General features: G+C 41.3%; 4 protein-coding genes across 6 annotated transcripts in view; 2 read left to right on the top strand and 2 right to left on the bottom strand.

Annotated features, from left to right (window-relative positions):
• Positions 1-3,386, top strand: part of asb15b (ankyrin repeat and SOCS box containing 15b) — a 16,888-nt gene extending 13,502 nt beyond the window's left edge. The window contains exons 11-14 of the mRNA XM_072454915.1: positions 115-270; positions 914-1,016; positions 1,895-2,051; positions 2,138-3,386. Coding sequence (XP_072311016.1) covers positions 115-270; positions 914-1,016; positions 1,895-2,051; positions 2,138-2,301 — 580 coding nt within the window. The 3' untranslated portion in view covers positions 2,302-3,386. The remainder of the gene's footprint in view (positions 1-114; positions 271-913; positions 1,017-1,894; positions 2,052-2,137) is intronic.
• Positions 3,387-4,273: 887 nt separating this feature from the next.
• lmod2b (leiomodin 2 (cardiac) b) lies at positions 4,274-9,044 on the top strand. The gene is made up of 6 exons (XM_072454914.1): positions 4,274-4,853; positions 5,635-6,072; positions 6,680-6,940; positions 7,017-7,229; positions 7,448-7,891; positions 8,716-9,044. The coding sequence occupies exons 1-6, from the start codon at positions 4,578-4,580 to the stop codon at positions 8,740-8,742; spliced, it is 1,659 nt and encodes a 552-aa protein (XP_072311015.1). The 5' UTR covers positions 4,274-4,577; the 3' UTR covers positions 8,743-9,044.
• A 4,327-nt stretch (positions 9,045-13,371) lies between these two features.
• Positions 13,372-44,380, bottom strand: waslb (WASP like actin nucleation promoting factor b). Of its 3 annotated transcripts, XM_072454917.1 has the most exons (12): positions 44,032-44,375; positions 32,837-32,971; positions 29,708-29,794; positions 28,588-28,684; positions 26,626-26,649; positions 21,650-21,830; positions 20,656-20,698; positions 18,588-18,741; positions 17,658-17,675; positions 16,148-16,683; positions 15,562-15,670; positions 13,372-15,036 (listed from the first exon to the last, which is right to left on the bottom strand). In XM_072454917.1, the coding sequence occupies exons 1-12, from the start codon at positions 44,134-44,136 to the stop codon at positions 14,975-14,977; spliced, it is 1,551 nt and encodes a 516-aa protein (XP_072311018.1). In that variant the 5' UTR covers positions 44,137-44,375; the 3' UTR covers positions 13,372-14,974. The 3 variants fall into 3 exon arrangements, with proteins under 3 accessions (XP_072311018.1, XP_072311021.1, XP_072311020.1); XM_072454920.1 differs by lacking the exon at positions 26,626-26,649 and having other exon boundaries at positions 44,032-44,380; XM_072454919.1 differs by lacking the exon at positions 17,658-17,675.
• Positions 44,381-66,625: 22,245 nt separating this feature from the next.
• Positions 66,626-68,709, bottom strand: tmem229a (transmembrane protein 229A). Its single transcript, XM_072454912.1, has 2 exons — positions 68,251-68,709; positions 66,626-68,016 (listed from the first exon to the last, which is right to left on the bottom strand). The coding sequence occupies exons 1-2, from the start codon at positions 68,635-68,637 to the stop codon at positions 67,330-67,332; spliced, it is 1,074 nt and encodes a 357-aa protein (XP_072311013.1). The 5' UTR covers positions 68,638-68,709; the 3' UTR covers positions 66,626-67,329.
• Positions 68,710-72,089: the final 3,380 nt, after the last annotated feature.

The raw sequence follows: 72,089 nt of genomic DNA, 5'->3' as shown, positions 1-72,089 counted from the left end.
AGGTAAAGTGACAGATTTTTAAGTAAATTGCATGCTGGTTGTTATATACCTGACTGACACCTTTAGGTGATAGATTTACACACAAACCAAATCTAAATCGTACTCCGGTTGCAGGTATGAGTTGGTGCATCTGCTGCTGTCGTATGGAGCGGATGTGAACTGCTACTTTAACGGCATCAGCCACACAGTGTTCCCCACAGGCCTGCAGTACTGTCTGAGGGACCCGCTCATGCTCCGCCTGCTGCTCAACTGTGGATACCACGCCTACAAGTACCAAACGGCCCTACAGTCCAAATATACTGTACGGCTTAAGTTCTTTCAATTGACACCAATTGTACGTCAACGTGTTCAATGGTGCAAACAGAGAAGAGAACTTGATCTTCATGTCAGTTTGTGTTTGTATTGGATTATATTGATATAATAAATGTGCATTACTCTCAGACATAAATGAAATAGTTTAAATTCCGGGCCTAAAAATTATAGCAATACATTTCTTTACACATGGAACTATCTGTCCCCTGATATGTTTTTAATCTATCAGGAGTTCAGACAAAGTCCCTATTTCAACTGTGAGAATGTTGATGTGCTTAATTAAAGTTGGGGTACGCAACTTTTTCCCCTCACAATTAGTTAATTTTGTTTCCACCTCAGAATATGTATCACGAAGGCAGAATTTAGTGAAAAGGCAGACCTCCACATGCCGTGAATAAAGACATATAAAATGTCTTTATTTACTGTGAGACATTTAGAAGAAGATCTCTTTTCCGATTGGTGGAGGAAATACAAATTGAAGCGGCAAATCGGCACAATTGTATCTTTTTGACGCAATAACGACATCCATTTACAACTACATAAAATATCACCGTGTATAAGTATTACAGTAAGAATTATGTTCCTTTTTTCTTGTCTCGAGGTGTTTCCTGTGCTGTTGCGGTGCCAGTGAGGAGCTGGACAATACCTGGGCTGACCTCCATAATCAGGCGTACCAGATCTACAGCTCACCAGAGGCCATCACAGTGAGTCACAGCAACAATCACAGTTATTTTTGGATTCAGAATAACTAACCACTATCAAGCAGCAATAAATATCTCGAACGACAAAAACTATTTAAATAAAACAAAACGCGCTGTATTCACCGTTTAATCACATTTAAAGTTTGTTGGAAGGTCGACAAACTTACTACAGACTATGCACTCAGGTTACCATGGAAACAAGCAGTTGAAATCACAGGGCCAAGTTGTCGGTCAGATCTGTGGAGAGGTGATACTGCTGTCAAACTTGCAAGTATTTCTGAAAATAAGTTAAATAAATGCTAGATATGTTTGGGAAATTTCTGGCAAAGCGATAACACAAATATTAAAGATAAGATAAGATAAGCCTTTATTAGTCCACACAATTGGGAAATTTCGGTGTTACAACGCAAGTAGATACAGAAGAACAGATGACTTATAGGAAGCCTTAAAAAAAAAAAAAAAAACTCTTATAAACAAAACTCCTATAGGCAGAACCTCTCATATTCCTAATATTTTTTTTTTTATTTTTTTTTTATAATTATCAACATGCACATTGAAACCACCTGTAATGACCACAACCCATCTCAATAAAATCATCAATAAAACTTTTGCATTGCTGGGAAGGCTTGAACAAAATAATGAAGAGAACGGATGGAGACATAAACAAATTATGATAACACCCCAAAGGACAAACTGTGAGTATTTTGCTTCATTATTATTATTTCATCATCACCAAATCAAGTTCCTGGCCTGTGAATTGTGTTCAATGGTAATAAACCTTTTCTGATTCTGGTTTCCTCTTAACCTTGCCAATGGAGTTTTAGTTTATTTTGTTTCCAAAGCAAATATTAACCACAGTTTTGTCTTTCCTTCTCTTTAAGTTCTGCGAGTTTGTGTCCGTTTCATGGCTCAAACAACATGTGGTGGGCGGTGTGGTGAGGATGCTCCTGGACTATGTGGGCCATGTATATCTATGTCCCAAACTCCAGAAAATGCTGAAGGACAGACCTGAGTGGGAGGAGATTTCAAGCATTCTCGGTAAAACCACTCAACCGTCTGCATTCCTCCCTATATTTGCGTATTCATGTGTGATTTAAGTGGCGTTTTGTGTCTGTTCGGTCCAGGCAGCCCACGTCCACTGCAGCACTTGTGTCGACTGGTCATCAGAGGTCACATTCCACCCAAGACACTCAACAATCCTGGAGCTATGTCTGAGGTTCCTCTTCCTCCCAGAGTGAAGAACTATCTGACCTACAAAGAGTACGACCTTTACGGTGACTCTGCGTAGAACATAATATGAGAACTTATTATGTTATTATTTATGTGCTGGCTTTTTGAAGCAAGTTCTTTAAACCCACTGCTGTACACACGGATACCTAAAGTAGATTGTTTTATTTTTTAGGTTTTATTTATTTGGATCACCATGAGTCTTTCTGGGGTTCATAAAAAATACAATCAAGCAATATAGATCAGATAAATTCAAAGCAACCCACAGTAGTTCCGTTTTTTGTGAGCATTCTTACCACAATATTGAATTTAAAGGTTCCATATGTAATTTTTCTGAGAGGAACCGGCTGCCACTATAGAGATTGTATGTGGCACAGCATGGCATTAAACTACATGCATATTATACACAGTTAAATGTGTGTTTGTTGATAAATATATATATATACCTTAAAAAGCATGCATTCTGGAACCTTTAACAATGTTTCTAATTAAAGGATAAAGTGCAGTTGATATCAAATATATGTTTTGTCAATATATAGATTGCATTTTCACTTTTAAATGAGTAGACATTGTAATTTATCCAAGTTTAGTCATGCTGGAGTTGTACTGTTTTAACTCAGTTGTAGTACATTATTAGATTACATGTCTCTTAACCACACGCAGTTGTTAGCACTTGTAGCTAATCAAATTGTACGGAGATTATCTGAGGTCAACAAAACCACAAGAACCAGGAGCACGAATAAGAAAATACAGCTATCGGGAATGTTTTGTATTAAAGTCAAACATATTGGTGAAAAATGCTTTTGAATTTATCATAACAGGCTCAACGGAATTCATCCAAGTCACATTTGCCACTTAAATAGAGTAATGGTGTAAAGAAAATAAATAAATAAAAGAGTTTGTTCAGTCAATATGTTGTTGCTTTTGACACAAGAATCACAAAAAGGTACAAACTAATGGAAGTCTAAACTTCTTCTACAGGTTGATATTTACGTAATAACGATGTTGTTTTAAATACCGGTAATCATGATTTCAACTGACCAGATAAATCATGATTATGTTATTCTCTGAAGCCCTATTTTTTGTGAATAATAATATAGTTTGTTTGTTTGTTTTTTTACTATAAAATAAAATGTTTGTTCCTGACCATTCCACAGTGAGAAGAATGTTCTTATGTAAGCGACTGTCTTTGTAGGTATGGATATATACATATAAGTTACCTTATATAATAAGGTAACTTTTATTTAAAAAAAAAGAGCGGAAAATGTGTACATGGTCTCATTATAAGAGCTTTCATGTTCAACCACAATGTTGAACATGTAGTTAGCATTACCATTTAGAAAAGTAACTATATTCTGAATACTACCAAAAGAAAGAGTATCTGTACTTGAATACAGTTTTTTTTCAAATTAGTATTCTGAATGTATTTTTTATGTATTCAGTTAATTCCCAACACTGAAAAGAGGATACCGTATTTTCTGGACTATAAGGCGCACCAGCCAAAAGTTGCATAATAGAGAAGAAAAAAACATATAAGTCACACTGGAGTATGAAATGCGGTTGCAAGTGTGAAAATAACAAATAATGTCGCATATAAGTCGCAAGTATATAAGTAAAAATATAAGTACAAGTCGCACCCCGGCCAAAACTATGAAAAAAGGTGCGACTTATAGTCCGGAAAATACGGTATGCAATTTTCCAAAGACATGGCTGTATTGAAACATAATTATTGGCTGATCACTCACGACATTATTACAGTAATTAATTAATCTGATTAGTTAGTTAGTATTTAGGATCTGCATCGGGCCATGTCTAATTATGACCTATTCACCAGTAGCACCGTGACCTCGGCATCTTCCCAGTTGTTCTTTTAGATCTGAACAAAGCTTTGCCTTAGTCAGTCCCTTAGCTCACCGGCTTTTTGTGGCCCTCTCTCTCAACTACGCGTCCAAAAAAAGACACGGCATCACGGGCCCCGCGCCGTGGTACGTTGATCCCCCTCTCTTAAGGCTGAGCCGGACAGCAGCTGTGGAGATTAGACAGTAGGACACACACCGGCACTGTGGACACCTCTGCCAGACCTGAAGGGAGCTGGTGGAAACTGGCCTGGAATTCCTCTGAAAGCTGCATTTTTGTTCCATTTTAAGGAAGACACAATGGAATAATCAACGTTGTCAACATCTTAAAAAGAACTCTTCGTTAGAATTAGGTCGTCTCTAAAAGAATGTTGAAATGGTTTTGCAAGTTCTCAAAAAGGTCTGACAAGAACAGAATTTGAACAACTTGTAATTCATTGTTGTTATTGTTGTTGTTGTTGTTGTTATCTTTATTCCAACGATGAGTGTTTTTGGCTACCGTCGGGAGCTGAGCAAGTACGAAGATGTTGACGAAGACGAGCTGCTGGCGTCTCTCAGCCCAGAGGAACTGGCCGAATTGGAGAAAGAACTGGGCGACATCGAACCAGATACCAACGTCCCCATCGGCCTGAGGCAGAGGGACCAGACGGACAAGACGCCAACGGGGACTTTCAGCAGGGAAGCGCTCATGAAATACTGGGAGAATGAGACGCAGAGGCTGCTGGAGGACGAGAGGGGAGGAGGAAGCCCTAAACTGGTGAGTGAAAACACAACAACGTAATCATAAAAAGAATAATTGGATTTGGGATTTCTACTGTGTGCCACATGCAGCTCGTCTGGAGTGCAAACAGATATACGTTGGGCAAACCTATTAAATATTAGACTTTATTATGGGTCAATGGGAAATATCTCTTTAGATGTTTCTTTATGTATCCAGCTGGAACATCTGTTTTAGTTTATGATCACACCACTTTGATGCTTTTATTACATATGTAAGCAAGAGGGAAGGAAAGACTCGAATATCTATGTTAAGTTACAAAAAAATAACTTAACGTAGATATTATTTTTCACATGAAGGGACTTGAATATCTTTAAATTGTCCTTCAAAATTGTCCTTTATCTTCGTGTAAAGTGGAATATTCCAGTAGGAAGTGTACACTGTAATGATGGAACCCTGGCATGAATAATAAATTAGTTCAAATTTAATCTTAAAATAATCAAAATAAGGAAATTCTTGTATGGCTATTATCTACAAAAATAAGTTGTTTTTTGTTAACAGTAGTGAACCCATAACCCAGCTATATCTTGAAATATTGAAGTAAAGATAAAAAAAATACTTGTTATTTGTTTCACTGGTCATCGAGAACTCTTAAAAAGTAGATCCAAACTGGCTGCTAGAACTGCATTGAAGGGATGGCATTTTAAATTGCTATTGATACTATACAAATTAACCTTACTTTATTATTCGTATAATTGTGTATGTAATGTAGGAGTCACTGAGTTAAGAATGATTTAGTCCACTGGCCGTTTGCTTTCAGGATGAAGAGTTCAAGGAGACAGAGGTGGACAGCGAATGTGAAGACGAGAAAGATGATGAAAACGAGAAAGAGGTGAAAACGCAGCAAAAGCAAACAGAAGAGGAAGAAGAGGAGGAGGAGGAAGAGAGTGAGGAAGAGGAGAGCGAGGAAGAGGAGCCGGTGACAGAGGAGGACGAGGAGGATGAGGAAGATGAACCAGACAATGAAATACAAACATTCCAGTCCAGTGCGCGCATAGTGACATCAGAAGCACCAACGTTACTAAAACCGCAGAGGGTGGAGCCAATGAGACTGACTCCGCCCCCTCCCCCTCCTCCACCTGTCGAGGACCACACGTCTGGGAACCCAACTGTAGTGGATGACGTGCTCCAGAAGGTCCTCAGCAACGATCCTGAGGTGACAGACGTGAACCTCAACAACATAGATGATATCTCACAGGTATGAGCCCAAAGGGATCAAACTTTATTTATAAAGTGCTTTTCATACATGCATGTGACCCAAAGTGCACCTCACCTTGCAACCACCCAAACCCACTCACAACCAGCCCACAGACAACACAGTCACATGTCCCATTCACTCACCCACCCACCCACGCTTTCACACACACAGCATCAATAATGAGCATGAGTACTGATGAACCAGTTGAGAAAGCACCATCATTAACACAAGGAGCAGAGAGTTGCCTGCAGCCACCAATGCCGGTCACAGAGGACAGATGAGGCAGAGACACCAAACCTCCACCAGGGGCCCACAAGACATTGAGATGCCTTAAAAAAAAAAAAAAAAGATTTGACGCTCTTTTCCCATGGGTGGTGTATTTGCTCCTAAACTAAAAGCATGTCTAATAATTGAGGGCAAGGTCTCGGGTAGATATTGGTAAAATAAAGGTTAAACACTGAATGAATATAAAATCTTGACTGTTGCGTCGGAGGTAGAATATGAGAATATGTGATATGATGCATAGAAGACCTAGGACTGTTGTTTTCCTATAGTAAATGGGACTCAAAATGTCCCATGTAATGTCTTTACCTTACTGTCCACACAGGAAACCCTGATCCGGTTTGCAGAGGCGCTGAGATGCAACTCACATGTGCGGACTTTCAGTGTGGCCAACACTCGAGCCGATGACCAAGTGGCTTTGGCCGTAGGTAAGATGCTGAGTGAGAACTCCTCAATCGTCAATCTGAATATAGAGTCTAATTATGTGAGCGGGAGGGGTGTAATGGCCCTGGTCCAGGCCTTACCCAGGAACAACACCCTGACAGAGCTGCGCTTCCACAACCAAAGGCACATCTGTGGAGCACAGGTAGGACCACTCGTCACACATTCTTTGGAATACACATTGGATTCATGCGCCATTTATGTGTGTTCCCCTATTTCAGGTGGAGATGGAGATGGTGAAGATCTTGAGAGAAAACCACACTGTGATAAAGTTGGGCTACCAGTTCAATCTGCCCGGCCCGAGAATGAGTATGACGGGGATCCTGACCAGGAACCAGGACCGACAGAGACAGAAACGCCTTGAGGAGCAGAGACTGAGGCAGAGCCAGCAGGGGCCTACAGAGGGCGCTCTGAATCCCCGGACCTCTGCACTGGTATGATGTGGATTTTACCTGCACGAAAGTTGGTCTTAATCTTGAGGCTGCGAGCAGTACTAGCTGGAGGTGGCACGGTTGATCATGTGGTAAAAACAAGTTTGTCAACCCTTGCTTTATACAATATTTCATGTTCCTGTACATCTATTGTTAATCTTGTGCGTCCAGACATTTGCTTTTACTACTAAATAAATATATGTCCTATTTTTACTCCACAGAGAGGAACCCCTTCTTCATCCCCGTACACTTCTCCATGGTCCTCTCCAAAACTGCCCCGCAATCAAGCCACGGAGCAGACTCCTCCCGCACCTCCTCCTCCTCCTCCGCCGCCTCCACCCCCGCCTCCTCCACCACCCGCACCTTTCCAAGGACAGAAGGAGAAGAAAGACAAGAAACCAACGCGCATGATCGCCGAGGTGATCAAGGCCCACGAGGCGGGCAGTAAGAAGACCACGAAGGCGAAAGGGAAGAAGAGTAAGAAGGGGAAGGATAAAAACCGCGGCGCGGAGGAGACCGGGAGCATCCTGAAGGAGCTGAAGAACGCTCTGAGGCCCGTGGTGGAGCGCAGGGGGGAGGACAGCCGCCCCACCACGCCCCTACGGTCCGCCCACGACCAGCTCATGGAGTCTATCCGGGGCAGCAACACGCGCGTTCTCAGAAAGGTGAGTGGCACTTGAGTACAGTGAAACATGCAGAAGAACATCGGTTTTCTCGAGTTTCTACTAAGAAGCTGAAGATTCATCTCACATTATGTCACATAGGATAGGATAGGATAGGATTTTACTAGGTTAGCCTCTGTCTTGCTTTAAGTGAGTGGCAGGTAGATCTAACCAATTGAGTTTAAGTGTAAAATCTTAGAGGAATATAGCTTTATTTAGCCCTTAAAGACAAAAAAAATTAAAAATAAATCAACCAAAAATGGCAGGATTTTATTTTCTTCAAAAAACACTCCCTCCGACAATAAGAACTCTTATTCAATTCGCTAATTACCCACAGCTAATAGCAAATAGCTTTTCATTTTGCCAATCATCGTATCACAAGTTTATTTAAAATTACAAAGTTGCTGTTATGTGCCTCAGTGGTTGGGCTGCAGCACACATGCATCTGAGTGTACTGAGTCTTTCCTGACGGTCTTCCTTCTGTCCGTCTGATTTCCTGCCATGATGTCAAAACAGAATTGTGTGTGGGTAAATACACAACTGTGTTTCTCAAACGTTTCCTGACGTTGCTTGAGGCTTTTGTTTGTTATTGCTGAAGTGGAAAATGCTGGTGCCCCTGGACGGCAGTGGGGCTCTTAGCTGTGACATTCCTGACACTTAGTTGTGATATTTATAGAAGCTGTTCACCAAAGTTAGATAATAATAACTGACACTATGTTACCACAGCAGCATCACCAAAAGAGTATAAGCAAACAGCCAGAAGTGGATAATAGTGGTTTGGCTCTTATATTACTGGAAATATGTAACTTTCATGGTTTTATTTTCAGGTGGATCTCCCTCATCATCTCAGATAAAAAATAAAGGCCCATTTGTTTCAATCAAATAATGGAAATCTGCTTTGGGGTCTTTGACAGGGATCAATGGAAATGGGAAAACTTGTGAAAACGTTCATATTTGTATTAGCACCGAATGCTAATGAACTAATGAATTTAAACTGTTGATCTGTTTTTAAGTAACACACACATTGTATATTTGTACATATCACCTATTGTTTGACACATTTGTTTCAAAATATAATCGGATTGTGTTTTCATTAAAATCGTTGTGTATTCTTACACATGCAACGTCTCACTGAATCTGTGAATGTGCCACTTACAGCCCAAAGGTAAAGAGTCTATTATATCCCCCAATGGTCAAGAGTGCTCTAAATGTAGGATTTGTTCCACTATTGACTCTTAATGGCTGAAGTTAGTTTTTTACCATCTGATCCTATCCTGCAATGGTTCAGAATCCTCCTGGCCTACAACTAAAACTACTGCATATAAATACTTTTTGAACTTAGCATATAAAATTACACGTGTGCTGCAGAATATTATACCACATTGTAGTAGATGTAGATCATGAAGACAGTAAGTCGTGTTAATTATTGTACATCACGAGAGTTGAAGGTTGAATCACAGCGAAGCCTCGACAGACTGAACACAAATGACACAAAAGATGGAGAGAGCCGAGCTAATGCTAATCCTGGAGCTACATTAGTTTCTGTGAGCTAAATATGTCCCTCACTGTTACAGCCACCGGCAGCTGCTCAGAGGTGACACAGTTTGGAGCTCAGCCGTGCCAGAGACCTGACAAATGACATAATGAGGGGGAAAAGTGGACATAAGAGCCAGAAACATGGTGCATTACTTGAAATATAATCCAAATTGTGAGCATCTCTTTTTGCACTACTTTCACCCAGTGGACCAATGGCGGTATGATAATTATAACATGTATTTTAATATAATAGGATTGAAACATATGGATACAAAACAATCAAAATAGGAAAAGCATTGTTTAAAGAATAACAATGCTTATATAAGATGATGATGGATGCATGTAGGGATGGTATATCTGATGCCGTTATCAGATATAAGACATTTTGCAGATGTTTGGATATTCTTCTGCAACGGTCTCAGCCTTTGTGTGTCATGTGTTATTCCCCGTTTGCCCTCCATCAGATTTGTCTTTTTTTTTAACAATCTAAGGAGTACAAATGAAAATAAACAAACACACATATTTCTGTATGTTTATACAATCATGCAGCAGATGAACCAAATATTGTTTTTTGGTCATAACAAGCCAAAAAGTCTATAATAAAATAACAGTAATAATAATAGTTACTTTCATGTGGTAAGTGAGTGACAAATACATTCCTTTTGAATAATATCATAATAGAATACATTTAGCAGGGGTGGAAAGTAACCAACTCACATTATTGTTTAGTAGATTTTTTGGGGTAGCAGATTTTTAAATGTGTACTTGTACTTGTAATTGAGTACAAGTTTAGCCATGTAACTAATTATTTACATTTAAATTCACTATGAGTAGTGCAGCTCATGTCCCAATCGTCCCGATGTACAAATGTCTCACCTCCGTCTCCTTTCTAAACTCAAACTCACTAAAGTAGAAAAAGCTTCAGTTGTAGTCATCTGGACTCAGTTTGAAAAAATAGACGTTTCGACTCTCATCCAAGAGTCATTGTCAATAAAAGAATTTAGATCGAGAACTCCGATATTAATACTGTTCTCTGGTAAGACCCGCCCATTGGGAGGAGCCTTCCTGAAGTAGAAAGAGTTGTTTGTTTCAACAGAAACTCCCCCCTTGTATCTACCGAGCTAGCCTATTCAGAATTTTATAGACCGGCCTCTGTATTACAGACTGTATCCTGGTGAAGCCATGCCTTGCATTTATGGCCTTCCAAAAATACACAAAAAGGAGGTTCCACTCAGACCCATAGTGTGCAGCACAGATTCCATCACCTACAATGTGGCCAAGCATTTAACAACTATATTGGCTCTGCTTGTGGGGAATTCGGAACATCATGTGGAAAACACGCACAACTTTGTGGATAAAGTGAAACATCTCCAACTGGACCCAGATGACCTCATGGTTTCATATGATGTTGTGTCCCTGTTCACCTGCATCCCGACCACTGATGCAGTAGCAGCAGTGAGGATCAGACTGCAGGAAGACACCACCCTACAGGAAAGGACCAAACTGACACCTGAACACATATGTAAACTGTTGGACATCAGTCTGAACACCACTTACTTTCAATTCCGGGGACAATTTTACAGACAGATTCATGGCTGTGCCATGGGCTCGCCCGTCTCTCCCATAGTGGCCAACTTGTACATGGAGCACTTTGAGAAGAAGGCACTGTCCTCATTCTCAGGCATAGCCCCAAAATTGTGGCTCCGCTATGTCGATGATACTTTTGTAACAATTAAGAAACAAGAGCTGGAAACCTTCTCTGATCACATCAATGCTGTGGACCCACATATTAGGTTTACAAGAGAAGACGCTAAGGAGAATCGCTTGGCCTTTCTTGATTGTTCCATGATCAGAGGAGAGGACGGGAAACTCCAAATAGAAGTATATAGGAAACCTACACACACGGACCAGTATCTGCTCTTTGGTTCCAACCACCCACTACAGCACAAGCTGGGTGTGATCAGAACCTTACAACACAGAGCTCAAGGTGTGCCCACCAGCTCAGAGGGCAAGAAGAAAGAGGAAAAACATGTCCGAAATGCCCTCTCAGCCTGTGGTTACCCCGCTTGGGCTCTCAACAGAGTGAAGAGAACCAAGAAGCAGGACAAAAGGGAAACTGAACAGAGAAGGAAGGGTGTTTCTATCCCTTATGTGTCTGGCCTGTCGGAAAAACTGCAGAGAATTTTTAGACAACACGAAGTCCCTGTTTATTTTAAACCAGGAAACACTTTAAGACAAAAACTGGTTCATCCTAAGGACAAATTGCCGGCTCAAAAACAGAGCAATGTAGTTTATTCGATCCAATGCAGTGAAGAAAGCTGTAAAGAACGGTACATAGGTGAGACGAAACAGCCTCTACACAAGAGGCTTTATCAGCACAGAAGAAATACAAGTTCAGGACCACAGAGCGCCGTGCATCTCCATCTTGAAGCCTCTAATCACTCGTTTGAAGACGGTGAGGTGAAGGTTTTAAGCAGGGAGAAAAGATGGTTTGAAAGAGGAGTCAAGGAAGCTATTTTTGTTAAAAAAGAAAGACCTTCTTTAAACAGAAATGGAGGGCTCAGATTCTATCTTCCTGGTATCTATAATGGTATACTGAACCCCTGGAAAGGTAGAGGACCAGGACCAGGACATTTAGATGCTAATCAGGTACTCGGGGTGGTTGAGCCAGGGTCTCACAAAGACAAAGAGGATTCTAATAGGCCATTAAAATTCTGAATAGGCTAGCTCGGTAGATACAAGGGGGGAGTTTCTGTTGAAACAAACAACTCTTTCTACTTCAGGAAGGCTCCTCCCAATGGGTGGGTCTTACCACAGAACAGTATTAATATCGGAGTTCTCGATCTAAATTCTTTTATTGACAATGACTCTTGGATGAGAGTCGAAACGTCTATTTTTTCAAACTGAGTCCAGATGACTACAACTGAAGCTTTTTCTACTATGGAACACGCCTGGACGAATGAGGGATTACATACATACTCACTAAACTTCACCAGATTATCAAAAGACTGATCTCAAATGATACTGAAACCATGTAAAAAAGTAACTTGAACTCCGAGTAGTATTTTTCTTGTATACTTTTTAACTTTTACTCAAGTTCAGATTTTATCCCAGTACTTGTAAATCTTAAAGTACATTTTTGTCAACTGCACTTTTACTTGAGCACAAATAATTCAGTTCTCTTTCCACCACTGCCGTACAATGATAAAGTGATGATTTAAATCTGACTAAAACTCAAATGTTCTCTCAGTCTTCTTTTTGGAGTTAAATTTTGTCTTTTACGTTGTGGCAGTGTCTTATTACAATTCCATTTGAAAATCTGAAATCATAAATACTGTAAATGCAGTGACTGTTGCCTGTGATCTTCAGTTACAGACACAACAGCTTAATCCAAGTGACACTGGTTAAACACAAGTCGGCTAAACAATGTAAAAAAAACAAAAATGGCTTCATTTTATACGCAAGTAAGTCATTTCAATTCATCTATTCTCCCCAAAAAATGTTTTTTTTTAAATCTGTTTCTAGTCACATTAATATTATAAATCAGAAAATTTGAGATAAAAAAGCTGGTCGCATGTTAATAATGGTAATTGGTTTTAGAAAATGTCACTTTACTAAATTAATGACTTCCCTGTTTGATCATGCCGTCAATAAAAAGAGTAATCGTAATGTTTCTTGGACTTAACATTAAACACTTTCGGTATTTTTTTTACGCTACACGAATAACACCACCATCTCGGATACAATTCTAACATTTTAAAACACACACATGGCAGTGGTGGTTTTTTTTTCCCTCCATAACTTGGCCATCTGAACCATCTTATAGCAGATGTACTTTCAGCTGTTATCGTACATATTCCCTGGCAAAGCGTTTGAATATTCGCATATATCAAACATCTGTTCATAGCACATCGACCGACTACGGCGAACAAAAGCCCACAACAAAATAATGTATGCATTTTTATTGGAGTGTACATTGTAAGACCGTTGCATTTGTCCAGACACAGTGATAAAGTCGGAGCCAACGACATCGTACGGACAGTTACATATAGAAGTTCAGCTGAGGCCCCGCTCCCCGTGGACTACAATGGCATTTTGCGATAACAAACATCAATTCAATCAATTTATTTTTCCTATTGCACAGAGTAAATGCATCTATTTTCTTTTGACGCTGTTGTATTTGCAAGAGCATGATTTGGTCACATGTGATGCTTGATATGCCACATTAAGTCAAAGTAAACATGTCCACTTAAAATGACTTTCAGAGCAAATGTATTGAATTAGTGTGTCATAAAAGACATTCACGTTTACCGTATTTTCCGGACTATAATTTTTTCATAGTTTTGGCCGGGATGCTACCTATACTTGTATATATTTATACTCCGAAGAGACTTATATGTGATATTATTTGTTATTTTCACACTTGCAACCGCATTTCATACTCCAGTGCGACTTAATTATGTTTTTTTTCTTCTCCATTATGTATTTTTTGGCTGGTGCGACAAACTCCGGTGCGAATTATAGTCCGGAAAATACGGTAGTTAAGGCTCCTATGATTGAAATCAACAAATTTAATTGAAAATAGGCATGATTTTTAAGTGCATTTGTTCCTTCGAGTGTGCATCCACGCGTTTATCCATCGTGTTGTACAGTAAAAGGCCAATGGATACATATTAGACATCGGCTTCGTAAACTTATATAGTGTTCATTACTCGTACGACTAGATGCGTACTGACAGCCAATTTAAACCATGCATTTAAATAAGTCCAAATTACCTAATGTTCAAAACGATATCCAGCCGAAGCACTGGGCCACACAAGTATGGTACTGTGTGTAGCGTGTTCGGTTTAAAATGTCTATTGTTGTTTCCACATGTGTTTTCCGCAAGGAGTCCAGTCCAGTCTCTCCTTTTCAAATTGTGCAAAAATATACTAAATTTTTTGTTTATTTTTCTCTATTTGTTTTAAGAAAATACTAGCGCGCTAATCTAGTGGATCATTTTTATTTATTCAAGTGAAAATAAACTACAGAGAAAAGGGTATGAAAATAGTTTCTTCCTCTTCATGAACAACGATGATGATATGAAGGATATTTATCAAGGCCATCCCTCAATCAGTTATATATATATATATTTAAAAAAGAAGAGAACAAAACAAAATAACCTAGAAGATTTGACAGACAATTTGATGAAAAATTGCACATATAAAAGAAAATGGGGCACAGTAAGTAGTGGTGAGAAAAGGTGCGACAATTGAGTGACAGATGGAGGTGAGAAAAACAAGAATCTAGTAGCGTTGGAGAGGAACAAAACCACAGTTAAAGTCAAAGACTAGAAAAAAACAAAAACATGTACAGATGAAATGAGGTATTGCACAGATTAAAAAAAAAAAAAAAAAGCGATAAAGGCAACAACATTTAATAAGTTGATAGAACATTATGTTATCATTTTTAAAGTAACGTTTTTTTGTTTGTTTTTGATAGACAAAGACAGTGTAGTGTCATCTGTAGGTTTGGGAGGGAAGAAAAAGAACAACAAGAAAAAAAAAAAGGCTAATCTTCCCATTCATCCTCATCGTCAAAGTCCTCCTCTTCATCGTCGTCGTCGTCCTCATCTGTGGAGACATTTGTTCAAGCGTTACACAAACATGAAATAAATAATGGTTTTGTTGTTTATATCATTATATTGGATTCTATTGCACCCAATCCTTTAATTTGTGAAAAACTATCGCGGCCTCCTAGTTCGAAAGCAGGAAATAATTAGCAAAGCATGGCATCAGTCGTAGCATAGCGTGGCATGGCATCCGTTTTAGCATAGCCTGGCATTCGTCTTAGCATAGCGTAGCATTCGTCTTAGCATAGCCTGGCATTCGTCTTAGCATAGCGTAGCATTCGTCTTAGCATAGCGTAGCATTCGTCTTAGCACAGCGTAGCATTTGTCTTAGCACAGCGTAGCATTCGTCTTAGCAAAACAGTTAGGGTTCACAATTTGTCTTGTCAATTGAAAAAAAAAAAAAAAAAACATAATATGAGGTTGACACAGATTAAGCAAGTCTAAATTGTATATTTTCCTTTTTTTACTGTGCTTGTTTGGCTAATAAAGAGGCGTAAATACAAGAGCAGTACTATAATGGCGTTACCTGAGGAGTGAATGGCCTTGCTCCTTTTCTGCATCACCTCCATCAGAGCCCCCACGATGCCAGCCGAGGGGGCGGGAGCGGCTGGGGCAGAGTCTGCGTTTTCGCCCTTCTGGAAAAATGCACACAGCTGTTAAGAGACTGTTTGGGGTTTAAAATCAATGCTCAGTTTGTTTTGCTAAGCACTTGAGCTCAACAAATCAGGTTAACTATCGTTTTCCTTTCATCTGCTTTTTGTCTTAACGTCCGTGTTCTCTTTTATCTGATCATTTTGCTCTAGTACTTAGCCACTCCTTTGCTAAAGTGTTCCGGGAGCCAAAACGGGGCCAAATCTAGACCTCGTGGGGTCTTCTTTGGATCGCTTAAGATGGTGGAGACACTTTCAGATCGCATCCATCTTCTTTAAAGCGAACCAGCGGAAACAAGCCTTACTTTGACCCTCCCACTCTTTAATAGTTGTTAGAACAGAAACAGGATGTGTTGAAAATTGTCACTTATGTTTAACTTCAGTTTTGTTGGCCTCATATGCTTCACTCCTGGTTTAATAAGTAAGTAGTAAGTATATTTTAGGCTCTAAGTAAGTACGTACTGGTTTGAGCTGTATTCCTTGTCTGATTTGGTCCAAAAGTGCATCTCTGCCCACTGTCGATGTCGGCCGCTCCTTCTGCTCCACCTTTTTCAGCTGCGCGCCCTCCCGGATCTGACTGAGCAGCGCCGTCTTCCCCTCTCCTCCTCCATTAGACTCCATGTTGGCGGGCAGGGGGGGCGGAGCAGGCGGGGGCGGGCCAGGCGGCGGTGGAGGAGGAGGCGGTGGCCCTCCTCCTCCACCAAAGGCCGCTGTAGGAGGGGGTGGTGGTGGAGGAGGAGGGCCTACGGGCAGAGAGGCGTGGGCAGGGGGAGGTGGGGGAGGCAGGGGGCCGCGGCTGGGAGGCGGGGGCGGAGGCGGCGCGCCCATGCCCGGTCGACTGGGTGGCGGCGGAGGAGGGGCGTTGAAAGGAGCTCTGGAGGGCGGAGGAGGGGGAGGAGCTCCGCGGCCTCCACGCGCCGGAGGAGGAGGGGGAGGAGCCGAGCTGTGGTGGGGGGGCGGAGGAGGGGGGCCGCTGCGGGATGGTGGAGGAGGCGGAGCTGTGGAGGTAAAAAAGTATATTAGAAACACTAGTCCTGCGTGTAGTACAATGACCATCACAGTGACACTACACACCGCTACAACTACTGCACGTCTTTGGGTGCCACGGCAACGACGTAGAGAACTGTGGAAAATGGAAACGCTTTGTATTTCGTCAAAGTAATTATCAGTATATACAAGAAAACTTCCCATAAGTTGCTTTAATCGCTGCGAGTTTAGGCAGCCGTGATAGACAGGTGGATTGGCCAATCAGGGACAAGCATGGCCCGTCCGTATCAAAATGAATGGGGCTTTTTACGAGGAAATAAAGAAAGGCAAAGAATATCACAACATTGCGGATTTCTAAATAATTGAATAAATGTGTATTTGGTAGTAAGGACCAGCAAATACAGATTGTGTATTTTAATACAAGGGATAAATTATTGTAAAACCTGATGCGAATAAAGAAAAGACAAATTAAACATAAAAAGCATTTAAGCGGATAAAATTCTGTTCCGTAGAGTAAAAGCAAAACAAAAATGTTACTAAAGTTGCAAATAATACAACATAAACAAAAAAAAAAAATCCAAACGAGGCATTCCCTATTCCCTCTAATAAATCTGCCTGACGAGTAAGGCCTACTATAACTGTAATAATTGTAGATGTATTTAATAATAATACTAAAAATAGTATACTATACAAATAATAACTACTCACTTTCTAGTGAGTAGTTATTAGTCACATCGAACATAAAAAAGACAAAAAAATAAAATCAAAATAAAACCGTTCTATAGACCAATCACACCTTGCGGCACACTTGTAAACCATGCAGTGAAAAAAGATGACAAAAAGGAGCCACGCATCTCATTTTTCACCAACATTCTACTGTATTTGCTTGTTTCAACTTAAGAAAAATATATGCTATAACAAAAAAATTATAAAAAAGCACTGCAAGTTTTTCAACCAACAGAACATGCCATGCAGAAAAACCTACCACCCAACCTGGGGGGACCTGAGGACAAGACCACCACTAGTTAACGTGACAGAATTATCATCTATCGGTATTTCCTGCAAAAACATCACGTGAAACAAACATTTTTGACACACGCCAATACTGGTTTTGTCTATGATCTTGAAACATTTGGCGGACTGGTTGTGAAGTCATTGATAGAGATTAGGCACATCCATATTGAGAAACAAGGTTGAATTACCGTATTTTCCGGACTATAAGACTAAGTTTTTTCATAGTTTTGGGCGGAGTGCGACTTCTACTCCAGAGCGACTTCTACGTGATATTATTTGTTATTTTCACACTGGCAACCACAAGAGGGCGCTCTAGGCTCTAAGCGACGCAGAAGAAGAATCTGCACTTCCTCTACCTCTGGAGTTTGTGGAGTTGTTTAGAAGTGACACAGAGGAAGAAGAATTCAATGGATTTAGTGATTTGGGGTAAAACTGATGCTTTGGTAAACTTGTTAGCATGTTCTTTATGCTATAGTTATCTGAATAACTGTTAATATGTTACGTTAACATACCAGACACCACAGTTCTGTCTGTGCCTCATGTAGCTGAAGGTGTTAGCGTTAGCATACGTACACCTATTCACCATAATCTAATCTGTTATTATTTCAAATTGCATTTCGAGATGAAATGTCTGTTCTTGGTCTTGGAGTTTATCAAATAAATTTCCCCCCAAAAATTTGACTTATACTCCAGTGCGACTTATGTATGTTTTTTTTCTTCTCTATTGTGCATTTTTGGCTGGTGCAACTTATAGTACGGAAAATACAGTATAAATGAAACAATCTGACGCAGCTCATTTGGATCGGTTCATTTATACTCTCAGTTTGTTATGGGCCGAGAAAGTTCTACTGGTCGGTCCCCAATTACGATAATTCAGATTCTACTGGCGTGTGGGCGTTACCTTGTCGCCTCAGCTCGTTCTTGACCGCCTCGACTCCTCCCTTTTTCTCGATGAAGTCGTAGATCACTTTGGAGGTTTCTTTATCCTTCAGGTCGGTCTCGGAGATGCCGCACATGTCGAACAGGTTTTTCAGCTCTGGATCCAAATTGTTCAACTGGATTTAAAACAAAAAACAGAAACAAAAATCATGAACTCTATTGTTTTTCATCATAACCTTTAGTGATTACAAAACAACGCTGCTTTTGATTGGGTCGTGCGTGGGCGTGAAATAAAATGCAGCAAAACACGGTTATATAATTATGTATTATTCTAAAGCCACAGGGGGCAGCGGGAGCTATTGTCCTCAGCTTTGTAATTCAGTTTGCTTTTGCACACGTTTGTCTCCATGGAGATTTTATCGCTTTGCCTGGGATGTTCCGCAGTGTGGCATTACATTGGTCTGTCTCCCGGGACACAAGCAGGTGACACCGGGTCAAGTTATGGCTCGGATGAGAGGTGAGACCGCTCACAGTAAGGAATGCATCGTTCAAGGTATTTTTTTGTGTAATTCCACAATTTATTTTATTTCAATTTAGTTTATTTGAACAGGGACAGTGCACATTACTGAAAAAGCGACCGTATTTTCCGGACTATACATCGCACCCTTTTTCAAAGTTTTTGGCCGAGGTGTGACTTATACTTATACTTATACTCCGGAGCGACTTGTATGTGATATTATTTGTTATTTTCACACTTGCAACCACATTTCATATTCCAGTGCAAATTAAATATGTATTTTTCTTCTCCATTATGTATTTTATGGCTGGTGCGACTTATACTAATTTTCATCTGTACTTCCTGAGCAATAACAGCCAACAAGCAGGTGTTAGACCCCACACTAAAATAAAGTTACATAATGCACCTTTACAACTCCAGATTTGAATTAATTGAATAAAATAATAGATGTTTGTTTAGGTGTCAAAAATAAATGTCTTCACTTTTCAATAGTCATAATGTTTTGGTTGATCGGTGTGGTGTGGTCAGGCACATAACTACTGCCCTCTGTGGTCTGGACTTTAATATAAACTCACCAGTTTTAAGCCACATTTAAAGGGATTTGTAGCTCTAAATACTTAGGCATATTTAGAGTTGATTTTGCCCTGCCAGGATTATGTACTTCAGATTAACACAGATCATTTTGAGAAGCTTGTGCAATCATTGCCCCGGCCGGTCATTTATGAAATATACTTTTTATTTATGGCCCAGATTTGAGCTGCATATGAAGATCAGACTGTGCGCTGTATGCTGCCATCTGGTGGCCAATGGAAACGATAACTAAGGTGTGGCTGTGCAAACAGGTTTCGCCTCATCTGAAAACACTTCACCTTGAAACTACTTACAACATTGACTGTTAAAACAAGACAATGTAACAGAAGATAAAGCATAGTATAGATTATTATACTATGATGAGATGGAGAGAGAATTGTCAAATAAAAGGAAAGTGTTTAGCACCAGTTTGTGGTGAAAAAATACATATATTTCTGGACTTGGAGTAAATCTGTTGACCCGTACCACCTCATCATCCTCCACCAAACTATAATTACGAATGATTATTTTGGGAAACAGTCCATGGATTATGCAGACACAGGTTAACTCTACTCTCTACCCTCAATATCCTCAGTCTCATACCAGAGTTGGCTGCACAAATCAGGCTTAAAAATTGTAACTAGAGAACATTGTACGTATCAGGGGTCATAGTATCGATATAGAAAAATGTAGTTTGGGTCAAGACTTGTAGTATTCATGTGCTTCTAAAACACGTAAGGTGTGATTGAAACATAATGGTCATACATACATATTTATTGGGTTATTATAACTGATAGGTACTGAAGGGCAATTCATCTTGTTTTGTCCTAGCCAGTTTATTTAGTGCTAGTTTTGCCTGTTTTCTGTGTCATTTACTTTTATCCACCAAGGACAACATGCAACACTTTTGAATATTGAACACGGCAAGTCGACTATTATTCTTTGTGGCGCACTATGATTCTGAAAAGCATCCTAATCTCACATAATCAGAAAGGAAACTTACATCAAAGCCTGTGTTTGGGTCCCATCCTACATGACCTATGTGCCTGGAAACAAATAGAACAGACATTAGGTCAAGACATCACTGTGGACATCAATCACGTTTGAATAGTTTGCTCTTTGCATCCATTTTACCAGCCTTACACAGTCTTAAGCCTTAAGCGGACAGGATTAGTTTGACCTCCGGACGTCTGTAAAATTGAAATGACCCCACGATGTCTGTGTTCTTTGTGAGTATCCGCACGGGGGAAGCAGCGTGTTTTACAGACTTTACTCCGGAAATAGCGAACTGGCGAAAACATTGAAATATGATACAAACCTTTTAATTCATCCACATTGCCAGTGTTTCTTCCATTTTCAGCATTTTCATTGTTTTTAGCTTTATGTAGCGGTATCTGTGCTGTAATGTGAGACCACGGTACGATCAAACGTTCACACAATCAGATTTCTCTCTCTCTTAAATCTATTCTCGATCCAAGCTTTGCTGCAAAAGGATCCAAACTTTCTCTAAAGAGGCTCGGTCCTCGGTTGCCACGGCGACGGGGTTGCATTTCTGAGGGTCAAGTTTTTATCAGAGTCCGTTTTGCGTCTCTTTTACTTTTTACTTGTAGAAAAAAAACTGTAGGTTCTGTGGTGAATTAATAATATGAATCTAGTTCAGGTTTGGATGTAAAATGAACTCTGAGACATTTAATCAATATAAGCTTCAAGGCACAGATTAAAACAGTCCAAATCGCAGACACGAGCATCCGCACAGGACTAGACCCACCTCAGAGTTTGCTGAGATACAGCAGGTAAAAGCTAGGGACATTTGTACGGACAATTTCACAGACGTGGACGATTCGCATAAGACTATAAATACAGACAACGTTTGCAATTATTACAATGTCCCTCCGGCCCTGAGGTAAAACTACTCCCATCCACATAGGGCTTCAGTGTCGTTTGTGTCTATAATACTACACTGCAACTACACTAGCGCATGTATACTATTGACGTACTGGAAGTTGCTGGGGGTGCCGATGTCCGCCTTGGTCAGTTTCTTCTTGCCGCCTTTGGGCTTCCTCTGCCTCTTCGGGAAGGCCGCGGGTACGATGTTGTTCACCTGAGAGTTGTTATGGAAACGCGAAACACTGATCTCTGGGTTTTTGATGTCGACCGTGGCCATCGGCAAAGACGGTCCTGAGGAGGAAAGAACGTCAAGTCGTCATGAAAGCAGTAAGAGACCAAAATATATTTGATTAAAGTCCTCAATCAAAGGCCTGGCTTTATATTATCCATGAGTTTCAGAGTGATGAAAAATGTGCACCGTTGCCAAAGCAGTTAACAATTCAACGTAAAATATGTAATTTAACCAGTGAAAAGTCCTCAACATATCGCCGATGACAGGAAGTTGACACCCATAAATATAGAAGTACTATTTTAGATTCTGTGTGAAACAAACCAAAACAAAGGACAATAACCACACGCCTTTTGCACTACAATAATGCCAATATCTTCTATAAACATCTATGAAATTAAAGTAAATGTGCTTTAAAAATAAAATAATATCTTGATTCTTGTTCCTTGACAGCGTTAGCATACGTTTTGCTTATGCATCGTGTTTACATGAGACAACGGTTAATGGAAATGCCTTTATGCAATCTCTCAGAGACTTCCAGAGCGTCTCTTGGATAAGCCTCGACACGGATGACCCAGACATAACCGCGTGTGATATAACCGCAGTGTGACGCAGACAGTAACTAGAGTTACAGTCTGCAGTGTGGCGTCAAGGGTCAACGTTACTGCAACTTGTCACTAACAAATACGACAACAAAACGTACACATTTCCAGCCATTAACAAACAATAAGGGTGAACAAACTATTATGCATTTTTTGGCTGGTGCGACGTATAGTCCGGAAAATACTATATTTGACAAAGACTGAAATATGAACATCCAAACTGTTACAATGGGATGAGGTTTTGACAAGGTTTATTGCACTTTGCTTCATTACTGTGCAGTGCTTGATGAAACAAAATATGGTAGTTTAAATATTATGATGATGACAACAAAGTACTTCATTTTCAGAGTACAATTCAGGGTTTTACACATGAAAACCTAAACGGCATTAAGAAACTTTAACCTGCCGTGCGTGAATCCAACACCCAACATACCTTTGCTTCTCTGTTTACACGGGCTTTGAGGGATTTTGCCGGGCGAAGGCGACGCAGACCTACTCCGCCTCCCCCTCACCCTGTCCCACATGCACACACTGTCCTGTCTAGGGCTCGCTCTAACTTCCATCAGCCCGCTCCCGTACGCGCTACCGGCTCTTCTGTCCCATCGGCCCGACGCGACCGCCGTTCTCTCGGACAGCGAGGCGAAAAGTTCATCCTGTGGCAGAACGAGGCAGTGCAGGGACGACAGGCAGCTCCCGGGCCCCAGATGCCCGTAGTGCAAGGGCGCGGCGCCGTCACAGTTCAAGTCCTCGGACGGCGCCGTCAGGAAAGTGGTGCAAAACATCATCGTCTGACGAATCGCGCTACGACAAACGATTCCAGACGGACTAACTCGGAGCGATCAATTCACATTTTAGACGGCGATAAGTTGAAGTCGATTTATTTATTTATTTACATCCTTCTCAGATATCCAGCGAGGTCGACCCATATCCTACAGAAAGAGTTGTGTAAAGTTCTTCTCTTCTAACAAGATCAATATCCAGCGTATTCCGACTTTGAAGAATTGACTCGTTTACGATCCATTGGGTAGTTTGAAGTAATCTGAATACTAATCAACAGTGGCCTTGCTGCTCAGTGCATTTCTGGGATGGCGATGCTCAGACGGTCGTTTCCTCGCCCGTCTCCAGCTCGACAGCGCTATGACAACCATCCTCTCCTCCCCTTTGTCCGCGGCGAAACACGGCAAACGCGTCTAATCCCTGCAAATGAGTCGGGATTTAGCTGCGGATTGTTTTACGTAACTATTAAATCCCGTTGGGGGCTGATCCCGCGGTAATCCGAACGCTTTTTTGAAACTAGATGAATATGAAAGAAAAAAAAAGGTAGATAGAAAGGGGAATAATCAGAGCAGAGGTCTAGTGGGGACAGGAGTGTGTTGGAGAGGGCAGTAGGAGAACGGGAGGATTAGGAAAGAATGAAGCCTTGTCCACATGCATTTTTCTGCTTTATCATATTAGAAACAAACAGCTAGCATGTTTCTGTCTCGTAGAGTATTTAAAGAGTTTACAACTAGACATAAACACGATTTATAGGACAAATCATGGGCGCACCTTGACTAACCAAACATCACCTATTTAAGGTAAAGTTTATCAATCTCTGTGAGGAACTGTGGGGACTCTACATTTGACCAAGAAGACTCAGCTCCAGATTTTAAGGTTTGGTCAGGCTAACCTTAGCCGGGTAATTTTGCCTATTAGCACGTGTATTAGGATATATATATGTATGTATCAGGTTAAACTGGAGAGCTCCCAAAGAAAACACTGGGGAAGAAACACAGAAAGGCCACACACCCAGAACCCAAGACCTTCTTGTTGTGATGCTAACGCACTCAGCCACTGTGACACCGTGTTCTCATAAAGTAAAACAAGAACCAGAGTAGGGCTGGGTATTGCCTCGTACCTCACGATACAATACGTATCCTGATACAGGGTCTACAATATACGAATCCCGATCCAGCGAACTTGATATGAAACACGTCCTGTTTCATGGATATCCCTTAAAACTGGTGATAAATGTTTACTAAAATTGTGTTTTGATTAAGTAGAATAAAAATGTGCATTAGAATCTCATGTCCACACTGTCCTCAATATCAGAATACAACTGTCCTATGACAAAGTCACATTTTCAGCTTCTCAGATTCTGCAGTCTGTAGGTTCAGAAGAGTAGAACTCTGCAATTTATAATGACTTTGTTGTTTAAAAGTATCACGATACACATCATCTCTGTAACGATACACGTATTGCCAAGAAGTCCATCATGATATAACACGATATTGATATATTGAGCACAACTCTAAACCAGAATATAAATATATGCAAAATGCCCAACGCCCTTACACTTCACAATAAACAAAGAATGCAACTAAACATGTGGAATCAAAAAGTCAATACATCTACATCTGTTCTGTAAGCGTTGTCCAACTATTGCTAATAAATCCACAAACACAACTGATGCACGCTATTTTAGTGTGATACGTTGAATCGGTTGCAAATGCGATGAGATGCATTTTAGTTTGAATGTGTGAGGATGGAGACAAATGGAAGGGCAATGTTCCAGGAGGAGGTCAGGCCGACGTGTTTTGGAAAGAAACCAGCACACAAGGATACTTTCTTTCACTTTCACTTTCGCAATGAGTGTATACGGACATATTTATACAGGCCACACCGCACATGAATATAGTTTTGTCCAATAAGAGGATGTGGTTCTGACTAATGTTTCAGATTGACTGTGTTTGGCTTTTTGCTAGTCTGACCCATTGTGTTGCAATATATCACATCTTATTTTAACTGTGCTAAATCCTACTAAAAACACACAGCGGGCAAAGCCTTTGTCAAATTTAAGATTACATTTAAAGGTGCACTACTATGTACGTTGGTGGAGATGTTATTGCTTTCCCTTTAAAGTGCCACAGAAGGTTATAAACTTATCCAGCTTTTCAAATCCAGGCATTTTTTAAAATAAAGATTGCAAAGTTTTATGCCATCTAGTGGAACAGTCCCGGGAAACGTACTTACAGTGCCCTTTAGACTGTATTGATACTCAAGACTTTTACCATTCAAACCTATGAGCGCATCACAAGCTTTTGACAGACTTTCTCCATTAGGTTTAATCTGCAGTGTGAGGATGAGTTTAACGCTTAAATGTGTCGTGTGTGTGGGGTTGGAAATCCATGCTGCGGCAAGTGGTCGTACTGTGTATTACTGCGGTGGATCATCTCTAGTTCGTCAGAAATATAAATAATGTGCTGATCTCGTCTACTCGATTGTGCACGTCATTGATCCCATTTGGAAGTCTGTCTGTCGTTCAAAATGACTCAAACGGGCTATTTTAAGACGAGAAATTCAACAATGTACTAAATTGTAAAAGTTTGTTGAGATTCAGTTTGACCTTTGGCTTCAGAGGTCTTTACATTTGCTCCATGGCTCCTATTGTGCAGTAATTACCGTATTTTCCGGACTATAAGTCGCTTTTCATAGTTTTGGCGACTTATACTCCAGAGCGACTTATATGTGATATTATTCTTTATTTTCACACTGGCAACCGCATTTCACATGTTGATGATTTTCACACTGGCAACCACAAGAGGGCGCTCTAGGCTCTAAGCGACGCAGAAGAAGACTCTGCACTTCCTCTACCTCTGGAGTTTGTGGAGTTGTTTAGAAGTGACACAGAGGAAGAAGAATTGAATGGATTTAGTGATTTGGGGTAAAACTGATGCTTTGGTAAACTTGTTAGCATGTTCTTTATGCTATAGTTATCTGAATAACTGTTAATATGTTACGTTAACATACCAGACACTTACCACAGTTCTGTCTGTGCCTCATGTAGCTGAAGGTGTTAGCGTTAGCATACGTACACCTATTCACCATGTGCTCTCATCTGTTATGATTTTAAATTGCATTTAAAGATGAAATGTCTGTTCTTGGTTTTAGTTTTTATCAAATAAGTTTCCCACAAAAATGTGACTTATACTCCAGTGCGACTTATATATGTGTTTTCTTCTCTATTATGCATTTTTTCCGCTGGTGCGACTTATACTTTCTCTTTATTTCTATTACACAGCAAAATATGACAAAATTCATAAAGTTCACAATCATAAAGTTAGGCCTGAACGCTTGCCTAGATAATAAACATTAAAATGTAACCGCACACAATATAAACCTAGAATTCATTTATTTATTTTACGAGCAATAAACTGAGACCACAGTTAAATTTAGGTTGTAGAATTATACTATATCGAAATGATGTGAAACATACCATTCGGAGGGTCGCGTCTCTTCTCTGTGAACACAGACAAATTCATCTGTTACAATTTAGTTTGAACTTGTTTTAGAGGAAAGCCACAGTCGGAGAGTTAGAAGTATTTTAGACTGAGAGAACAGCGCCATGTGAAAGAAGAGCGAGTTATTCAAGGATTGGCAAAGGATAGTTCAGTAAAAAGATCAGGTTAAGTGTTCATATAGAGCGAAGGATGTCATGATGTCACATTTGAGGGAAAAATAAATATTGTAATGGTCGTTATTATTGACAACGTGAATGTAAACTGGGAAATATTTAATTTGTTTTGGAAATATTGTATTGAAATCAAATCTTATCCTATCTTCTTGTATTTTTACTAAGATGTTTTACTCTTCATTTATTATTCAAAGCATATAACATATCTCATCTTAAATCTGTTGCTTTAAAAACTACAACTGGTCGGTCTAAACATCCTTATTTGAGGGAGAGAAGTCAACTTTTAAAGCAGTTTGACGATGGCATTTGCGGCGGAGCTTTGATATGCTGATGTTTCCAAGGACACAGGGTCAGATCAGACCAGATTAGAGCGTCCAATCAGACGAGAGGGGGCGAACATGAAAGGGCACAATCCATTTGAGAGACAGAAGAAGCCGCTTTAATCAAGGAAATAAAAGTCAGCGCGTAGTTCCGATGTGCTTTTCATTTGAACTGATCAATAAACCGCTATAACCGTTTCTCCACAAATGGCTGAGGAAAGGAAAGGGCGCAACAGACACACATGAACTCACATGTCATCACTGTTTACAACCGCTTTTCTCCATGTTTCACTCTAACTTATTGAAACAAGTGCACCGAGGTCAAGTTACAGGCCAGATCTGTGGACAGGCGAGCTTGCTCACAGTGAGGATGCATGTTTCCAAGGCATTTAATCTTTTTTTTTGTGGCAATAAACACCTGTAATTGAACGCATGTAGGATAGCGAAGTCTAATGCCATTCAAGACAAAGCTGTAACATCTCCATGGAAACAAGAAAGGGGCGGACGTCACACTAGAAATGTTACGTAGTGCACCTTTAAATCTAGTAGGTTCATAGCAGGACTAAAATATAGAAGAAATATGTATTTAATCATGACTAAAAATTGGATAAAGTCAGGGCAGGAAAGTTTAATCAGATTAACTGTGATTAACAATTGATGAAGTAATTAAGCAACACATTCAATAATTGTTATCTGGACAATAATAACTCAGAAACTAGCCTCAATACAGCACCTTACTGAATCAAGAACATATACTTTTGATGATAAATGTCTTGATTTGGTTAAAACGTTATGAACAATATCAAAGGTATCAAATATCACGAGTATTGTTTGACTACTTTTGTAACTTGACCAATGACCAAAATAACAATTAGAAGTAAAACTACTGTAAACCAGAACAAACAACATTGCAAGTGTCTAAATAAAACAAATATTCTCTTAAATTAGGACCAGAATGAGCAGATTGTGCAGGAGGTTTAAATGTGACAAAGTTTATTCATCTTGGTGAAAGAAGAAAGCATTTAATCTCTTCAAGTGTTAGGAAGTGGGAAGTGGCAAATTGTAGGGATTAGTCCAAGACCAATGCATTTTGTGGCATGTCGTTGAAAGAGTGAGCATGCACTGCCCCCTATAGACTGGTCAGGGTAGTGTGTAAGGTGGTGCAACTGGTCAAGCGTTATGAATATAATGATTGCATGTTTGGTAATGATGGCATACAAGAGGTTTAATGAAAGCTTGAGAGACCGCCATAAAACACCAGAGAAGACGAAGAAGAAGACAAAGGTATGTAAGAAGAAGAACAGGAAATCTAACAGAAATGGTCATTTTTGAAATCAAGAGCTCATTGCAGTCATACATTTTATCTAAATGCATGTTAAATATTCTGAGCACTTCATTTCAAAAGAGACTGCGTTTTGTTTCATTTGACAGTTTGAATTGTTACCAGTCTTCCTCTGTTTTCTCCCCACGAGGTCTAAGACATTTCGACGGAACTGCTTGGCTTCTTCTTCGTGGGCGAAGTTAAGACCCACTTGGCATGTCTGTGTGCGGGAAGGAAAACGTGATCAGTTCAACTTCGGCGGAAAGTAGAACATTTAACTAACTCGACAAAATCTCGGAGAAATACTAAATTGTATTCATACTTAGGCATATGGCTGAAAGTCACGGCAATAGTGACGAAGTAAAAAAATATATTTAAAAAACAAGTAAGTTGTACTTGTGCTAGTGGAAGAATTAAAAAGGATTACCGGTAACACAAAAAGAAAGACAAATAAAACGTGAAAAAGTCTAATAAAATCCCTAATATGGACAGCTTTCTGATGAGCTGAACTGTGCTGGTAAAAGTAGCAATAGCACCTTCCCACACAATCATATTTTGTTGTTCTTAAGTCATAAATTGTTAGTGCATTTATTTACTTATTCATTTTTGAGACTTGACTGTTTATGTTAAGTGAACACCAGAACATAGAGAACTCAGACCCACTAGGCCACATATTTGTTCTATAAATATGCCTTGTTATGGGAAACTATTGAGATAATGCATCAAACACTGTAGCGCACGTCTATCTGTATCCAAGTCATTTTAACTGTAGTTTTGTTTGTTTTTTATATATAAAAGGTGATTACTTGTATGAATATAGCTTTTATATTTATGTAGCAGATTCATAAAATAACTGATAAGAAAGAAAGCTCGTCGTTTCAGACCTTTTTTATGACTAAAATGTATCTGTTTGAAGCTGTTACTGCTGCTTTTCCCCAAAACCAGTGAAATAAATACCAATACCGTCAAAAAGCCATCCCTAGTTGATGCCAAAATCTGATATCTAAGTGGTTGTTGTGGCACAGCAGAGAAGCAAAGTATCATTCACAAATACATTCTTTACTGTAATAAAATATAATGGCAAAATCTGTGTAAAGGTACAGCCGCCTAAAGAAACACACTCCACGATATATGAAACCACTCCCCCATTATCGCCAATCAAATCGATATCGGCGTCGTTGTATTGTCGTGTGAGAGCGTTGGAGATTTTGCGCAAATATGATAAGAGGTGGTCTGAACTTACGTCTCCAGCGAACGTGATAAAGTACGGCTTGGAGGGGGCGAGGCTGAAGCTGTTGTAGAGTTCTTGTTCAAACAGAACCTTTCCGTCCTGAGGAAAACACATAAACACACACAGACACTTTAAATATAATCAGGCTTTTTAACTTATTATTCTAAATTCTACGCCTCTGTTTTCCTTGGTTTAACTCTACGTGATCTTGAGTAATCTGGCATGAAATCTTTACATACGGTACAATTTCTTTGCAATATTGCAACAAATATAAGATTGCTGACACAATATTTAGTAGATCTTTTTAAAACAGCCACAATCATTGACTTGCAATTACAATATCTAGTATTAAGACGCATATTCATGTGCAATTACTGTCGTACTCGCATGCAATAATGTCTCATTCATGTGCATATAACTGAAGAAAATAGAGTGTTTATTTAACCATTATTGGCTCGAGCCATGAAGTTCCAACGGAACGCTCGAGACTTTGTTCTTGCCAGGTTTCTTATTATAATTCTTATTATTGTTTTGCATGGTAATTTTGCCACAACTTTGGCATTTTTGACCCCCTAACATATAGGTCACACATGGGGACACAGGTCACACATGGGGACACAGGTCACACATGGGGACACAGGTCACACATGGGGACACAGACGCGATTGGCTCGGCCCAAACTCCAATAAAATGGAGGTTGCGAGAACGCCCGTCGCAACTAGTTCAAAAAAGAAAAAACGCTTAATCTTTGGCCTAGGCACATGAAACTTGGGACAGTGATCGAGCTACCTTTGACCTCTGACGAGTAAAACGCACCTGGCAGCATCGCTCTATGATAAACAGGAAGTCAGCCATGTCGAATCAAAGTGGCACCGCCACGTTTGACTTTTTTTTTCCTTTTCAAACTCGTACTTGTCCTAGGTTTTTTGTCCGATTGAGCTCAAAACAACACTTTTTGCATCTAAAGACATTGAAATTTAATAAATATTCAAAAGAATGTTGATATTCTTTACGGTCTCCGCGTAAAACGCCCTTAAAAAAGGCTCAATTTTCAGTGTTTTCAAGGACAAGTCACGCCTATTGGAATTGATCTGCGGAGCTCATTATTTCACTCACTAATGTGTTTTTATGATCTGATTGGAAATAACGACCCATGTAACACATTTACTCTATAGCGCCCCCTGCCCATTGTGTGAAAAACTCAACATCTGATTTGTTTGAAACTCATGGATTTTATTCTCCTCGAGATGCCATGAAAAAAGTGCATTGCAGATATTGTGTATTTTTTATTGGCCAGCAGAGGTGCAATGAATGCCTTCACTTCCTCTTCCTCTTTTATTTTGAATGGATATTTCCTCTCCTGCCGTGGGCTTAGCATTAGCGTTAGCATTAGCGGCGGGTCTTGTTGCTAGGTGACGGAGGTACAGGGAGGAGGGGGTGCAGCCAGGTCACCGAGGCTCTCTCTCTCCCTTTTTCCCTGCTCAGGTCAGTGCAGAAGGTGCCTTGATCACCTGTGGCACTTACAAAATAAAAGGCCTCTGTGTTTTACAGATACAGAAGGAGTTTTATTTTGACATAGCCTGACAGTGACAGATTATTGTCTAAAGAATAAAGTCTAAAGAATAAAGTCTAAAGAATAAAGCCTAAAGAATGAAGGCCTCTGTGTTTTACAGTCTAAAAAATAACGTCCAATCCAGATTAAAGTCATAAAAAGAAGAACTTCTAAAGAATACGACAAAGTCTGAAGAATAAAGTCTGGCGGTAATGCAACACTTGGATGCCAACCGCATAATGCAACACTTGGATGCCAACCGCCATAAAACAACAACAACAACAACAACAACAACAACAACAACAAAGTCTGGCGGTAATGCAACACTCGGATGCCAACCGCCATAAAACAACAACAACAAAGTCTGAGGATACAATGACAAAGGCATCTCATGACCTCTTGGGCTTTGTCAAAGCACTGGAGGTCAAAGCACTGGAAGAACAACTTTTAGGACTACGACAAAGTCTGGGGAATAAAGTCTGGGGGTAATGCGACACTCGGCTGTCGACTGCCATAAAACAATAACAGCAGCAACAACAGTCTAAGGAATAAAGTCTGGCGGTAATGCAACACTCGGATGCCAACCGCCATAAAACAGCAACAACAACAACAACATTGGATGCCAACCGCCATACAACAACAATGACAGAAGGGGTTTTATTTTGACATAGCCTGACAGTGACAGATGATAGCCTTAAGAACTTAAGATAAGATAAGATATTCCTTTATTGTCCCACATGGGGAAATTTCATTGGTGCAACGCAGGTAGATCCAGAGGTAGATACAGAAGAACAGATCACTTATAGGAAGTCTGAAAAACACTTTCAGTAGAAGATCTCCTATAAATAAATAAAAACTCCCATAGACAAATAAATAAATAAATACCATTGCATGTGATCCCGACAGTAATTGCACATGAATATGTGTCACGACAGCACATAGATTGCACATGAATTTCACAGTAATTGCACATGAATTGCACATGAATTCCAACAGCAATTGCACATATGACAGAATTGCACATCAGTAACTTGTTAAAAGTCCTATGTTTATTTCTGATGTTAAACAAAAATATTACTGTGACCACGCCCCCAGCCTAACCCTATGGCCGCCATAGTCCTTTGATAATGAAAAGACGCTTAGTCAGCAATTTGGTTCACGTCAAACTTAAAACACTCCTTCTAGGGCGTTACGCCCACTGGCCTCAAATTGGTGTACGTCCTCAGGCGGTCGCGCAGGTGGTGAGAGGACGTACTTTTTTTTTTATTTAATTATTAATATTATCTTGTATTATGATAGCTGTTTTTATTTTATTTTATCTTTATTTTTCCCCTCCGTTCCTTATTAGGAAATGAAAGGTTTTGTCTATAGGAGTTTTTGTTTATAAGAGTTTTATTTATAAGAGTTCTTCTATTAAGAGTGTTAAACTTCCTATAAGTTATCCGTCCTTTTCCTCTGTATCTACCTGCGTTGCAACAAGGAAATTTCCCCATGTGTGGACAATGAAGGAATATCTTATCTCATCTTATAAAAACATGAACGGATGTGACGTTTGCGAGCGGTAGTGATCGAGGGCATCAACGACTTACCTTGAGGTCGAAGGTTCGGATGAAGTAGGAGCGTTGGGGGTTGTCCTTCACCAGACAGGCCACGCCGCAGCACCTCTTGCTCCAGGCGGAGTTTCGGTCCGCGGTGAACACCTGGACCACGGCCGAGGAGAGCGACTGTGCACGGGGAGAGGAGAGTGGGGTCAGTGACGTGAAAGGAGAGTGACGACGACGACAACGACGAGAGAATCATCAGAAGGATCCGTTTAAACTGACAAGGCTTGTTTTAAGTGAAGGTTTAAGGTGGGTTTAAGCTACCGTATTTTCGGGACTATAAGTCGCACCAGCCAAAAAATGCATAATAGAGAAGAAAAATACATATATAAGTTGCACTGGAGTATGAAATGCGGTTGCAAGTGTGAAAATAACAATTAATATCACATATAAGTCGCACCCCGGCCAAAACTATGAGAAAAAGGTGCGACTTATAGTCCGTAAATTTTACATTTACTTGTAAAGTACAGGGATTTTTATTTTTTTTAAGTTTTAACTCACAGTATGGGTTTGGAATCAAAGGGCATCTCACAAATTATTCTGCCTCTGAAGTCTAAAGAAAACAGTAGGTGGCGGAAACGTAACACTTGGATACCGACCACCATAAAGCATATAAGAAGAAGAATACAGAACTTAATCCATGGCTAACAATACCAATAATATAATAATCAATCTCTTGTGCATTTATAAACGTGCAATATGTCACTGTTTAGAGAAACAAGTACAAACAAAAATACTATGTTGTAAAAGTGAATACTTAAGCTGTATTTTCTTCAGTGTGCCAATATTCAGATCATGTTAATCTACCAGGAATGTGTTAAGATGTATTTTAACGATTTTAAGACAAATGTGTCAAAACTGCCGAAATATCACCTGTACACTTTTTTAAGGAGCATTTTTAACGAACATTTTTTACTACAAACTATATACTTAATATTCACATTTTGCATATCTTCAAAACAATCTTTCAATATCATCTACATTTCTATATAAAGCCCACTTCTGGACACAGCATCATCAGTATCAAGTATCGTGATCGGTTTTAGCGTGATGGACAACAATTAGCACCGTTGCCCTAGTGATTGACAATTCAAAAAATATTAGCGCTTTTGAACGGAGAAAAGTCTTCAGAATGTCACCTACAAAACTGGAAGTTGAAGGGGTTAGATGGAGAAATGTGCCAGTCTTTCTCATGAACGACCGTGGGCTAAAAGTCCTTAAAATGGCGTCCGTAACAGTAAAAAGTCAAGAATGTGTGTAACGATGTGCATGTCAGTAGTTCACACAGGGGATCACAGGGGCAGAGCGATGTCCTCAGGTTTTACAGTGTCCCGGGGGAGAAGGCGCACCGTCACCCGCTGATAACACACGCCGCAGTTCCTGGAAGGATTAACTCTAATGAGGCAATTAAAAAAAGCAACGGCGCGAAGAGAAGGCGCCATCGTTATCAAGTGTGCGCGATGCAATCTAAACACTAGTAGCTCGAGAAGTAGGCCAAATCTTTACTTAAAAATGTACAAAGAAAGATTAACTCCCACTGTTGTAGTCGCGCTATCCCAGCATGCACACTGGCAATAATTGCGTCGGCAGCAATGATCACACCGGGACGTCCAAATTATCACGCGCAGAAGAGAGACGGAGACTTTAGAAAAAAAACGATCACAAATGCTTTTCAAAAACAGCCTTTGAATAACCGAGTGTTTAATAATTGCACCAATGATTTCTGGGTGTTCCCGTATTTTCCGCACAATAAGGCGCACTGAATTATAAAGGCGCACTGTCAATGAATGGCCTATTTTCGATCATTTTTCATGTAAAAAAGGTGCACCGGACTATAAAAGGCACATTAAGCGGAGCAAAACGTGTACCACACAAAATCGCTTCAAGGTCAGAAAGCACAACCAAAATTCATCCATATATAAAAGGTACACTGGATTTTAAAGGCGCACTGTTGTTGAGAAAATTCAAGGCTTTTAAGTGCGTCTTATAGTGCGGAAAATAGGGTAATTACATTGACATGAGTGAATCAGCCTGCTGTCTTGTACAACAGATTTGTTAGTTAAAATAAATATTTGTTCTCCCTTTTTACAAGATCACATAATTTTAATTATCAGTATACATCCGTAAATGTTATATGCACAGGGTTTATAATAAAGTGTATTTCTCAAATATCTCCAGAGACATTTTTTGATTAGAAGGAAGAAATTAAGTCAGATGGTCAGATTTTTTCAGATTTCGGGCTCCGGCGTGTGGCTGCAGGAGCTCTAAGTTTATCCCGACCTGAATTCAAGTGAATGAGTAATTATGGCTAAACAATATCTAAATTATGTAATATTTAACAGAAATTGTGATGAAAAAAGCACTCCTGTGCATTAGAAAACACCAGTAGAAACTATAAACATTAGATCACAGATCTCCTCAAGCTCTGTCAGGTTTGGAGGCTGTCACTGAGCAACATGGAGTTTCAGCTCCCTCCAAAGATTTGGATTAGACTTAGGTCTGGAGACTGGCTAGGCCACTCCAGAACCTTGATATGCTTTGGGTCATTTCATGTTGAAGAACCAGCCATGATCCATCGTCAATGCTCTGACTGAGGTTGTGGCCCAAAAGCTCATAATAGATGGCCACATTCATTCTCTCCTTAATACAGAGCAGTCGTCCCGTCCCCTGTGCAGAAAAGCACCCCCAAAGCATGATGTTTCCACCCCCACGCTTCACAGTAGAGAAGGTGTTCTTGGGATGGTACTCTTATTTTGCTTCCTCCAAAACGTGGTGAGTGGAGTTCATAGCAAAATCTATTTTGGTGTCATCTGACCCCATGACTTTCTCCCATGAGTCCTCTGGGTCATCCAGATGGTCATTGGTAAACTTCAGACGGGCCTGGACATGTCCCGACTCAAGCAGGGGAACCTTCTGTGCCATGACTGATTTTAAACCATGATGGTGTAGAGTATTACTGATAGTTACCTTTGAATTGTGGTCCCAGCTCTCGTCAGGTCATTGACCAGCTCCTCCCGTAGTTCTGGGCTGATTCCAAACCTATCTTATTATCAAGGATACCCCAAAACATGAGATCTTGTATGGAGCCCCAGTCCAAGAAAGATTACAATCATCATTAGCCTCTTCCATTTTCTAACAATTACTCCAACAGTTCTTCAGATCTTTTTTCACTAAGCTTCTTGTCAATTGCCCCGTCACCATTTCCAGCTTGGTGGAAATCTAACATTTTATCTCTGGTGTCTTTTGGCAGCTCTTTGGTCTTGTCCGTAGTAGTAGTAGTAGTAGTAGTAGTTGGAGTGACTGATTGTGGGGTGGACAGGTGTCTTTATGCAGCGTACAAGCTCAAACAGGTGCTACTAACTTAGTTTAATAAGTGGAGCAGAGGTGGACTTTTTAAAGGCAGACCAATATGTCTTTGAGAGCCAGAATTCTTGCTGATTGGCAGATCAAATACTCTGAGTGGAACTGCACCTACGATGAACATTTCAGACCAGTCTACAATTTCTAGGTGGGAGAACTTGCAAAATCACAGGGTGTTCAAATATTTATTTTCCTCACTGTATGTCACTAATTGCATGTTCCAGTAATTAGGTAATTGCATCAAGTGAGACTTTGACTGAAGCACTGATGTGGTTTTATTAATTAGGACTCTTGAATGGAAGTAAAAATGTATATTATGTAGTTGACTATTTCTGCTATAGTTTTAGAGAAAAAAAAAAAGTATTATAAAAAGGTCCAGCCTTTTGGAAACTATCTTGTTTATAACATGGGCTAAACAAATAGTTATTAAAGTAAACTTATCAAAGAGTTGGATTTGATTGGATTAAGGTGCACTTTGTTACGCTGTTGCCAGTGTCTTTGTTGACCAAGTTTTTATTAGTCATTATTGTATTAGGAAAGAAAAAGCATGCAGTGAGTTAACTGAAGTTCTGGGAGTGACTGGACCGTTTAATCCACCTTTTCATGAATGAAGACGCTGTTTACTAGTACACACCGCTAGTTGTTTTTGAGCGAGATCCTAATAACTTCCAGAGCTTTTACCACTGCAACGAGCCACACTTCCTTTAGTTGATTACGTTTTCAGTAGACTACATCCACATGAAGCCAAATAGACATTATGTGCTGCTCCATTTACACTTAAATACATGTATAACCCATAATAGTCCATTACCAGAGAAATAACTGCACATTCAATCAAATCCATCACTACCATTTGGGTCAATGTGCTTTCATTAAGGACGATCTTCCTCAGGGTGGAGCTCTATTCACACACTTCCACTCGACTGGCCACAGCTCCACAGCGGGATAAACGTTACTCCCTGGCTCTCCGTACAAGCCTGCTCTCTGCTAAGTGGGTTACTCTGCCTAAGGGTCCTGAGGCGACGGCAGAGGATGGTAAAGGTCTATATGCGACATCAACCTCTATAACACTGCTGATATGAAGTATGCATATGGAGGTTACATCATAGTTACTGAATGGCACATACAGGGCTTTAGAAATCGCACTACCTCTACGGTGAATAGGATTAGCAGCACGGGGTAACAACTTGTCCTTCAACACATCACAAATGAAATATTTACAATAGCGCTGTGAGTATAGTCAGAGCCAGCCCAACCTTATATGTGGACCAAGCAGTTGCATAGGGCCCCAAAGCCACCGAGGGCCCCCAACCGGATCTAAAATGGTATGTTACATTGTACTTTAGCCAACAAAAACTTTACAAATAAAGATTTAAAGGGAGATGGCTACACACTGTTCTTGTGTCCTGTGTTTTAAACCCAACAATGTGTTTTTATCACCTTACTATTTCTATTTGATGTTGGTAAGACACAGTTTGTGGCTGTGCTTACAATTGTGTGCCATGGTGGAGCCCCCCCAAGACAGTTTTGCTTAGGGCCCCCTGAAGGCTTGGGCCGGCACTGGGTATAATGTCTACTAGGGCTGCAGCGAATTATTTTAGAAGTCGACAAGTCAGCGATTATTTTTTCAATCAGTCGAAAAGTCAAATTATTATTTCTATTTGATGTGGAAATACAAATGAAAAATAAAAATGTTTACAACCAAATAAAAAGGTGGAAATAAAGTGGCTGAAGGCATCTAGAAAAATAATATTTAGAAATAAACTATCATTGATAAAAATCTTAAACGAATAATAAAAAATACCACTGTAGTGATGAAAGGTCTTTTAGCATGTGTGAGTCGGCCTACAGTAGTCCAGATTTCCCTTTACAATTATCAAAATACAATGCGATCATTTAATTTTTTCATTGTTGATTAACCACAATTAGTCAATCATTGCAGCCATATTGCCTTAAAGTCAATAGTGAAATTTATGTGTTTTGAAGATAAGCAGAATTAAAATATCAAGCGTATTGTCTATATTAAAAATACAGCAAAAATAAATTAATACATTTGCAGTATCTTTTAAATTGATAAAGTGATAAATCTGCACTGTTGGCGTTTATTTTCTACAGTCCTTCACTTTTTGTGTGCTACATCAACCTCAGCCAGTGCAATCACAGTCACGTCATAACAAATGCATGATGGATTGGAATATTGTGATCATTTTATTATTATGATTACAGTACATACATTTCAAGTCAGTCTTTTACACACACCTCGATCGCATGCACGTGACTCCTGGTTAAATAAATGGTACAAACGGTGCTTTTGCTGTAATTATGAAAAGGAGTAAATAGCCATAGATAAAAGCAAAATGTTTCTCTTCAGAGCAAATTTGTCCTAAAACAGAACGTAATCTTTGTAGTAATGTTGCTTTTAGTCCTTGGGTGTTTTTTTTTCTGCACACTGATTGGCCAGGACAGGGCCAAAGGTTACAGGAAATAGAGCAGCGAGACACGTCACACGAGCCACAGTGAGAGCGTTTATGCAACTAGAGGTGGAAAACATCACCAAAGCCACACACTTTATCAGGTGAGAGATGCAAGCAGGTTAAACTGGACACGGGAGTTCAAAAATAGTGCACGGAATGTCAATTTAGCAATATAAAATTTGCTACATAGTAAATTGGTAGGACCTTATTCTGGGTGTTTGTGTTTTCTTTTACCAATTCATTATGAAGCAAAGATGCAAACAAGGACATTGAATAATGTGTATTGTTTGTGAATGTAGAGTATATTGTAAATCCAGGCTGCATTTGGGATTGCACAACATATCCAAAAGACCATATTGGTTTCAATAATATAAAAATATTAGATTTGAAAGAAAAATACAAAAGTTAGACTAGACTAAATACAAACCAGGGCTGAACCAGAATCAAATCAGGTCTAAACTAGGGATGTCACGACTATCAGCAAAATTAAACGAAACATTTATATTTAACACTTCAATTTAAATCAATCACTCACTGCATTGTTCACTTTCTGCACTACATCTGTACATTTAACTACATTTTGTGTACATAAGTAAGCCTATTTTTATTTTGATACTATAGTACACTTAAATAGTTTTTTTCTTTAATGCATACCCCTTTTTAATATGTATTTAGTATGTTACACCGAATCAGCAAAGCAAGTTCCAAATGTTTGTGAATTTTGTTCATTGACAATGACAATAAACCTTTTCTGATTGAACTACTCACACTGACAGCAGCTCAGACTCGCACTGGTGTGAACCGCTGTGTGTAACGGACCAGTCATTCAGCACGTTTATCCAGTCTTGATGACACGCTGGGCTTCGCCCGACACCCACAACACACACGTGACCTGCAGTGACTCCTGTTGCGCCTGGAGACATTTCTGCGGTATACTGCGGATTTCAAAATCCCACGAATAAACTATTGTGGCCATAAATAATCACGATGATTGAAAAACTGGTTACTCTTGACATGCCTAGTTTAAACAGGACCAGACCAGGTCCAAAGCGGAGTTAAATGAGGTCTAACCCAGGTAAAAACTAATTTATAGTACCAACCTAGAATGAAATCAGTAAACTAGAAAATATATACTTTTTTGTATTTGGAGAATGGGCTACAGCCCGAATTAGAATAGACCCGTTGTAAACAATAATCTTTAAAATAAGGGAACAAATGAAGTTATATTTATGTACGTTTGAGGCATACTTAAACCTCAACTAATACATTTAAAGACATTTCTTAGCACACTTTTGTTGGACAGACAAAGTATCTTATGCTTTGACTTCGACAAACTTTATTAACCCACAAGGGAAATATATATTGTCAATAATTGTCCACCCTTATACTACTGTCACCTGAGCAGCCCTGGAAAAGTCTTGATTGTTGACACAAAGGGCTGGGACGTGCAAACAGAAAATTGCAAACTATTGAGGTCACTGACAAAGAATGACAAGGAAGTAATTAAACATAGTGATTGTGTAAGGCTGGTAACAACGGCGAACAATCAGAGGTGATGAGAAGGAAGCAGCAAATCAACATGAGATATTTATGTTTTTCCAATGACATCACCCGCGTCGACTTAAGAAATTCTTGGTTGACAAAATAAAAAAAAGCTCTCAAACAAAAGACTGTGTCTCCATGACCTCAAAAACATCTGAAACAAAAACAGCTCTTTATACTGCGTAGATATTCCCACGCAAAAAATAAATAAAACAGCAGACAAAACACAATTTACTCCTGAATTCTTACAGTCCCAGTCAAATATTTGGTCGACTAATACAAATGTTGGTTGACAATAACTGAATAATCATCAAAAACAAACACCTACAGTCCTACTTTGGGATTGGGCGGAAAAAAACTAAACGGTGCAAATTTGTTTTAAAATATTGTAAACTCCCGCAAGTTGCATAAGGCAAAAAAGTCTAAATATTTAAACTTAAGTCTAAATATTTAGACTTAAAAAAAGTCTAAATATTTATTTAGACTTAAAAAGTCTAAATATTTATTTGACTTTTATTTGCCCAAGTTGTTCAGCCCTAAACCAACAAGCCAAGGAATATGCACTAAATCCAGGAAAGGGGGAGCAAACTGGATAACGAATGTGCTAAACTAGTCAAAAATCATGAAACGGGGGAGACTTGTTCCACTACTCCAGCACAAACGAGGAGAGGAGGCCGACCACTGACTTCCTGTAGGAGCGGACTGCTGATGAGGCACTAACACACAGAGATCTGGAGCCTGGCCACCTCCAGCCCTACCAGACACATCCAGCCACTGCACAAGGCATACCAATGATGAGACGGCTATGAAGCTGGCCTCTGTACGGGACGGATCCAACGACTCCTGCTGGCTTTTTGAGTCAATACTAGACAGATAAAGAGCTTAAATGAGATACTTTAAAATTACACAGGCCAGTGGTTCTCGGACTTTTCATAATGCGTCACGTTTAACAAAAAAGAACTGGCTTTACATAGGCAGACAAAAACAAATCAAAAAAGAACTGGCTGTACTGTGCGTTTGAGGGTAAGACGCTTCATCCACCAAGCCAATGTATTAATGTGGTGTGTGTGAGAGATCGGTGGTGGTGGTGGTGGAGCGGGTAACGGAGCAGAATGGCCAACACATTTCTGTCAGTTCCAGGGCAGCTGTGGCTCAAGAAATGGCTTTCCACAAGCGAGCGAGGAGAGCGAATTAATATTACATGATGTAAACAACAGACATCTGGTAAAGCGCTAAAGACTCTACTAAACCAGAACTGTGTTACAAGCGGTCGAACAGAGTTTCCTCCACAGGACGGCTGCCTTAGAGAGAGGGTGAGGAGCTCGGAGTAGAGCCGCTGCTCCTCCACTTGCGGACGCCTCACAGGAGATGTGCTACTGTCTAGGTGTGGAACTGTCTCTTTGTGGCTTGGAAAGGCCTCGGGATCCACCCTGAAAAGCTGAAGGAAAAGTCTGAGTCTCCCTGCTCAGACTGCTGCCCCACAAACGCAGAAACAAAAGACAAGGGATGGATGGAGTGCACGGTGTTATAATATGTATGTATTTATTACAATTGGCAATACAAGTGACAATAAAAGTTGCTTGTGTTTTCCCCCTGAAGTTTAATTGTGGTATTTTTTTGAATTTCTGATAAATGTTTGGCAAAACAGCAGAAAGCTAAAATGACCCAACCGTGACTAGAGGACATTTGGCCTTTACTCTTCACATGCACACCTACTTTCACTCTCCCTTCTCACATCTCCCTGAAACTGCCTGTGCCTGCAACAACATGTCGTAGATCAGCCGGAGCGTAGGACAGAGGAATGCTACTGACTGCGTCGTCTCGATCACATGCACCGTGATGACACAATGGGCAGATGCCTGGAGGAGCGCGTCACTGCAGGGTTTGTGAGCAGGTTTCACACAGCAGGGACACACCCCGCACCGGTGTGTGCTCCAGGGAGAGGACAACGACATGTGACAGGAAACAGAGTCTTTCCTTTGCAAACAACAGCATTACAGCAGGTTAGCACTAGCACAGGTACCGCTCAAGGTACAGAAAGTAAGATTATGCACCCAAAATATGAATGATATGCATTTAGTTTTACTGTTAACAATGGATATGATCTGAACATTGAACATAATACGCCAGAACCCATTTTAGTGGCCAGTTGGTAGAATATTTTTTAATTTTTCCCCCCACCAATTTGAGATCTTGTCACATTCCTACTTTTAACACTGACATAAGATCATATCAGTTTGCTTAAAAGGTGCACTGCGTAACATTTGTGAGGGGGGGTCTGTTTCCAGGGACATGAGATTGCGTTCCCAGCTTTTAGAATGTTCCGCAGTATGACATGAAACACCCATCTCCAAAAGGGACTCGCAGGTGTCACCACTACTTACAGGTCTGAGCTGTGGAGAGGTGACCCCGCTCACTTTAAAAATGCACGAGTAAAAGTGATAGATAAACACCAGTGATTGAATAAATGTAAAATAGATAAGTGAATGCCATACTGTGGAACATTGAGACAAGCAGATGGCCCAACCCTCCACCAGCAAAAAGGTATAGAGCATTTTTAACAAAACAGTGCCTGACATATTGGAGGACTGAGGACCAAAAGTAGATTTAATGGAGAAATACTTTTACTTCAATAATTCATATCCAAATGTATAATCTGCTGTGCGTCTGCGTCCACAGTGAGGCTGCACAAGGGCTATTGACAAAGAGGAAGAGTGGCTTTTCAGTTCTTTACCTCGTTCTCTTCACTGTACGCAATTAAAGGAAACTATGTTGACGATGAGGAAGTAACCTGGCACTGTGTGAAAGTGTCAGTGGTGATACAGGTTCGATGTGTACATAAATACTTTACAATAGTAATGATACAATGAAATATAAGATAGTTAAAGTAGTAAATGGGGCTGAAAAGGCCACAAATACAAAAATAATCGCTCAGTAATTGATTATGCATGCATTATTTTTCGTAAATCAGTGCTCTTCTTTTCACTCTGCCATATTTTAAAGAACAATACATCAAGGTTATGTTAAGGCTTTATTGTCCCCATAAGGAATCTCTGAGCTGGAGGATAAGAGGAGACGTTTTATGAGGAGAACATACAAAAACATACAAAATAAAGGCTCCACGTGGTCTGAGAATTGATCAGGACCCACATGTGTGTTGCTGATCATGTTAATACAGCTAAATTATCCTGCTGTCCTGTCAATGGCACTTGTATCCAATCGCATTAAGAGTTCTGTCCTTGAATAAAAAGCACATCAGATCTGGTCTTTTATGACTCAGCTGTGTTCTCAAAGTGAGAACAGTGAGGTGGGCACGCGTGAGTCAGATGGGACAAAACTACCGAATCGTGACAGTAAATATATTATCACGTGACTGTTGAATGAAAAAACGGTCAACGGGACACGTTCCCGTTGCTAATTAACGTGCGCACGTCCTTTACAGCCCGGGCCAGACTTATGTAATGCCCTTGACCATCAGACGTGTGCAGAGCTTTGCGTGGATCACGTCTGTAACAGCTCCACACGCGGGCCTGTCCTCTGTCTCTCCCGGGACAGAGGGACAACACCGTGAGGACGAGTCACATTGTTTACGTGTCATTTTATGTTGCACAAAAAAAAAAAAAGACATGTCACCAAAGAGAGGAGCATGAACATTCCCACAGCCCCCTCCAGACTGTCCCGCCGCAGCCCCCCCTTCAGCACCCCGGACTGTCCCGCGGTGCAGATGCGTCCGCCGCCGGGACAGGAAACACACGCGCGCGCTAGCCCCCGTTACCACGCCACATTTCAACGGGAGACAAAACTTACGTTGCATTTCCTGCCGAGGTGGTTGAACAGACACTCGTTTTCCTGCGGCGTCAGGAGCATGGATCCGGCGTTCGCGGGACGCCTCTGCTGCGGCGGTCCACTCATACTTGCGCCGAGTTCGTGGAGTCTTTTAAGTCCAGATACGAGCGCGACGAGGAGACATAAACAAGCCGTCGGTCATCCGTGGCCTCGGTCGGTCCTGCCTCGCGCACCCGGAGCCTTGTCCCGGGGCAGGCTGCTACACACTGGACGGGGGGGAGGAACGGGGACGTCTGCCGGCTGCAACGCGATGTCCCGGTCCTTTGCTAAGTTACGGGGAAGCCGCCGGAGTCCGCGCGCAGACGGGGAAGACCAAACTTTCATGGGAAGTGCAGCAGTCACGGAAAGTGCACGGCTTCATCCAACATGGCAGCGTCAGGGCGCGTCCATCTCCCTGGAGCGGGGTGCGCGTCTCCCTGGAGGACGGAATAACCGAGGCAAAGCGAGAAACGCCGGCTTTAATTGTTTAGATAAATGATTCTGGCTCACAATCTAAGCCTGATTCTACTGTTTGTTTAAATGTGATGCGTAAAAATCCATAAACACCGTCTCGAGTGCGCCGCGCCCCCCTCTCAGGTGGTTCAGTCCGTCCGGCTGTGGCTGCGGCAGGAATGTGCGCAAGTGGAGCAAAGGAGCAGATAAGAAGTAAGGTGCAATTTACACAGATTAGGCTCGTGCTGCTTATTATCAGAGCAGATTTTTGTATTTAAACGATGGCAAATGTGTTTTAATTTTCCAAATGGGACATTTTTTTATTTTATTTTCAGTTTATGTATTTATGTTCTACTGAAATAGCAGCAAATCAAATGTGAACCAAAGATTATGTCATTGAACTAGGAACTTCAGATCAATAGATTGTTTGGAGCCCAATTAAGACTGCAGCCCACATCAGGCTTGCATTGCTTTGGAACAGGCATGTCCAAACTAGAGCCCGGGGGCCAAATGCGGCCCTCAGACCAATTTTTGTTGGCTCTCCAGCTTCCTGCTATGTTGGCCCAAACAACAAAAAGTAGTACTTTTTACTGTGAAATTGGGAAAATTAAGGCATATTGATGTTATACCAACCTAATATTAATGTTCTAGGTCTGATTAAAGTTGAGGAGGCTCATCACAATAACGTCAAATGCCAAATTTTGAATGATTCACTTTGTCATTCAACAAATTCGACATTGTCAAGTTGTTTGTGGCCCTCTGCCCCGTTTGAGTTTCAAAAGGCGGCCTTTGGTGAAAAAAGTTTGGACACCTCTGCTTTGGAAAATACTGCCCATGTTGGTAATTTAACCCATTGTGGGACAAATAAAGGCTTATCTTATCTTATCTTATCTTATCTTAATATCCATAGTCAGTGCGTGATATGCTACCTACGCAATTAGCCTAATCAACTGCAATGTTTGCCTTCATATTTGGGTGTGTGCAGTTTGGCATGATGAGGCGACACTGTTCATATTTGAACAAATAGCTGAAGGCCGTTTGCAGTCCTATTTTGTAAAACGTGCTGGGTCAGGTTGCCGTAGGTGTGCACAAGTTTGGTGCCTTTGAAAAGCAACAAAATACTTTCTCCTTATGAACATGGAGTACAGGCGGTACATTTTCAGTTGCATGTTTCTTGACATCCTAGAACTGTGATTTAAGTGTCAGAGTTTGGTGTTGGAAAAATACATTATTTTTGGTATAACATAAGTCTACAATTAAATGTGTGTTCTGAATTGGTGTTAAAATATAATTAAAATGGGCTTTAGGTCAACTGTTCGGTGTAAATTACATAATATTGCTCATTTATTTACATTATACAATACATTTTAATAACAGTACATGTTAGGCAGCATTCATATAAAAACTCTGACTAATCTTAGGACTTGACTGGTTTCAAAACAGGACTAAACCAGGGCAAGTGTGAAAGCAGAGGAACCAGCACTTTTATGATCAATTGTTTATGCAAGTCACCAATGCACAGCACACTGACATGTGTTGTACTTCCTTCAGATTTAAACCAATTCTGTGCACATTTCTGCAGATCCAACTTGAAAAACCAGCTCGCCCAGAACCACCTGAGAGCCACATGCAATACTCCACCTCCAAGAGTTTAAAGACAGGACGTCATCACAAGGAGACTGAAGCCTTTGATGAAATCGCTCCTTGAAAGAATCACTATTTACTACACCTTTATAAAATGATATAAGTGTATTTAGAAAGTATAAGTATGTTTTTATATCGACCAATAATAGAACATTCTGACAGAGAGAAAGCATAAATCACAATCTGCTGCTCGTTACATTGAAATGCCACTATGAAGAGGCGGGGCTTCTCAGTTCTGCAGTTTTGAACAGGAACAATGGAACGTTTCTATTACTACGCGGGTCAATATTACCGTATACGATGAACAACATGTTATATGGTGATCTACTTATGTTATAGTTCGATGCAAAGTACCTGAAAACAAAGCATTATGTCTCCTTTAAGTGTTTTTTGACCTGCTCACTGTGTTGTGCTTATACCCAGTGCTCTGTGGTGTCAACACACTGTAGACCCTAAAGCGCTTTGTTTGACCCACTTTCCAACAACAAAACAAGGTTAGGAGAGACGAGCAACAGGACAAGACTGCATTAATATTATATTTGGGGTTTTGGAGAAGACAGCCCCCCCAGCCCTTATGAATATTAATAACCACACCCTTGCCTTGATCTGCTCTTTGGAGATGTTACAGGCGCAAGATTAGCAAAAAGCAGCTTTGTCTGGAAACAAGAATATACATACTTTAAAAGCGTACCAGTCAATACACAAAACAATAATATAAATCGATTACAATATGTCATGTAAAGCACAGGCATTATTATACACAAATCATTTTAAAGTTGTGTTTGTTATTATTGTGAGTATGACAAACCTCTGTGTGATGCGATAATGCCGCATGACCACACGATGGCAGCGTTGTAATTAAATGTCAGGATTCTGTTAAATTACTTCCATGGTAAATACTCATTTGGTTGAACTTTGTGCCCATTGGCTTTTGTGTCACGTGACCTTGAGTGTGTGGGAAGTCATTTGAATGCTTTTGTTTGCATGCGTGGGTCAACACAAATCCATCCAAAACAAGAAAAATGACAGGGAGATGCGATTAAACTTTTAAAAATATTTCAATTGAATAAGGGCTTCTTTAAGAATATGATAATGCAATAACAAATAAAGCTAAATCAACACTCAGTTTGTAATTAAAGCCGTACTGCCAAATATGGGCATAGTTTCCCCTATTCTAATCCTATTTAATCCCACTTAATCTGTTTAAATAGGGATGTGTAGTTGAAATGACATGCAGCTGCAACTGACTGCAAACTATTTCATGTGCTACACTGAAAATATATTCTTATTTTGCTTAGAATAACAATAAAATCGGATTTATACAGCGCTTTTCGAGGCCGCTTATTCAACGCTTTATATTGCATTATTCTCACATAATTCACAGACATACATGATGAACGATTCAAACATTTCAAACATGATTTTGATACTGAGGAATTGGCTTGACACTCGATACAGGTTTCGATACCACAATGATCAAATATTAAACACACTAGACTATAACTTTTAACAATTTTATTAAAACAATTTCAACACAGCTGCATTTACCGCCTGTTTTTGAAGTGTCATAAATATACAGTAAATTGCGAATAAGCTTTCAAACTCTTGATATAAAAATTGATCTCATGGAGGAAATAATCAAAAATATAGCCGCAAGCGGCAATGATCGGCCCTCGCCACGCCGCCGCCACACCGCCGCCACGCCGCAAGAGGAGGGGGCGCTAACGCGCCCCAATTGTCCTTTTATCACGCCTACTGCTGAATCTGTGACGCTGTCACATCTTCTCCCCTTTGTTTTACCATCAAAAAGCTATTTTATTTTGAATTCTTGGCAAAATGTGCGGCTTTGCCGCACAGACACCGTGACTCTTTGAATGAAAATGTGGATAACTTTTGATGGTCCTGAAGATGAGTCTCACCAAATTTCAGGTTAATATGTCTAACGCCCTGGGAGGAGTTTGTGAAAGTCTAAAGTGTAAACATGTTCTGGCGATTTCCCCATTGGAATAACATGAAAGGTTTCGGTCATCGTTACGGCAACGCCATAACAATTATGACATGGGTCTCATTGACTTTTTTGATGGGGATGCTAAAATTGAGTTGTGTGTCAAATTTCATATAATTTCGCAAAACTAAACATTTAACCTCCATATAAAATCTGTAGGGGGCGCTGTGGCGCCAAATGAATTTATTTCACTTCAAGTAGGTTTAGGGCAAAGAGTTTAACAACTGATTCAAATTTGACGCAATTCGGACTTTATCTGCGCAAACGGCAGAAATTTTAAATATGGGAGATTTCTGAAATTCTAGCTACAGTTTGCGGCTTCGCCGCACCGAGACCGTGAGAGGTATCAATGTAATTTGGATAACTTTTGATGTCCCACTCCTCAGTAGCATTTTCACCAAATTTCAGTTTTTTAGGGCCAACGCCCTGGGAGGAGTTCGTAAAAGTACGACGTTTGGAAAAACTCCGAAGTCATGTTTAGCCATTTTTGAAGCAATATGGCCGACATTTGGTTGGGCGGACGGCGTTGCCGTAATAATATTTTTTACTTCTCTTGTCACCATCTACCTCTGCGCCAAATTTCATGATTCTACGATCAGATTTTTTTTGGGTCATTTCCCATCTCTCAATGCATTTTTGGTACATTTGGGGGCGCTGACGCGCCAATTTTATTTATTTTAGAAAAGGGAAATAGCCAGAATGTAGAGAGGCACGATTTTTAGAGGTGTGAACATTTTTGTGACTTTTCGTCAATGTTCACTGGGTGAAAAATAGGGGGGTTGGTCCCGAGAAGAAGAAGAAGAAGAAGAAGAAGAAGAAGAAGAAGAAGAAGAAGAAGAAGAAGAAGAAGAAGAAGAAGAAGAAGAAGAAGAAGAAGAAGAAGAAGAAGAAGAAGAAGAAGAAGAAGAAGAAGAAGAAGAAGAAGAAGAAGAAGAAGAAGAAGAAGAAGAAGAAGAAGAAGAAGAAGAAGAAGAAGAAGAAGAAGAAGAAGAAGAAGAAGAAGAAGAAGAAGAAGAAGAAGAAGAAGAAGAAGAAGAAGAAGAAGAAGAATATTCCGATGCGAAAACAATGTTTCCCATTTTTCAAATGTCATAAACTATACATTTTCGGAAAGCGCTCGCGCTTTCCTACCTCATGGTGTGGGTCCCTGGTCACTGACGGGTACTTTCGTTAATTTGAGTGGGCTCCGCCCACTTTGTGTTTTTGGCCCTCTATACAGTAATAATGTTCAATTTTTGCATTACATGCTTATATGCACGGAACATGCAAGAGATGGGGAACGTATTCGTGAGCTACTTAGCGCAAATGAGTGCTTTATATGGGGATGAATATAAATCTCAATGTAAAGTGCTCGTTTAGTGCGCACTTTTGCACGGGCTTCGCCCGTTTACAACGGTAATGTTCCATTTTCCTACTACTAATTAGTATTCACGGGGCGTGCATGAGTGAAGGAGTGCGTTAGTGAGTGTTTGGAAGTGGGCGAGCGCTTCGCGCTCGCCCACTTCCATACGTGCGCACTTTCGCAGCCGTGCTTTGCACGGCCTTACGAGATTAATAGGCCTCTCGCCAGCTTGTGGCGCTCTGGCCTAATTAAAACTGCGCGACCGCCTTCCGGCGCTACCACCTTACCGCCCGTCCATGTTTTCTGCTGCGTTTTGCGGCATACCAAAAGGTCCCATCAAAATAAGAGGAAGGTCCCATCAAAATAAGAGGAAGAGGAAGTGAAGGCATTCATTGCGCTCCTGCAGGCCAATAGTGAAAAATATACAATATCTGTGATGCACTTTTTGTCATGGCGTCTCGAGGAGAATATAACCCTTGAGTTTCAAACAAATCAGACAATGTTGAGTTTTTCACACAATGGGTAGGGGGCGCTATAGAGTAAATTTGTTACATGGTATTAATTAGTTCCAATCAGATCATAAAAACACATTAGTGAGTGAAATATGAGCTCCGTAGATCAATTCCAATAGGTGTGACTTGTCCTTGAAAACACTGAAAATTAAGCCTTTTTTGAGGGCGTGTTACGCGGAAGGAATATCATATTTCATATTTTGTGCTTGGGTGCACGGTGGCAAAGGCAGTTAGCGCTCTTGCCTCCCAAGAAGGAGATCATGGGTTCGATTCCCGGACCAGACCAACGTCACATGAGTTACCGTGGGTTCTGGGTTCCCCAGCTCCTCCCACCGCCCTGCAACAATTTGGCCACTGTCCAGGGTGTACCCGCCTAACCCGAAGTCACTGGGATAGGCTCCAGTCACCCGCGACCCCGAAAGGGAACAAGCGGTAGAAAATGGATGCTCGCTCTAGGTGGCGGTGTTACGACAGGCATTCTTGCATTTTGGGCCGAGCCAAATGTGTGACATTCATCAAAAATGCCTGAGTTGTGGCAGAAAGAATAAAGCCCCTCCTCCTTGTACCTCCGTCACCTAGCAACAGAGACGAGTCATAATGTTGCATTTTTACATTACATGCTTATATGCACGGAACATGCAAGAGATGGGGAACAGATTTGTGAACTACTTAGCACAAACGAGCGCTTTACATCTTTAGTGCGCACTTTTGCACGGGCTTCGCCCGTTTACCACGGTAATGTTTAATTTTCCTACTACTAATTAGTATGCACGGGACGTGCATGAGTGGAGGAGTGCCTTAGTGAGTGTTTGGAAGTGGGCGAGCGCTTCGCGCTCGATTTCGTGCGCAATACGTGCTCGCACGGCCTTACGAAACTATTAGGCCTCTCGCCAGCTTGTGGGCCTAATAAGAAACCATGCGAGAACAATGACTCCTCGCATTCTATGGAATTAATTCCATTCCATGGCTCGAGCCAATAAATGAGTCTGAAATATTTTATCCAACATATTTTTATTGACTGTTACTTTTCAGGGGTCAAAAAGCTCTACTTCACCCTATAGTGAACCAGCCAAATGGCGCATGGCTCTAAGTCGTAAACACAGACATGAATCCTGCTGCAATCTGTGGACAAAAGAGGAGAAAACACAGTTATAAAGCATGTTGCACCTGACGCCTCTGATATTTCTGCAGCCTGATGGCGTGTTCTATTTTCACTGCAAGTTCATCCTCATCAACCAAATCACAAATATTTGCATGAGTCAGATTAGACGCCACCTGTTCCCGCAACAGTCATGCTCGTGTGGATGCGTCTGTTCTGAGCACGCGCTGAAATTGGCAAAATGTAAGAAAAAATGTGTGAAAGAAGGACGATTCTGTGGGTATCTCGCATGCAAATCTGGCTGTTTGAAGTCAATGATAAATATAGCCTAATTGTGTGTTGTTTTTTAGCTCTTGTGATTATACTGTGGTAAATGACTGGCTCATTAAAATCTACTGGGTCCCTAGCTACTTACTGGAGCTGAGTCGCATGCTTCATATGATGTTTCATTCCTCTCTTGACAGGCAGAAGGTAAAAGGATGGTTTAAACTAGCTGTGCACTTATTCTCACGTCTTTACCGCCTGCACCACTAACTTTAGCCCTTACTCTTTTCCCTGTGCTTGCACCGGCTGCTTTGAAAACTCCCCAAAACATGCCTCCACATCTTGGTAACACATCGCCTTTGATCCATCCACCGTAAGATCGATACGGAATAATCTCTAGAGACTATGCAAAAAACAGCTTCTCATGATCAAAGCTACTCCAATTCTCTTCCGTCATCTCTAACAATAGTGCCAGAAATCAAGCCACTTTCTCTCTCTAACAACGCAGAGCCTCCTCTGTCATCTGCTTCAAACCAGTTAAACGCTGCACTATCCTCCAGTCATATTTCCAGTAAACCGTCTCTTCTCCCTCACACTAAAAGCCCCATGTTTAAAGACCGACCGTTCACTGTAACCTGGAACATCCCTGACTTTGTGTGCCAAAAGCATAACGTGGCACTGGGCAAATCCCCATTTAAAGGCGTCGCCAGCCCAGCTAAGGTAAGGGAAATACTTGTCAAATTAGCAAATAAACACTCACCTCAATGTCAGCTGTCATGTAAAACTGTACGATTGTCATTATCCAACACAAATTATTAATGAAAGTATTAAAATTGTAATTCGATTTTGGGTTATGTGCTATAAATTCTGGATTTGTTCTTCACATGCCTCAACAGAAAAGGGGCAGAATCATTTTGACCATACACTTATTTTAAAGTGCGTATGGCAGGTTTTTAAAATGTTTAAATGTTGACTTTTATTTGGTGTATCATGGTTTTACACCAATCAAGTAGATATTTGTGGAGAAAAAGTTGAAAAATCTGTACACAATGACAGGAAGTGACGTCACACTGGGGTCACTCATTCCGTCCAAAGTTTATGCATAATTTACACAAACGAAATAACTTTTTTGACGCTCTGAAAACATTAATTCAACAAAATAAAGTCGTTCTCATATATTTTTATTAGTCAAATAAAAAAATGGTGACATTAGAGTTTTTGCTCAGTGTTTGCCGGGTAATCTCCTAGTGTGATGTCATCAATTACAAACAGGAAGTGACATTATAAACCTAAAAAATGTCAGTGATTTGAAAAATAATAATCTTTAACAAAATTCTAAATATATTTATCCTAACTGCATTTTAGATCAATGTCATAATCACTTTAATTAATCAGCTATCACGAGTTAACTTATAAGTCAAATCAATAACTTGTGCAGGAAATCATATTTAGAACGTTGAGGTTTATGAGATTTCAAACAAACAACGACATTGTTTTATGGCCATGACCCACGGCTCATAGAGGGTTTTAAACTGATGAAGGAAGAACAGTATTAGCTTATAACAGTTCTTTTTGATTGCGTTTTGTTTTGACTGTAGGTTCCCCGGTCAGTTCCTGTCTCTGCTCTACATGGACAGATCGGGCCTTTATCCTCGTGTGGACGTAAACAAAGGACGGCAACACAATGGAGGCATTCCTCAAAGGGGCAACCTCAGAGCCAGTCTGAAGAAGGCCCAGGCAGACATCAGCCTCTATATTCCATCAAAGTGAGCTCAGAGTTGTCAAAAGCACTTAAAAATGCTGTTATTTAAGGTGTTCAAAGATGTAAATGTGAGATCACTGGGCACTCTGGGCACTCTGGGCACTCTGGGCACACCACTTTAATCCAGGGCAGGTTGAAGGGTCTTACCCAAGGACACAGCAACAGTTTTCCCCCTTCAAATTATAAGGTTCTATCTGAGTTATAAATATATTCTTGTTTCCGAGTAACTTCTGTACAATATATCACTTATCAGATCATTTAAATTGACCAATAACATTCAGCTACTTTGGAAGATTGATATTCTGTCCTGTTTTTTATGTATAAATACGACATTTTAGCGCAAATTTCAGTTTATTTAGACATTTTAGTGCGAATTTCAGCTACATTTTCATGTTATCAGTTACATCTTCAAGTTATCTGTCCTTTTCCTCTGTATCTACCTGCGTTGCAACAATGAAATTTCCCCATATGTGGACAATATAGGAATATCTTATCTTATCTTATGTTAGTAAATGTCTTTTGAGACATTATGAATGAAATACAAAAAAAGTCTGGATCTTACTTAATATGTTGTTATAATGCAGTGCGGTGCTAACTACCTGAAAAGTCTACTAATATAAAGGCTGATTTTGAGACTTTTTCTGGATTACATCTGGAATATTAACTGCTGAAAATATGACGTTATCAAAAATCTATGTCTAGTGGCTTGCCTAATATTTCATCATACAGTATACTGGTCATTCTTAATCATTTAAAATACAAAAGGGAAATATTGTCAACATGTTTCATATTTGACTTTGAAATGTATAGAATATTCTCTGAAATAGTTGTTTGATTAAATTAAATTAACCACTAGAACCTAAGTCCTTGTTTTAATGTTTTTGTAGATCAAACTTTATAATTCTGAATGAATATTGCATTTTCAGAATTTTATGATTCCATCTGCAAATGATCACTTCCCAAAACACCCACAGGCCTTCTTTAGGGTGCACTTTATCTCATGTATTAAATCATTGTTTCCATGGTCAATCCTTAAACTCACTGTGCCCTGAACGCAGACAGAACCGAATATTCTAAGGGAGTTTGCACTACTTTTATGCTCCCTCACTTGTATAAACTAATAATCTAAAGATCGGACTCTAAATGAGAGATGATCAAGGGAGGAGCAGTGATTGAATAGTCAGAGCCTCTTCAGAGATGGTTCTTTCCTCTTTTTTTTTTAATTTTAGGACAACAAAAGGCTGTGACAGACTGGGAGACATGGCGCCCCCTGTGGGAGAGAAACTGGGGAACCGAGAAAGTTTACCTGACTCTATCTTTGGCCTTTGTTATTCAGACAAACCACTGACAGAGCGACAGGAGGTGGAAAAGCCAAACATCAACATCAACCTTTTTTTTTTTTCATGCCTAGAATTCAGTGAACATGTTTACATTAACATATAATTTCTCTCCTGCAGGTGGCAGCCAAGAGTTGGATGTCTGCAGTGTTGGCAACAGGCAAAGCTATGAGGCATTGAGGCCTGATTATGTATGGGGCTTCTACTTGTTTCCAAACTGCTGCAACTACGGCTGTGATGACCGTGCACAGGGACGTGGAGGCAGAATGATGAGCTACACTAGCATCCCTGTCTGACCGTCTGCAGGTAGCACACAAGTTAACATGTTTATTTTACTTCCTTAAACACATTTTGATATGATTTGCTTGGATCGGGAATAAACGTCTTCAGCCAGAGCAGTAGGTGAAAGAGGTGACACATTTATCCATAACCATAGATCGAAAGGTGAAAGAATTTGAACACGATTAATAAGATAAGATATTCCTTTATTGTCCACACATGGGGAAATTTCATTGTTGCAACGCAGGTAGATACAGAGGAAAAGGACAGATAAGCGGGCAGATTATTAATTAGCGGGCGGATATTAATATTGGCCAAATTAAGTGCAGCTCTTGTAGGTTTTGTCCAATCCAGTTCAACCAACAGTTCAAATACATTTCTTTTTGTTTTGCTCTAAATTCCAATACCCGTCGCCTCGTTGGGATCCACAAAACAGTTGAAACGGTCAAGTTGAGTTAAGTTGCAGCTGCTTGTTTACATGGAAAAGGTATACTAGCTTTGCCCTGGAATGTTCCACCGTACACATGGTAATAAACTAAACATATCTCCGCAGAGACGAGCATGTGGCGCCACCAGGCCGAGTTACAGGTCAGGTCTGTAGAGAGGTGACCCCGCACTTACAGTAATAACGGTAACCAAATGAATAAATGAAAGATACACATCCAATCATTGCATCTCCATGGAAACAAGCACACGGCATGGTCCCTATTTGTCATTACACGTTCAAAATGCACAACGGAATCATGTAACTCAGATGTGTTTGTCTGAATACAGTTGAAATGGGTCGTGCGGCATCACGTAACGTTTCACTTTCAGCAGACGTGTGGGTTCAGTGTCCATTTTCTTTGCACTCATTTTCTTTGGTTTCATCCATCTTTGGTTCCTACAATGTATTTATTAATAGCTGAATTTGGAGATTTATTCAGAAAATATATATGCAAGTCAACATAACTTACAGCACAATAAATAAACATAATTCAATTCAACTTGACCTAATTATAGGTTGAGAACATGTACAGCTTTCGTGAATCCTGGGAATACCTGAGTTTCTAATTATTAGGGCTGCAATCGACTAAAGAAATTCCTGGTCGACTAAAGACATGTCCTATCGACCGATTAATCGACTAAAGGGCGTGCGATAAAAGCCATCAAAACTTTGCAATGTATCTAATCAATCAAATTGTATTAGAAGGGCACAGTTCGTACAAAGTGCAATTCAAAGTGCTTTACAATGTTAAAGATACATAAAAAACATAATACAGTGTCCATCCATCCATCCATTTTCTACCACTTGTTCCCTTTCGGGGTCGCGGGTGACTGGAGCCTATCCCAGTGACTTTGGGCCTTAGGCGGGGTACACCCTGGACAGTGGCCAACTCGTCGCAGGGCCAACACAGAGACATAGACATTACAGACAGACAATACAGTGTATGTCTCAATAAATAAATAAAAACATAAAAACTCATAAGCAGGTAAAAATATTTCAGTCGTAACCCAGATGGCACTGGAAAGCCTACAACTGCACAGGATTTATACAGAAAACTACTCCATTATATACTTTACTTTTTTTTTTTTTATGTTATATGAATCCTTACAACACTCTTAATAGAAGAACTCTTATAAACAACACAAAAACTCTTATTAACAAAACTCCTCTCATATCTTAATAGGGAATGGAGGAAAAAATAAATGAAATAAAATAAAAACATAAAGATAAAAATAAAAATACAATAATAATAAAATAATAATAATAAATAAATACAAAATAAATACAAATAAATACAAAATAAATAAATATAAATAAATAAATAAAATAAAGTAAATAGCTAGCATAAGACGACATAATACTACTAATAATGGTAAAGTAAACACTCTTATACAGCCCTATTATATTATTGTCACCACTTTGATGGTGAGGGGCCATGTGCTGGAGGCCTTCAGAGTGTTGTCGGGCCCCGCTGCACCTGTGTTTGTCTTCGTGGATCAAAACAGCCTTTCCACAGGATTCCACAGCCAGGTAAACGAGGGCCAAAAGTTATTTAAATGCTCATTTGTTTATGCGTCATGCTCTCGGCCGGCCGTCGGATACGTGACACATGGAGGTTTGGCTCACCGCGGAAACAGATGGAGATTTCATATATTTAGACGCGTCTCAATAAATCAGAGATGTGTCTAAATATATATATATATATATATATATATAGGAACTGTGATTCTCTTTCAATAGTTCAATTCAAACACAACATTGAAATGGATGAATCAGTAAAGGTTCTGCACATACAGCTCCAATTCATTTTTACCATAGAGATTACAAAATAAAAATGTGTTAGTCTGTGAACTAATGGGCAGAAGACACATACGTTTGTTTTACTTTATAATAAATACACATTAAAGTGCCCATGACGGGTCGGACGACTCACTGAACTAAAATGCAGTTAAGATAAATATATTTGGAATTTAGCTAAAAATTATTAAAAAAAAATATTATCACAGAATAGCACATTTTTTAGGTTTATAATTTCTCTTCCTGTTTGTAATTGATGACATCACACTAGGAAATTACCCAGCAAACACTGGGTAAAAACTCATCTAATGTCACTTTTCTTTTTATTGGACGAATATAAATATGAGAGTGACTTTATTTTGTGGATTTATGTTTAGAGAGTCAGAAGAGTTGTTTTTTTGTGTAAATTATGCATAGTTTGTCTGGAATGAGTGTCCCTGGTGTGATGTCACTTCCTGTCATTTTCTACAGATTTTTCAACATTTTCTCCACAAATACCTGCTCGATTGGTGTAAAACTATAATTTATATGTACAACAGGCATAATAAATACACCAAATAGAGTCAACATTTTAATATTGTAAAAAACCTTTCATACATACTTTAATTAGCATTAATAAAACAGGAACAAAGACTCAATTCATAATGAACAAATAGTTTATTAAGATCTTGAGCTTCCTCAGTGTATAACAAAACAATGTCAGTATATCCAAGCACAGATGTTGAACGACTCGCCCGCACACTGAAGAGAGGCGTGGTTCTAATCGGGCTAAGAACAGTAGCTGCAAAAGGTGTCGATGTTGGTTCGTGAGATCGTTAAAGCTATTTTAACATTGAAAAAATAATGAGCGTGGGCTTTAACAACAAAGAGGAGCGCTTCTGGTTTACTGCACCTCAGTGCTTGGAGTGTGAGTCAGCTCATATATAAAAGATTATTCAAACGTGTGTGAATGAAACAAAACAGGAACACTCTTGAAATAGGCTAATACACGCTAATACATACAGACGTTGCTATTCATCTGCCTTTCTGTGGTAAATATAATATTGTGTGCCCCATTGGAGCCTTTTGAAAGAAGTCCCTAGTGAAAGGCCACACACTTGAGTAGATTGGATGGTCTTGGGTTACCCCGTTATCCGCTCTCTGCGCCGTTTCTGCCCCGAAGCCTACATTTTGGACGCGTTTGGTTTCTCGGTGAAACTGCAGCCTCCTCTGCGTTACGTAAGAGTGTAACGCGTATCTCTTCTCACCTCGTTCACATCAACCTACTTTTAAGGGAGAAACGCAAATAATGGAACGTGTGTGGTGAAGTGAGACACTAGTTTCATTCGGTTATTGAGTAGAGAGTGTTCTGTTTATGTTAAATCATATTGTAAGAGTTGTTTAAAGTTCGAGTCACAGTATGTGGCCCATTTGACTTGATACTGTATCTGTAAAACTAGCCACATGTGGTGGTAAAACGAGCCAGTGACTGAATGTGATGCTGAATAAATAACTTGATAACGTGAAGAAAACGTAGTCGTGTTTCAAACTCTAGATTTATCTTTGCAGCTGTTGAAACAAAGCATCACACCAAGAAATGTTTTAAATCTATATAATATTGATAAATTCTGACAATGAAATATCACTTTAAGCATATCCATGCAAATTCCACCCTAGAATTCTGACCTTGTTGTTGTATTACTTTTAATGGCGCTACCTACTGTAGTTGTACGTCTTCAAAGTATGTGTTTTACGCTATACCGTAAAAAATAAAGAGGGAGAGAAAGATAGAGGAGAGAGAGAGAGAAAGAAAGAAAGAGAAAGGGGGAGAGAGAGGAGAGAGAAAATTCTGACCTTCTCCAGCTCAGTTTTAAACTATAGGATTCTAGAACGTCAACTGAACGCAACTTATTCCACACCTCCAATCAATAAAACCATTTTTCCGCTTACATTAAAAACACACACAAATACCATTAAATGCACGAAAAAAAAAACATCTGAGGCAGTCCTGTGGGGACATCTGAGGCAGTCCTGTGGGGACATCTGAGGCAGTCCTGTGGGGACATCTGAGGCAGTCCTGTGGGGACATCTGAGGCAGTCCTGTGGGGGGGCATCTGAGGCAGTCCTGTGGGGACATCTGAGGCAGTCCTGTGGGGACATCTGAGGCAGTCCTGTGGGGACATCTGAGGCAGTCCTGTGGGGGGGCATCTGAGGCAGTCCTGTGGGGACATCTGGGGCAGTCCTGTGGGGGGGCATCTGGGGCAGTCCTGTGGGGACATCTGAGGCAGTCCTGTGGGGACATCTGAGGCAGTCCTGTGGGGACATCTGAGGCAGTCCTGTGGGGGGGCATCTGAGGCAGTCCTGTGGGGGGGCATCTGAGGCAGTCCTGTGGGGGGGCATCTGAGGCAGTCCTGTGGGGACATCTGGGGCAGTCCTGTGGGGGGGCATCTGGGGCAGTCCTGTGGGGACATCTGAGGCAGTCCTGTGGGGACATCTGAGGCAGTCCTGTGGGGACATCTGAGGCAGTCCTGTGGGGGGGCATCTGGGGCAGTCCTGTGGGGACATCTAGGGCAGTCCTGTGGGGGGGCATCTGAGGCAGTCCTGTGGGGACATCTGGGGCAGTCCTGTGGGGACATCTGAGGCAGTCCTGTGGGGGGGCATCTGTGGCAGTCCTGTGGGGACATCTGGGGCAGTCCTGTGGGGACATCTGAGGCAGTCCTGTGGGGACATCTGAGGCAGTCCTGTGGGGACATCTGAGGCAGTCCTGTGGGGGGGCATCTGGGGCAGTCCTGTGGGGACATCTAGGGCAGTCCTGTGGGGGGGCATCTGAGGCAGTCCTGTGGGGACATCTGGGGCAGTCCTGTGGGGACATCTGAGGCAGTCCTGTGGGGGGGCATCTGTGGCAGTCCTGTGGGGACATCTGGGGCAGTCCTGTGGGGACATCTGAGGCAGTCCTGTGGGGGCATCTGGGGCAGTCCTGTGGGGACATCTGAGGCAGTCCTGTGGGGGGGCATCTGTGGCAGTCCTGTGGGGACATCTGGGGCAGTCCTGTGGGGACATCTGAGGCAGTCCTGTGGGGGCATCTGGGGCAGTCCTGTGGGGACATCTGGGGCAGTCCTGTGGGGGGGCATCTGGGGCAGTCCTGTGGGGACATCTGAGGCAGTCCTGTGGGGGGGCATCTGGGGCAGTCCTGTGGGGACATCTGGGGCAGTCCTGTGGGGGCATCTGGGGCAGTCCTGTGGGGGGGCATCTGGGGCAGTCCTGTGGGGACATCTGGGGCAGTCCTGTGGGGGGGCATCTGGGGCAGTCCTGTGGGGACATCTGGGGCAGTCCTGTGGGGGGGCATCTGGGGCAGTCCTGTGGGGACATCTGAGGCAGTCCTGTGGGGACATCTGGGACAGTCCTGTGGGGGCATCTGAGGCAGTCCTGTGGGGGGGCATCTGAGGCAGTCCTGTGGGGACATCTGAGGCAGTCCTGTGGGGGCATCTGGGGCAGTCCTGTGGGGGCATCTGAGGCAGTCCTGTGGGGGCATCTGGGGCAGTCCTGTGGGGGCATCTGAGGCAGTCCTGTGGGGGCATCTGGGGCAGTCCTGTGGGGACATCTGGGGCAGTCCTGTGGGGGGGCATCTGGGGCAGTCCTGTGGGGACATCTGGGACAGTCCTGTGGGGGCATCTGAGGCAGTCCTGTGGGGGCATCTGAGGCAGTCCTGTGGGGGCATCTGAGGCAGTCCTGTGGGGACATCTGGGGCAGTCCTGTGGGGGGGCATCTGAGGCAGTCCTGTGGGGACATCTGAGGCAGTCCTGTGGGGGCATCTGAGGCAGTCCTGTGGGGGCATCTGAGGCAGTCCTGTGGGGGCATCTGGGACAGTCCTGTGGGGACATCTGGGGCAGTCCTGTGGGGACATCTGGGGCAGTCCTGTGGGGGCATCTGAGGCAGTCCTGTGGGGGCATCTGGGGCAGTCCTGTGGGGGCATCTGAGGCAGTCCTGTGGGGACATCTGGGGCAGTCCTGTGGGGGGGCATCTGAGGCAGTCCTGTGGGGGGGCATCTAGGGCAGTCCTGTGGGGACATCTGAGGCAGTCCTGTGGGGACATCTGAGGCAGTCCTGTGGGGGGGGGGCATCTGAGGCAGTCCTGTGGGGGCATCTGAGGCAGTCCTGTGGGGGCATCTGAGGCAGTCCTGTGGGGGGGCATCTGAGGCAGTCCTGTGGGGGCATCTGGGACAGTCCTGTGGGGACATCTGAGGCAGTCCTGTGGGGGCATCTGGGGCAGTCCTGTGGGGGGGCATCTGAGGCAGTCCTGTGGGGACATCTGAGGCAGTCCTGTGGGGGGGCATCTGAGGCAGTCCTGTGGGGGGGCATCTGAGGCAGTCCTGTGGGGGCATCTGAGGCAGTCCTGTGGGGACATCTGGGGCAGTCCTGTGGGGACATCTGGGGCAGTCCTGTGGGGACATCTGAGGCAGTCCTGTGGGGGGGCATCTGAGGCAGTCCTGTGGGGACATCTGAGGCAGTCCTGTGGGGGCATCTGAGGCAGTCCTGTGGGGACATCTGGGACAGTCCTGTGGGGACATCTGAGGCAGTCCTGTGGGGACATCTGAGGCAGTCCTGTGGGGACATCTGGGGCAGTCCTGTGGGGACATCTGGGGCAGTCCTGTGGGGACATCTGAGGCAGTCCTGTGGGGACATCTGAGGCAGTCCTGTGGGGACATCTGGGACAGTCCTGTGGGGACATCTGAGGCAGTCCTGTGGGGGCATCTGGGGCAGTCCTGTGGGGACATCTGGGACAGTCCTGTGGGGACATCTGAGGCAGTCCTGTGGGGGCATCTGGGGTAGTCCTGTGGGGACATCTGAGGCAGTCCTGTGGGGACATCTGAGGCAGTCCTGTGGGGACATCTGAGGCAGTCCTGTGGGGGCATCTGGGGCAGTCCTGTGGGGACATCTGAGGCAGTCCTGTGGGGACATCTGGGACAGTCCTGTGGGGGGGCATCTGGGGCAGTCCTGTGGGGACATCTGAGGCAGTCCTGTGGGGACATCTGAGGCAGTCCTGTGGGGGCATCTGGGGCAGTCCTGTGGGGGGGCATCTGGGGCAGTCCTGTGGGGACATCTGAGGCAGTCCTGTGGGGACATCTGGGGCAGTCCTGTGGGGGCATCTGGGGCAGTCCTGTGGGGGCATCTGGGGCAGTCCTGTGGGGGCATCTGAGGCAGTCCTGTGGGGACATCTGGGGCAGTCCTGTGGGGGGCCAGCGCGGACCACATTGACCAGGTAACCGCACACCACCTCTGGACAGACGTGGGACGGGCCGGGCGCTCGAACACAAAGAGCTGGAGACGACCCGGGAGTCTGACGGTGGATTACAAAAGGCTCAGCTCGGGTGGATTATGTTTACTGCTGCTGCTTTTGGCCTGATTAGTTAAACAGACGGGATCAGCGCGTTGATAGGGACTTTCACTAAGAGCTCACACTAAAATCTGCTAATAGTGATATGAAACTGCTCTCGTAAGACATGCACAAACGCAGCGGTGTCATTCAGCCTGATTAATTTTCATCCGCTCAGAATTGCACACTGCGTTCACATTCTGGAGTTGGAGGATGTTCTAATCTCGGTTGAAGGGCAATGTAAATGTAAAAGATTTGATGTTACTGTTAAATATCTAAACTTGTAATCCAAGTTGAGCCTTACCATTTTTCTTCACAAACGTGCTTTCAGCAATCATACGCTACACTCTCTGAGGCTTTTGTGGAAACACTATTTCAATTTTGTTTCTTTAGAATGACAGAGAAGATGATGAATTTAATCAAACTATCATAAAGTGGTTTAGACATGACATGGTTTTGACCCATCCTCCACTTTCACACTGTAACATGTCATGTCATTCTATCTATGCTGTTATTGTGTGCAGATAATATGAGAATATGGGTGACTGATAAATATGGTCCGGCGCCTTCTGTGTGGTGGAGTCAGGATATGGCTCAGGGTCAGGTCACCTCCGAAAGAGATGGCATGAATATTTGCAGCCTTGATGGTTGTTCTTTCTCTTTTGGAGCTGACAGTTTTTGGTCAGATACGCGAATGTTTTCCGACTCGTGCTAATCTCTGTTGGTAAAAAGTTTCACTGACTCGTTGCAAAAGTAGAGAAGGCTGATCCAGCAAAGGATGATGTACATTGAAGGACGCTGCGCTCTCCTCAGAAGAAGAGTGAGTGCTTTGTGTTCTTGTCCGAGCGCAATAACAGCAGCAAGGATTTAAACTAATATACATTACCATATATTATATTTGATAAAATAAAAATTTAAATTAATATTTGGTTAAAATTGCATTTTTTTTTTCATTAATTTTGAAGTGATAGTTCGAGATTTATTCGAAAGGCCTTAACTATTTTAGAGCCCGAGTGATCTGCAGTCCGACAGTTAAAAAACTCATCATGTGACATCTCAACATACCATTAGCCAATAATATTTAATACAGTTGGTCGGCAGCTAAAATAAATATTGTTTGTAATACAATGAGCTCTTTTGTCTAGTCACAAAGATAAATCATCAGGTTCAACATTTGTGAATTTCCCTTTCATGCTTTCAATATGGAAAAAATGTGCATCCTGAACAGAATCCTGATTTTAAGATGTAAAGTGCTATTACTAAATGCTAATTGCTAACATAAATTTAACCCACAAGTCACAAACAATTAGGTTTTCATTTCTATTTAGAACTACACTAGCAGAATAACTAATGAACACGGGTGTACATGGGCCCCTTTCGCTACTGGGTCCAGGAACTCGGGTCCTTTTATTCAACTTTTATTGCATTTTTTTGAGCACATAGTGAACAAAAATACACAAAATCACATGTTGAGAATAAATAAAAGACATTAGTAATTGTCTTTATTCGTCCAAAAGTAGCAAGTCCCTCATCAGCATTAGTAACATGTAATTATCATTAAATGGCTCCTCCTGAGACGGCTTTGTTCACACTTATTGCTATTCTGATCACTTCCTGGTCTCTTGTGGGGCCCTCTCCTCCTTTCCTCTCTTCACACTCAACGCTTACATCACCGACGTCACCGCGGCGACTCAGCTCTGCAGACACTTTCTCTGCCAGGGCAACAGGAAAAAAACCACACCTCCCCAGACTACCTCCACCTCCACCTCGAGCCGGGCAGTTTCAGGGTCACGCGTCTCCGAAAAGGGCCACATTTATAACTTTTCTGATCTGAAAGCTCTCAGCGGGAGCTTTACCTGTCAGTGTTATGAAAGCTGGAGCTGCTCACAGGAACTCTGAGGAACTGGCCCCGGCTTTGATGTTTCATTTGAAGCGACAGACACTTTGAAGGAGAATGTGATGAATGAAAGATGGGAAGGATAGATAACGCCGGACAATTACTACAGGAAGTTGGAGGGACGTTTTTCTCAATGGTGTGGAACATGAGTTAATTTACTGGTACTTTTTATTAGTCTTTTATAATTGTGATTCAAGCTCGGGCTCGGTTTAGAAGACCGACTTCATGGAGCCACAAGAAAGAGGACTTTGTGGCTCAATATCACATTAAAACACAATGCATTTTTGGAAAGTAGAAAATAGTGTTAAATATGTTTATCCAGTTTTGGTTCTGGTAGAATTGGTGCGTGTTACGGTTTGGTCCTGGTTTAAGCCCTGTTTTAACTGACTTGGTTTATTGGTCCATTTACTTTTTTTTAATGCAAAGCGATACTTAAAGGTTGAATGGACGATTTTTTTGGCCCAAATCTGAGTCTTATCTCGTGGCGTGGACTGCCGATTAGTCCTGCCACGTATCAATCATAAAACCTATCGCTCTCCTGCAGCCGCGCGCGGTTCGTCCCTAGTTTCGGCGTGTCTAGGCACATTGATCTATCATAATATAGTTCCTTCAGTGTACGGACAAAATTAAGATGGAGAAAGACTGTTCGAGCTGACTCTTAAGAAGACGGAAATCTACGGGAGATGAGAGATGCGATGCGATCCTTCGCGCTAACAAACAAACGCACGTGTGTGTTGTATCAGTCCGCACGGGGGAGTGCACATGTGCACTTCCACCTGAGTTCTCAAATCGCCGAAAAATAGTCCATTGCGCCTTTAATTTAGTTTTTCAACATTTAGTCCACATTATTTTGGAGTTGGTTGAGAGGTTTTAAACAACTGGTCCAAGTTGTCAACAGCACGGAAAATTAAATGCAGAATTAAATAACATTTTTAACAATAACCTTGCTCTTCTCACGTTTAAGTCCAAACATATTTCAATATATTAAACTATTCCCAACTTCATAAAATCCATTATCTCCAGGAACAAACAAAAGCTCTTTATCACACACTGGACACCAAATGAATGATTAATATGGATTGTTTTTTTATTTTTATCATTAGATACAAAGTCCACTTTATATGGTTATTGTGCGATTTATCCTCTCGTTTATTAAGCTGCAGATACAAGTTTGATTCTTTATGATTCTGAGACCGGTTCAAAGGTCAATCGGGGTATTAAACCTGGCAGTGTTGCTATTACAAACTTAAACGTGTAGGATTATGGGTCCAAGACAAACAAAAGTCATTTTATAGACCAACAAAGTCCAACACAAGGCATGTTACGAATGATTTAAATGGTCATAATTGAATAAAATGCTTTCCTACTGAGACTTTGATGTATAAAATATATACAATGTGAAGTCTGGACCACAGAAATATAAAGTGTATTACAAAAGTCTGTGAACAAAGTAAGGTAGGAGTAAAAATGACAAAAATTGCAAAAAATCCTTGGCTCTCATGATGTGAAAGTTCTAGTGGCTAGATATTTTACTTAGATAATGAATAAATTAGTTTAGGTCAAGGACAAATACTCAGTTATTATAAAACTCCTTTAAAGTGACAAACTTTGCATGTTCTGTCCATATCTCAAAATATGACGAGGCAATATCCATAATCAAGCATAATTTATTCAAGTCGTACAGTTCATGCAGTTACAAACAAAGTTAAAGTAGCTATAATGTGCGTAACGTCACAAAGTGCACAGAAATTCAAAATTCCAGTTGTGGTTCAGAAAATGCAAATGATTGAACCTGTTTCTGCCGATGCTAAACATACACAGGAGCTAACGATGATCTGCATTAACAAAAAAGAAGAAGAAGCTGCTTCAAAGAAAGTTTTAGTTTGTTTCTTGTTTTACATTTTTCACACATTTTCGTTGCCCCATCGCCCCAAACTATTCATTGCTTCCAATGTGTTCTAAATAATTTTAAATTGTTTAATTCCTGAAGTGTTATGATTAGGCTGTTGAGAAAGAAAATGCTATTAATTAAAATAGAAAAAAAAACATACAACTTAATTCAACAGATCTTGAAGTTAGAATAGAACAGTCTGAAAATACAAGGCCTTTTGCACAAGAGACACAATATAAACTACTTTTTGAAACCTTTGTAGTAAAAAACAAAGCATGGTAGTTGAATTTGTGTATAAAAAAGCTGAAAACATTTGTGAATCATATGTTTGAGTTATTCTGGAATGTCCCCATTGTGGGACAAATAAAGGCTTATCTCATTCCTGGAGCAGATAAAGTCCATTTGTGGGGCGGCTGCACTGGTGGAACAGAGTTTACACAGGAAGGCACTCGTCAAAGATTCACAGTGAAACTAAGGAAAGCCGTCCACTGCTGCTACATCATGTTCTGTGTGGAGTGGTCATGCAGTGGTCAGGGACAAGTGGGAGGTGAAGGTGAAACATATCTGCATTAACTGTGAGCACAAACTAGGCCAAGACATAAAGGAGTGTTTTTAAAAGCAAGAATATTGTTAAGGCTTTTAAACAGGTGTAAAATAACAGGTATTGTATAAAGCTCACAGTGCATAACATATGAATTTTGTTAGTTTAAAAATGGCAGTACACGTTTTGTTATTATTATCATTATTTTAGTTTCTCCGTGACTGGATTAGTCATTAATGCTACTTTGATTGTATTAGATGTTTTGAGAATCAAGTAATTTGGTCTAATGCCAAAAGTGTCATTAATTGCATTATGCTATAGACAAAGTGCCTCAAAATATCTTAAATATAAAAGTTGTGGAAAGGATATGCTTAGTCTCTGCAATGTAAACTGTAAGTTACATTATAACAAGTAATAAATCTGTTATAACTACACAAAGAGCCGCGGCAGATACAGTTATAATTCTAGATAAAATAGATTCTATTTTCAAGTGAGTCTTCATCACTTGATCTTATCACAGTGAAGCCAGCGTTTGGTCAAGTTCCCAAAAGTGTCTCTTATAATTCAATATAGATTTTAAACACTTGTGATCCTCATGCTCAGTAGTTTATATAAAGGTTATGTGAGTTTCTTGCTGGGCTGTGTCTGTCCGTTCAGCTCGCAGGGCCCTGGTCCATCGCTGTCCACTTTGGTGCACTTGATCCGGAGCAGCACGTTGGTCAGGACGTCCTGGTACAGGCTGAGGCACACCCACCCAGGCAGGTACAGGAGCGTCACCAGCCCCATGAAGTGCAGAGGGTAGTGCGAGTAGTCCCAGGAGCACGCCCCGAACTGTCTGAGCAGAAGCCCCCAGCTCAGCTCCCAGGTGTAGGCCACACACACGTACAGAGGCAGCCTCTTGCAGGTGCCCCAGCCCCGAGTGAAGTGGAGGTGCAGGTACAACTTCTCCACGGCGAAACTACAGCTGCCATACATCAGGAAGGACCAGAGCGACGTGTGCCCACTCAAGCTGTGGTCTGCCTTCTCCACCAAGTTAAACACAGACGTGAACAGAACCTCGTCCAGAAAACCATGCATCCCAAAAAACAGGAAGTGGAGGAGCCCAGGCAGGCCCCTTGGAGGGCCCCCACACTTCAGAGGAGACACAGAATGGACACATGAGGGCCCATATTGCAGCTGGGACAGGCCCCTATGGAACACTTGAGCAAAGTACAGGGCCACAAGGTACTGCAACAGCAGCTGAGAGAGCAGTCCAGAGGGGGACATGTGAGGGGACAGGCGGGGGACTGGCTCCTCTGAGCGCCACTGTAGGGACCACAAATAAGACAAAAGGGGTTAACAAAGGAACTGCAACAATAGCCCAATGCAGGACTGGTGTACAGTACAGCACAGGACAGGACAGGTCAAATAGACTATTCATCCAAATTCATTCAGAGATAAATAACTGCATTTTTGTCAACCACTGAGTTTCTGTGGCCAAATTACGCGTAATTGGAGATAAGAACAAGGCCACAATAGGTTTAATTGATCCTTTCTCACCGTGAGAGCCTGAAGGGCCCCGATGAGAAGCTGCAGTCCGATGTAGATGGAAGGGTAAATCACCATGTGAAAGAGCACCGGCCCTCGGAAGCTCTTTCTCTGGGAATACAGCTTCTCCAGAGCCAAGTGGCTCAGCGAGTGCGCAATGCACAGATACACGGAGGAGAACCCCAGCAGCTTCGGGTCCCGGTGCTGGACGGCCCCCTGGACCGAGGACAACAGGACGTCCAGGGTGACTCCGTGCATCCCGTAGAAGTACAAGCGCATCCAGCGCGGCAGCTCCCGCAGAGCCCCCGCAGCAGACTCTGCACGCGGCCGTGTTTGGAGAGGCATCGCCGCTTCTCTGGACCGGACACACACGGTGCCTCTCCGCCGACTGGAGCCCATCTCCGTGTCCCGTGTCCCGAGCGGATCACGGTGTTGTCATTGTGTTGATTAGAAGAGCTGCGGCTTCAGCATCTCTGTTTCTGGCTCTGCGCTGAGGCGTTCAGGGACCCGGGGACAAATGACATTTAGCCTGCTTTACCTTGCCACGGGCCATTAGTAGAGCTGCCATGTGTTGTGTCTCCCTCTCCCAAATACTTAAACTGTCAGACTGAAGAGTAGGACAGAGTATCATCTTTTGAAAACACAGCATTCTGTAAACATGTATACAAAGCTCCGTTGACAGTTGCATACTCACATTTCCCAGAGTCCGTTAAGGTCTCATGTTGCTTCTGCTGCACAGTGGAGAGAGGAAGAGTCCTCCTCATCACCGTCACATCACTATAAGCATACTGTTTATTCAAATGTGGGAACTGATTATGCTCTGATAGGATCGAGTTTAATGGTTCAAATGGAGACATTTGTCAATAGACTGTAGTTAGAAAACGGCCAAAGCAGAAGCACAACCCAAAGGTTTTAGGCCTATATATAGTATTTTTAGTGTATAAATTGGCCCCCGATCAATCTAAAAGTAAAAGCCCCAATGTGTCACTGCATAAAGCTTTAAATGGTGTAATACAAAGAGGCAGCGACAGAGGGCAGTGTTCATGTTAATGCAGCAACTACAGTCTGCTGCAGACTTTCTGTCAGTTTATGACAAGTCATTCAATTGAATGTCAGACATATTTGACGATTCAATTCAAACATGCTACTCATCATGCTATATTCAACATTAATAAATCAAATTACTTGGATACACACAATACAGCCATTAAGCTTTTTAACAGGACCATTGGTATTTAGTTGTTTTCTTGTGGGTGAAATCAAAGGTGATACATCCTGGGTTTGATAAAAAACACCATCAGCTTTGACTCAGTAATGATATGATACTGTGTAATGAAGGTAAACAACACAGCAAAGAGTTATGGGATATGCTCTATAATTCAAGCCATTTTTACACATCTCCTTGGACACAAGCAGGTGATGGACCCTCCAACAGACAGTCAGTGCACAATAAATCACATGTTTGTCCATTCTTTTACAATATAACTCTTAATTGTTATATTATAGTTGGTTGTAGATTGAGCTCCATTAGGCCTAGATCTTCCAATGCCATTTTTGCAAGATACAAATGTGTGCGTTCATCTTATTGGAGACATACTTACACCAAATTGAATTAATCACGTACGTGTTTCTTTATTTAACACTGGCTGACATTGGCTGCCCTATTAAAGTAGAGTCTGAAGTTGTAATCACAGTATTCTCTCATAAATTCAATTAACCACTAGATGGCAGCATTGCACTAGCTGCCATTCCAGTTATAGTATACATTTTCATGGCTTGAATTCAATTATTTAAATGTATTATATCTCACAGTATCTATTCTTTATGGGAGTGTTAGTGCTATAGTCAAATAGGCCACATACTACTAGACTGTATTGTCTGAATTGGCCTTATCAGAGGTTCAGAGGAATGTTTTTAATCAAATGAAAATGTGCTTTGTTTCCTTGACCTTTCATAACACGCAAATGGGCTAGAATAATCTGCTGAATGATTGTAAAGCAGTATAACATTGCATACATACAGTATTAGATGCATTAATTTATCTTGATGACCCATCTTCAGCCGCTAACCAATCAAATCTATTCATTTGCGGAATAGAATGTTGTAAATATAGCTTTTAGATAACATTACGGTGGCAGATTGATGTGCTCCTCTGCCTGATGTGGATGGAAATGTAGCTCTGCAATGGTGCACTTCAAAACACCAGCTCTCAAATGTAATTTCAGAAGCCATTTCCTCCAATTGAGCTATTGTTGAATGGACTGCCGGCCTCATGCTTTTAAAATGTCCCATAACGCAAGGTTGACTAGGGTGACGCAATCTCGTGTCTGGTCAATGCATGGATCGAGTTACCACGTTTGTGAGTCTAAAAAAAGACATCCCAACTTTGATCGCAGACAAAAAATAATAGGAAAATGATGATATCTGGTGTTTTCTTGTGGAAGATCCCCTCCAGATATTGGATAAGGGACTGGATGAAAAACAGATCGAGATGATTGTTCCCAAAAGCAGGGCAGCAGTGTTCCCGGGAGCACTTCCTGTCTCGTTAGGAATTCTGCTCCTCGCTAAGGATGCTCCAGGGGGAGAAAGGGTCACACAGCAACACGTGCCTCACCGCACCCTCCCGCACTTAGCCATAGTCTGCTCTGGAAATAGAATAAATAATATAAAAGAGAAGAAAGAATGATAAATAATCTACATTGCATACTCCAGTTATAATATGTGACTATGGTTATATCACTGGTTAAATTCAAAGGAATGTGAACAAACTAATGATTTTCACATTTGAATTAACACAAAAAGCTACACTAAACACTGAAAATTAGAGTTTAGAGGGCACTATCCCCTGTTGAATATATTTTATGCAAGCCATGAAAAGAAATATTGAAAAAAGGAAAGGAAAACACTACAGTATTAATATGCAATGATGATTTATGTAAAACTGTTGACATTTGTGAGGAAAATAACAGAGCAAGGACATGTCCGACTGGGGCCATGCGGGAGTCAAAGGTGTAGCCCCCCCCTCTTCCCTCTGAGCTCAAAGTCCCAGTGGATCTTCCACTATAATTAAGCATCCTTCCCTCTCTCTCTCTCTTCACTCACATATCCTCTATCCTCTGCTTCTCATGTTTCATTTCATCTCTCTCTCTCTGTGCTTTTTCCACACATAACCTCTGTCACATTGCTCTTAACCTTGTCATCTTCAATAACTTTTCCTGCCACACCTTTCTGTATTTATATGTTGCCTTCTGCACTTAGAGCCCTCACCACCCATACAGACCACACACGTCTATTATATATATATATATATATATATATATATATATATATATATATATATATATATATATATATATATATATATCCCTTCTTTTTTCCTTAGTGCTGCACCCTGTGTTTGGTGAAAGTGAAGCCCCCTACAGCTTCATATATGTGTCTGGTGAAGCCCCCTACAGCTTCATATATGTGTCTGGTGAAGCCCCCTACAGCTTCATATATGTGTCTGGTGAAGCCCCCTACAGCTTCATATATGTGTCTGGTGAAGCCCCCTACAGCTTCATAATTGTGTCTGGTGAAGCCCCCTACAGCTTCATATATGTGTTTGGTCACTACAGCTTCATTAGTGACTCTCTCTTTGTCTGCTCTCCACTCTCCACCCGCTGGCTGTGAACCTGCTCCTGTGCTGAGCTTCTGCAGTTATAAATGCACTCTTATGCTAATGTTGCTGATGTACAGAGCCAATGTAGACAGAAGCCAATATTTACTCTCAAACATTGTTTTATAAACCGGAAATAATGACAATGTCTGGGTCAATAAATGAACATAAATGGACCAGCATTTCGGCTGATTGG

This window comes from Eucyclogobius newberryi, unplaced genomic scaffold (genome assembly GCF_026437365.1).
Source record: "Eucyclogobius newberryi isolate DKJ021-1_F unplaced genomic scaffold, fEucNew1.0.hap1 SCAF_2, whole genome shotgun sequence".
NCBI classification, from domain to species: Eukaryota; Metazoa; Chordata; class Actinopteri; order Gobiiformes; family Gobiidae; genus Eucyclogobius; species Eucyclogobius newberryi.
This window is presented reverse-complemented; position numbering and strand designations above follow the sequence as displayed.

What these genes read in the sequence shown, in the direction of transcription:
- lmod2b (XM_072454914.1), top strand. Translation starts at nt 4,578, where the DNA reads ATGAGTGTTTTTGGCTACCGTCGGGAGCTGAGCAAGTACGAAGATGTT. An exon ending in GGCACATCTGTGGAGCACAG is followed by an intron (nt 6,941 to 7,016) that starts GTAGGACCACTC and finishes CCCCTATTTCAG; the next exon opens with GTGGAGATGGAGATGGTGAA. An exon ending in ACACGCGCGTTCTCAGAAAG is followed by an intron (nt 7,892 to 8,715) that starts GTGAGTGGCACT and finishes TTTTATTTTCAG; the next exon opens with GTGGATCTCCCTCATCATCT.
- waslb (XM_072454917.1), bottom strand. Translation starts at nt 44,136, where the DNA reads ATGAGTGGACCGCCGCAGCAGAGGCGTCCCGCGAACGCCGGATCCATG. An exon ending in GAGAAAACAGAGGAAGACTG is followed by an intron (nt 26,650 to 28,587) that starts GTAACAATTCAA and finishes CTGTGTTCACAG; the next exon opens with AGAAGAGACGCGACCCTCCG. An exon ending in GAGACGCGACCCTCCGAATG is followed by an intron (nt 21,831 to 26,625) that starts GTATGTTTCACA and finishes TTTCCTCCTCAG; the next exon opens with GACCGTCTTTGCCGATGGCC.
- tmem229a (XM_072454912.1), bottom strand. Translation starts at nt 68,637, where the DNA reads ATGGGCTCCAGTCGGCGGAGAGGCACCGTGTGTGTCCGGTCCAGAGAA. An exon ending in GGGCCCTTCAGGCTCTCACG is followed by an intron (nt 68,017 to 68,250) that starts GTGAGAAAGGAT and finishes TGGTCCCTACAG; the next exon opens with TGGCGCTCAGAGGAGCCAGT.